We start from the raw sequence: 71,544 nt of genomic DNA on the forward strand, positions 1-71,544 counted from the left end.
TCAAGGGATAATCTATTTTATTGGTCACTATAGTATATCATGTTTAATTTTACAGCTAAGAAAAATGCAATAGAATTCCATTACATAATCCTGAACATTTATAGATCCAGGGAGTCAATTTACTTCAGTGATTTACTTCAGGAGGCAGCACGATGGCACAGTGGTTAGCATTGCTGTCTCACAGCATCAGGGACCCAGCTTCAATTCCGACCTGGGGTGACTGTCTGTGCGGAGTCTGCACGTTTTCCCAGTGCCTGCGTGGGTTTCCTCCGTGTGCTCCGATTTCCTCCCGCAGTCCAAAGATGTGCAGGTTAGGTGAATTGGCCATGCGATTTAAAAAAATATAAATTTAGAGTACCCAACTATTTTTTTCAATTAAGGGGAAATTTAGCATGCCCAATTCATCTACCCTGCACATCTTTGGATTGTGAGGGTGAAACCCACCCAAACGCGAGGAGAATGTGCAAACTCCATACGGACAGTGACCTGGGGCCAGGATAGAACCCGGGTCCTTGGCGCTGTGAGGCAGCAGTGCTAACCACTGCGCCACTGTGCTGCACCAGGATTGGCCATGCTAAATTGCCCCTTAGTGTCGAAAGGTTAGGTGGGGTTATGGTATTACATGATAAGATAGAGAATTGGGCCGAGCTAGGGTGTTCTTTCGGAGGGTCAGTGCAGACTCAAAGGCCAAATGGGTTCCTTGTGCACTGTATGGATTCTATGATTGGGTTGCCTGTTGAGTGTAGAATGTAGGCCTGATGTATAGTTTTAACTTTTCATCACTGACAAGGCAGAAACATGGAGCATTTTGCACACATGCTGAAACCAGTGTCCAGAGCTCCAATCGAACTCCAAAGTCAGCTATTACCTGCCAACTCTCTGCTAACATTAAAAATATGTTGTTGTACTGCAACGATGGATGCAAGATTACAGCCAGAACTTTCAACTTCTGCAAAATGGAAAGTATTAGATCGGCCTGCCTTGAATAAAGCTCATCTAATTAACTTTGATAGCATGAAAGATCTGACAGTTGTATGACTGACCCTCTTTATTGGCCATTTTGCACCCCCATCAAAGTTGAATTTCAGCTTCATGGTCTGCATAAAAATGCATGAATTATAATAAAAGTGAAAGTGTAGAAAGACCCTTGACATAGGAAAGAACTTTGACAACACAGTAGGCATCGGTTGCTACTCTGTGACTAGGAGCACACATGCCTCTGTCAGAACATTGTGGGTTTTAGTCATGCTCCAAAGGCTTGTGTACAGAAGCTAGACTGAGACCTCAGTTGAGTATGGATGAAGTAGTGCTTTGGAGGTGCGGTCCATCTGCCTCTCAGCTGATGATATCACTAAAACAGATTAACTTGTCATTTATCTCATTGCTGCTTGTAGGTCTTTGATGTGCAGGAATCAGCTGTTGTTTTCCAACATTTCCAACAACACCAAGAAGCTCGATCCAGGAGAAAGCAACCTGCTGGAGAAGCACCCAATCCACCAACGGCAGAGAGTCACAGCTATGTGTACCATCTACAAGATGCACTGAGGCAATTCGCCAAGACTCCATCGACAGCATCTTCCAAGCCTGTAACCTCTACCACCTAGAAACATAAGGGCAGCAGACACATGGAAACAACACCATCTTAAAGCACCCCCCTCCCCTCACCCCACATGCCACACACCATCCTGACTGGGAACCAAATTGCCGTTTCTTCAATGTCACAGGGTCAAAATCCTGGAACTCCCTCCTTCCCAGAAGGAAAAAGTAGTAAAATAGGGAATTAAGAATATTGCTCTGAACTGGCCTTGTATACCTTGAAATGAAACACCAGTAATGTGGGGGAAATGAGAATACTGGCCTGAACTGTTTGTACCAACACCACAGGGACTGCAGCAGTTTAATAAAGCAGCTCACCACCACCTTTTCAAGGGCAATTAGGGGTGTGCAATAAATGCTGGTCTGGCCAGCAACACCCACATCTTGTGAAATAATGAAAAAAAAAAGTTCTGCTATAAAGCCATCCCGAGAGAATGACATTCCAATTGCAATTCTCTTCCCATACCTAGTGGTGCACTAAGGCAGGTTTTTGTCTGTTTCCATAGCTAGAAATTCCCGAAACAGGTTGTTAGTCTGTCACCAGGGGATTCTCACTTGAGGGGCACTACTCCACGTCAATTGTGGCTGCCCAGGAGATTCTCCCACATTTACCGCCAGCCATTGGCATCAGAGGTGGATTTACACTTTGTGGGGCCCTGCGTTCACATTCATTTCTGGACCCCCCTCGCCCCATGACTTCATGCCCCTCCAGACCCAGCCCACCCTTGCCCCGCAGAATGCAAACTAAAATACACAAATTGATCACTGTTTTAGTGCTTTTTAACTTGTAAAAACTCACCTGTTTGAATAATTGCTGAATTGAAATCCAGGCTTACTGCTTGTCAGAATGAAGCTAAAGATGATCAATATGTGATGTATGTCTTGAGGCGAACAAACATGGATCTTGTTGATGAGCAATGAGATGGAAAAATCAGCTGATAACATCACTGCAGCACAGACTAGTGGGGACAGAATGAACCAGTCCTGTCCAGGAGCAAATACACCAATCAACAAGATGTGTCCGCTGCCATTCAGTATATTTCAGTTTCAAAAGTTAACTTCCTTACTTCCTCTCACAAAATCAAAGTTAGTGCTGTAAATCCAGATGAGTGGAGTGTCCAGTGAGTCCAAGTCCAATATCAGTGACTGTCAACAGGATTTTGTTCTTGTCTGAGAAGAGACTTTCTGAAGTCCAATCTCGACAGTGATGGGGGTTAGAACTATCAGCACGTGACCAGATGCAGCCATTATATCAGACCAGCAATGGTCCATTTTGAGAAACAGAATTTAAACAAGAGAATATTGAAGACGGACAGTTTTTAAGATTGTCTTGCTTCATCCCTTCTAGCATGGCAACTTAAAAAGGGTTTTTTCTACTCTTTTTCTTCACAAAATAATCAATTGCATTACCATAGGTAAAATCTTGTAAAGACACACTTTCACTCGTCAATATTGATGAACTTGTCAAATGTTCCTGACTCATAGTACTTCACAAATAATTTTTTACTCTTTTCAATACAGAAAAAGAAAATTCACCGGAAACAATTGTGTCCGGTATTGTTAAAAAGATTTTCAGAATGGTTTCTACATTTGGAAAGGTTGCTTCCAAACCATCATGTCCAAGTAGGTACAAATCATGTGGTGATCTCAAAGCACAGAGCTCATCATTATTGATGAAATTAATGAATTGTTTCACTTCATGTTCAAAAAGATTTGTATCTATGTCCTCCCGGTAGAATTGACTTAAGTTCTTACTGCAGTGGCTTGTAGCATTCTCATCCAAACTTTTGTCGAAAAAGACACAAAAGAAATCAACTTTTCTTCAGGGATTCACTTCTACCCTGCAATTGCACCAGCAAATTGCATTGTGTCACAAATAACATAGACAGTCTCAATGATGATCTTAACTTTCCCTTTCAAAGTGATTTCATTGTCTCCAGTTTCCTCAAACAATAACTTCCTGCATCTTATAAGCTTCTATCATCAGAAGGACTTGAATTTTTTGTGATTGATAGTGCCTCCGCTTTGTACTTTTCAAACTTCTCTGCTCAGGATTTTGCTTCGGTTTTCACACGTGATTTTTCAAAATTTGATGTGGCAATGTCTAATAATTTTTCCTTTTTATCAGCAAAGTTTGCTTTCAAAGCCAAAACAGTATCTACATGAGTGGATCAATTATTTTGATTGTTAAATGTTTTCCATTTGCCTGCTCCAAATGTGATTGCAACATATTCCACCAATGCATGGAAACCATAAAAAAAGGCATATAAATTTTGAACAAAGTCAAAACAATATAGAGCTCACTCACAGGATTCAGCTGCAGCATTGCAGATTAAATTCAAGGAGTGACTGGAACATGGAATGAATAATGCACAAGGCTTTCATTGTACAGTGTTGCATGTCAACCTGAATATTTATACCTGCCATATTTGCAGCATTATCAAAGATCTGCCCACGACAATTTTTGATGTCCAAACCAAAATTTGCAATGATTTCCAAAACACATGGGGCTGGATTCTCCGATTCTGAGACTAAGTGCTGATGCCGGCGTGGGAACGGTGGTGTTTTACGACCAAAGAAATGGCGCAAAACGGCCACCGACCCTCCGTCTGGTGGGGGGCTAGCAGGCACGCAGTGCAGAGCAACCGGCTCTAGCTGTGGATACGGACGGAGAATTGCCAGGTCCATGGCTGTGTCATGCAACATGTCGCTGGCCGCGCACGGACCCGGCCTGGCAAATAGTGACCTCTTTGGTCCAAGCCCGCCACCCCCGGACCACCCCCCTACCTGTGACCTCAACCACCACCAAAGCCTCCCCCTGCCCGCGGATTGGCTCACCCCCACCCCCCAACTGTGGCGCCACTGAACTTAGTCCCCAGCCACCACACCGAGTTCCCAAAAATAAATACCATGAGTGACCGACGCTGTTGGAAACTCGGCCCATCGGGGGCGGAGCATCGGGGCGAGGGCCTCAGGTAACATCCTGAACCCATCCATACGGCGTGCCGGGAGTACGCTGTTCTGGAGGGGGCGGAGCATTGCAAAAGCGGTGCCGCCCTCCGATTTCGTTGATTCTCCGGCCGATCACCGAACGTGATTTCAGCGTCGGAGACCAGAGAATCGTACCAATTGTCTCCAGACACCCAGAAGGGTGGGATTGTAGCTGGACAAAACAAATAAATTGCTCTTTAACTTCCCCATCGCTGGTCACATATTTTAAAATTAATGTTAATTGTCCACATGACACACATTTAGTGAATCACAGAACGATAGAATTCCTCCAGTGCAGAAGGAGGCCATTTGGCCCATCGAGCCTGCACCAACCCTCTGAAAGAGCACCCTACCTAGGCCTACTCGCCCACCCTATCCCCCATAATCCCACCTAACCTACAAAACTTTGGATATGAAGAGGCAATTTAGCATGGCCAATCCACTTAACCTGCATTTCTTTGGACTGTGGGAGGAAATCGGAGTATCCAAAGGAAACACACGTAGACATGGAGAGAAAGTGCAAATTCCACACAGTCACGAAGGAATTGAACCCGGGTCTCCGGTGCTGTAAGGTAGTAGTGCTAACCATTGTGTCACCGTGCCGCCCATCAACCATTATGGAATAGTATTTGGCATCTTTGACTCCATGAGTAATTTGATTTCTGAGCCACTCTGCCATTATAGTGATAGATAGCATGACTCTCCAGCCTCATTACACTCTCACTCAAGCTTAACGAGGCTGGTGAATAGTTGCAGTGGCCAAAGACGAGATCTACGCTGGGCGCCAAACAGTTTGCGATGCAACCGGCCTGCTCCCGCAGGCGAAATCGGGAACTCGACGTAGCGTGGCGAGAAACCAATTATCACCACTTAAGCCCAATTTCCATGCAATGAACGAGAGCGACGCCCTATCCCCTTCCGTCATTCATCAGCCTCCCCAGCAGTGCTCACGCTGGTGCCGATTAGTACTCCTTTTGAAAAACGTGAACCTGGCAGAAGGGCTTCCATGGGGAGCCGAGGAGGTGAGTAGCAATCCTTGCTCACAGGCAAAGAGCCCGGGGGTGCTGGGCTTACCACCCCAATGCTTGGTGGGGGATGGGGAACCCTCTACAGGGTTGGGGGAGTGCTGGGGGAAGGGGGGCAAGCAGGGGGTAATTGCTATAAGTATCAAATTGTTTATTTGATTCCACAGAGTTCAATTGTTAATCCGGATTAACCTTGCTTCAGAAAAACCAGAGTGCAAAAGATAAATTACGTGTTGAAACACAGCAGCCACAAGCTTCACTGATGTACCAAAACACATCACATAAATGCTCTGGCTTCCTCAGTAAATAAACTGATCCAGCCAGTTCTAACAGGACTACCAGGGAACAAGCTAACATACAAATAGCAGAGATTCAATAAAATGAAATACTTTTATATTGAATAATTACACAAGTTAATTTGACTTTCTTGCCCCAAAATTAAAACTATTCAGCAGCAGAAATTAAGCAATTTTAATTAAACAGTATGGACTTTAAACTAGAGATTGGGGGGGGGGGGGGGGGGGGGGGGGGGGGGGGGGGAAGGGAAAGTCAGGGAACCAAGAGGTGAAGTAATCAGTGGGAAGTGTAGCTGCTTAGGAATACAAAAAAGCACAAAAAGACAGAACTCAAGAGAGGTTACGATAGTCCCCACCCCACAAAATATGACACAGTGTATGGAAAGGCTCAGTAAACCAAGGTCCACCACACTAAGAAAAAAGGGACGGTCAATAGAGAATTAAAGGTGCTATATTTAAATGTGCGCAGTGTACGGAACAAGGTAGATGAGCTTGTGGCCAGATTGTGACTGGAAGGCATGATGTGGTAGGCATCACAGAGACATGGTTGCAGGGGGTTCAGGTCTGGCATTTAAACATCCAGGGATTCACAACCTATCGAAAAGACAGAGAGGTGGGCAGAGGGGGTGGGGTTGCCTTGTTAATTAGGAATGACATTAAATCAATAGCACTAAACGACATAGGGTCAGATGATGTGGAGTCTGTGTGGGTAGAGTTGAGGAACCACAAAGGCAAAAAAAACCATAATGGGAGTTATGTACAGGCCTCCTAACAGAGGTCAGGACCAGGGGCACAAAATGCACCACGAAATAGAAAGTGCATGTCAGAAAGGCAAGGTCACAGTGATCATGGGGGACTTCAATATGCAGGTGGACTGGGTAAATAATGCTGCCAGTGGACCCAAGGAAAGGGAATTCATTGAATGTTTACAGGAGGCCTTTTTGGAACAGCTTGTGATGGAGCCCACGAGGGAACAGGCCATTCTGGACTTAGGGTTATGTAATGAGCCAGACTTGATTAAAGATCTTAAAGTAAGGGAGCACTTAGGAGGCAGTGATCATAATATGGTAGAATTTAATCTGCAATTTGAAAGAAAAAAGGTAGAATCAGATGTAAAGGTGTTACAGTTAAATAAAGGTAACTACAGGGGCATGAGGGAGGAACTGACGAAAATCGACTGGGAGCAGAGCCTAGTGGGAAAGACAGTAGAACAGCAAAGGCAGGAGTTTCTGGGAGTAATTGAGGACACAGTACAGAGGTTCATCCCAAAGAAAAGAAAGGTTATCAGAGGGGGGATTAGGCAGCCATAGCTGATAAAGGAAGTTAGGGAATGCATCAAAGCAAAAGAGAAAGCCTATAATGTGGCAAAGAGTAGTGGGAAGTCAGAAGATTGGGAAGGCTACCAAAAAAATCAGAGGATAACAGAGAAATAAGGAAAGAGAGGATCAAATATGAAGTTAGGCGAGCTAGTAACATTAGGAATGATCGTAAAAGTTTCTTTAATTACATTAAAAACAAAAGGGAGGCAAAAGTAGACATTGGGCCGCTCCAAAATGACGCTGGTAATCTAGTGATGGGAGACAAGGAAATAGCTGAGGAACTAAATAAGTACTTTGCGTCAGTCTTCACAGTGGAAGACATGAGTAATATCCCAACAATTCCGGAGAGTCAGGGGGCAGAGTTGAATATGGTAGCCATCACAAAGGAGAAAATGCTAGAGAAACTAAGAGGTCAAGAAATTGATAAATCTCCAGGCCCAGATGGGCTACATCCTAGAGTTCTAAAGGAGATAGCTGAAGAAATAGTGTAGGCGTTAGTTATGATCTTTCCAAAGTCACTGGAGTCAGGGAAAGTCCCAGAGGATTGGAAAATCGCTGTTGTAACCCCCCTGTTCAAGGGAACAAGGAAAAAGATGGAAAATTATAGGCCAATTAGCCTAACCTCGGTTGTTGACAAGATTCTAGAATCCATTGTTAAGGATGAGATTTCTAAATTCTTGGAAGTGCAGGGTCGGATTAGGACAAGTCAGCATGGATTTATTAAGGGGAGGTCGTGCCTGACAAACCTGGTAGAGTTCTTTGAAGAGATAACAAATAGGTTAGACCAAGGAGAGCCAATGGATGTTATCTATTTTGACTTCCAAAAGGCCTTTGATAAGGTGCCTCACGGGAGACTGCTGAGTAAAATAAGGGCCCATGGTATTCGAGGCAAGGTACTAACATGGATTGACGATTGGCTGTAAGGCAGAAGGCAGAGAGTTGGGATAAAAGGTTCTTTTTCGGAATGGCAACCAGTGACGAGTGGTGTCCCGTAGGGTTCAGTGTTGGGGCCACAGCTGTTCTCTTTATATATTAACAATCTAGATGACGGGACTGGGGGCATTCTGGCGAAGTTTGCCGATGATACAAAGATAGGTGGAGGGGCAGGTAGTATGGAGGAGGTGGGGAGGCTGCAGAAAGATTTAGACAGTTTAGGAGAGTGGTCCAAGAAATGGCTGATGAAATTCAACGTGGGCAAGTGCGAGGTCTTGCACTTTGGAAAAAATAGAGGCATGGACTATTTTCTAAAATGACAAAATTCATAATGCTGAAGTGCAAAGGGACTTGGGAGTCCTAGTCCAGGATTCTCTAAAGGTAAACTTGCAGGTTGAGTCCGTAATTAAGAAAGCAAATGCAATGTTGTCATTTATCTCAAGAGGCTTGGAATATAAAAGCAGGGATGTACTTCTGAAGCTTAATAAAGCATTAGTTAGGCCCCATTTAGAATACTGTGAGCAATTTTGGGCCCCACACCTCAGGAAGGACATACTGGCACTGGAGCAGGTCCAGCGGAGATTCACACGGATGATCCCAGGAATGGCAGGCCTAACATACGATGAACGTCTGAGGATCCTGGGATTATATTCATTGGAGTTTAGGAGGTTGAGGGGAGATCTAATAGAAACTTACAAGATAATGAATGGCTTAGATAGGGTAGACGTAGGGAAGTTGTTTCCATTAGCAGGGGTGACTAGGACCCGGGGGCACAGCCTTAGAATAAAAGGGAGTCACTTTAGAACAGAGATGAGGAGACATTTCTTCAGCCAGAGAGTGGTGGGTCTGTGGAATTCATTGCCACAGAGGGCAGTGGAGGCCGGGACGTTGAGTGTCTTTAAGACAGAAGTTGATAAATTCTTGATTTCTCGAGGAATTAAGGGCTATGGAGAGCGGGTAAATGGAGTTGAAATCAGCCATGATTGAATGGTGGAGTGGACTCGATGGGCCGAATAGCCTTACTTCTGCATCTTATGGTCTTATGGTATTGGGGAGGGGGCGGGGGGGGGGGGGGGGGGGGGCGGGTAGTAACAATTTAATTGAAATGATCAGATAATCCAAATAACTTTAAATTAAGTAGCCTGTATAATAATAATGATCGCTTATTGGCACAAGAAGGCTTCAATTAAGTTACTGTGAAAAGCCCCTAGTTGCCACATTCCAGCACCTGTTCGGGGAGGCTGGTACGGGAATTGAACCCGCGCTGCTGGCCTTGTTCTGCATTACAAGCCAGCTGTTTAGTACACTGTGCTAAACCAGCCCCATATATCGATTACCTTTTGAGGTTTTGCACCATTGAGTGATCGTATATCGGTTTAAACTTGCAATTCCCCAGCTTAATTCCTGAGCTGAACTATACACCCCTGATGGCCCAGGTAGTTGGTGAGGGGAGGGGTTGGGGAGGAAGGGGTGGTATCACGCACAAAGACTGAACTCACCGGAATTACAAATTGCGAAAGTTCCAGGTTTAATTTGGAGTCCGTGCAGATGTCCCAAGTAGGGCTGTAAGATTGATATCAGTAGCCAAGATCTAGAGTATAACAGGGTTTTCTCCTGCCAATCACTCGTTACGTTCTGGTGCCATGCAAGAACAGAATCAGGCTTGGTTGTGATTCCCTCCAGGGTTGTACAATCTGACGGCGCTGTCCAAGCAGAGGGATGAGGAAGCCGAGCATCCACTCGGCATATCACAATATGAGTCAGCACCTTTAGAAGAATATTAATCTTCACACTGATGGCTCCCAATTATTTTTACTGAATTAACATAATCCTATTGTTTACTTATGGGGAGTTATTTATGCCAGTGAACTAAGTATGGCTCCTGCAAAGAATATTTTTACAAAATCAAATTATCTATTTCCCCCAGGGTGAAAAGTGAAAGAAATGTTTTTCAGTATCTCTACTGAATGGTGTGATCTGGAGACAGGAGATGTTTTATGCAAGTAAGTGGATTAGCCAATCCCCAATGAAGTGGCTGGGAGATCAGTCTCGCATCAGAATCCCTTAAAACAAACACTTGGAGCTTCCATTTTCTGAAGATCGGAAGACACGATCTGATTCCAAAATAGAGCTAACACTTCCTCATAGAGATGGTGGGCCAAGGGGCATTCTTCAGCACCCTGGGTGTGAAAATACTCCCATTTGATTCTCAATTGACTTCAATCGCAGTCTTGTTTTTTTTTAGTCGAAGTAATTGTGGCTGCCAAAACTGCAGATTATGATCATCATTTATTCAACCAGGAAGCCAACTAGTGATGAATTATGCAAATAGCCAGATGCAATTCGAACAGCTTACAAATAATTAAATTGTTCTTATATTTTCCCCATCCTGCTCCATACCAAGGCACGATATTCACATGGAAACTGATGAAGTGGGAGCAAGGATACATTGCTTCGTTACATCATGAAGCAGCTTGTGCGAATAACAAATTATTAATACATTGAAAACAGAAAGTGGTGGACAAACCCAGCAGGTCTGGCAGCAACTGTGAAGAAAGAAACTGAGTTTTTGGTTACAGTCCAATATGACTCTTCTTTGGTGCTAACTCAGATTGTGATTATTAGTTGATTAATACTAACACAAGATCTAGGCGGGATCTTCCGGGCCTGCGGAGGGCGTGGGGGGGGGGATTCCAGCGGTGTGGCTAGCGGGCAATGCAAATGGCCATTGACTTTGGCAGGACTGGAAGATCCCGCCACTGGCCAATGACGAGCCGCGTTTGCCACCGGAAAACCCGCTTTAGGGGGAGGGGGACTTTCTGCTGCAATAACCTCGGATGACATTCATCGAACTATAATTAAGCAATATATAGTGGACATATTTCTTCCCTCAGTCTGGGAACAATAAGTTGATCTCTTCTATGCATTTCTTGTGCCATATCCAAAGTCAACTATTTGGGTGAATAACACCTATCCTCCTCTTTTTAAGAATGGCCCAGTTTCAAACTTTAAACTTATAGAAAGGACATGGAAAGTACTTTAAAATTCTAGGCTTGCCACAGGAACTCAACATACAGAGTATCATGGTGTTAACTTGTGCTCACATTGGAGCTAGGGACAGGAGCATCTCATAGAATCATAGAGATCTACAGCATATGAAGACCCTCCGGCCCATCGCCTCTGCATCGGTCAAAAACAACCACCTACCTATTCTAATCTCAATTTCCAGCACTTAACCAATGGTCTTGTATGTCTTGGCATCACAAGTGTACATCTAAATACTTCTTACAGGGTCTCTGCCTCCACCACCCTTTCAGGCAGAGTTCCAAACTCCCACCATTCTCTGGGTGCAAAGGTTTCCCCTCACGTTCCCTCTGAACATCCTGCTCCTTACCTTAAATCTATGCCCCTTGGTCATTAATCCCTCCGCCAAGGGGAAAGGTCCCTTATTGTCTATTCTATCTATTTTATACATCACAATCATGTCCCCCCTCAGTCACCTCTGCTCCAAGGAAAACCGCCCCAGTCTATCCAATCTCTCTTCATAACTAACACTCTCCAGCCCAGGCAACATCCTGGTAAATCTCCTTTGCACCCTTTCCACTGCCATCACATCGCTCCGAAAATGTGGAATCCAGAACTGCACACAATACTCAAGCTAACCAATGTCCTAACCAATGTTTTATACAGCTCCAGCATAACCTCCCTGCTCTTAAACTCGATGGCTCGACTCATACCAAATGTCTTCTGAACCCTGTATCCACCTGCCATGCTACCGTAAGGAACATGTGTACATGCACACCAAGGTCCCTCTGATCCTCGGTGCTGCCCAGGATCCTTCTGTTTATCATGTATTCCCTTGCCTTGTTTGTCCTGCCAAAGTGCATCATCTCACACTCGTCCGGATTGAATTCCATTTGCCACTGATCAGCCCATCTGACCAGCCCATCCATATCCTCCAGTAACCTAGGGCTATCTTCCTCACTATTTACCACTCCAGCAATTTTCGTATCATCCATGAATTAACTGATCAACCCTCCTACATTAATGTATAAATCATATTTATAAAGCACAAACAGCATTGGCCCCAATATTGATCCCTGCGAGACCCCACTGGTCACAGGCCAGGAATTTCTAAAAATGCGGCTAAGTATTGATGTCGGCGTAAACACCGGAGTGTTTCACGGCAGCATGAACGGGCCACTTGGCCCAGCGATTCGGCAGCCCACCGGGTTCCAACATGGCGCCAGAGTGCTCCACGCTGCTCCAGCTGCCGTACGCGGCCCTGCACTGCTCGCCGCGGGTCCGCGCATGCGTGCAGCAGCCACACAGCGGGCCGGCGCGGAAGAAGGTAGGCCACACCCCAGATCGCGCGTGCCTGCCGATCAGTGGCCCCCGATCGCGGACCTGGCTGCCCCCCCGGAGTCCGATCCCCTACCCCCCACCAAGACAGCCACCGCAGCCCCGACGCCGAGCACCCGCCGGGTGGAACCATACCTGAACCACGCCGGTGGGAACTCAGGTCGCCGGAGAATTGCATCCCGGCGTCGGACCCGAATGGGTCCGAGGCCCTATTCTCAGCCCCCATGCCAAACGCCATTTTGGCGCAGAGAATCTCGGCCACAGGCTTCCAGTCAGAAAAACACTGCTCGACCATCACCCTCTGCGTCCTGCCTCTTAGCTAATTTGCCGAATTTACTTGGTGTTACAACCCTCATGGAGGTCATGGGGTATGGACTATCAGGTTCCCTGTGACCTCTGCAGAGCATGAACCTCCCTGTTAAAGGGCAGGACTTCCCCATAACAAGGGACGTCTGCTGGGTATAAAAACCCCAGCCTAAATGTAGGTCAGGACGGGAGTACTCTTCGGGGAGTGGAGACGAGTAGTGGTTTATTTCATTAAACCTTGTTCTGCCTCCAAACATAACATCCATTTCCTTGTGGTCACTCTGCTCGGATCCAATATTTGGGTTCCATGGAATCTTACTATCGATATCAGTCTCTCATGTGGGGCCTTATCAAAAGCCTTGCTGAAGTCTAAGTGGACAAGATCAAAAGCATTTTCCTCATCTACACACCTGGTCACCTCTTTGAAAAAAGCAATCAAGTTGGTTAAAAATGACCTTCCCTTAACAAACCCATGTTGACTGTTCTTGATTAATCCCTGGCTCTCCAAATGCACATTAATTCTGTCTCTCAGATTTGCTTCCAATAGTTTCCCCACCACTGAGGTTAGACTGACTGGCCTATAGTCCCTTATCCCTTCCTCCATTCTTGAATAATGGAACCACATTGGCACCTCTCCTGTGGCCAGATTGCCAGCACCAATGCTATTTCCTCCCTTGACCTCACTCAATAGCCTGGGATACATTTCATCTGGCCTTGGAGATTTGTCTACTTTTAAGCCTGCCAGACCACTCAAATCCTTGTCTATATTAATTTCTTTACTTGTGTTATTTCTCTCAGCAAAGCTCCGAAATTCTTACTGTGTCATCAGATATTAGCACATGAAAAAGCAGGAAAGAAATTCTCCCAATGAGCAACTGTTTGCTACAATATGACCCAGACCATCCCATGATCAAACCCTGTCTGTGCTGAGTCAGCTGATGTGAGCCTGACTGGCGATCCAATAGCGTTAATTGGCGTTACGTCATTCAGCCAGAGATTCCTTTCCTATCACCATCTAGCCCCTCCTATAGAAACAGCATCTGTGGCAGGATTGGTCTCATCTGTAAAACCATTAATCGTTGAATCATCTGTCAGCACATATTGTCTGGGCTGACAAATGCATAACTGTTATTTGCTTGAGAGATCAGGGAGTTTTCAACACCTTTGGAACTGTGACTACATATTTGCCAATGCCGTCAGTAAAACAGAAAGATTACATCTTGGACAGAAAATCAATGAATAAGCCAGCCCTGGGCCACTTTCATAATTTCTCATGAGATATGTCAACAGTGGCATTGTCAGAATTTTGGAAATCAGCTGCGTTTTTACCATCCCAGAGGAACCTGTTCCTATTTCAAATCATTTCGATGGTGTGCCCATTTACTGTTAATTTTACATAAGAATGAATTTCCACATATTGAAAACAGGTCAATTTTCTTGGAATATAATTATAAGACTCCAAATATTCATCATAGTGCATTCAGTTCTGTGAATTAGTTTAGTGAGAGACATGTTTAGTTTAAACAAGATTGCTTCAAGAGGCACCTATGTCTCTTTTACATAGTAATGGTCTTGTGCCTCTTCCAGAACTCTCCACACCCTTCCCGTATTGCCTGTTCTGCCAGGTTTTTACAGCGTTCAGGCGTGAACCCAACTAATGCAGTACCAACTGTTGGAACTTCATGGCTAGCAGCCAATTTTTTAATCTGCCTCTCTATGGATATTGGAGAAAAGTACAAGTACTCTTCCCCCTGTATATAATAAGAGATATATTGTGTGCTTTTTTCTGTCACAGACGATGGAGGCTTGTCTTTAAAGCTTTCCACATTACAGGCTATCTCCACTGTGCCCTCATGAGGAAAGGCCATTGCCTGAATGCCTCGAAGGCCGCCGGGATTGGCCCCTCGGACAGCACTGGCAATCTGCTGACCGATGTTCAGATCCTGCGTATCTATAGTCACATTGCAGTTCATAACATACGGACTAGCACCAATTCCTAAAAGGAAATAAAAGAAAATGACATTATAAATGGATGGCCCTTTTCAGAAACTGTTATCAATTTGATTTCAAAATCATTTCTGCTTCTAAAACCAGTATTTTTACCTTTCCCCAAATCACTTGTACGGCAAGCTTATGGGTTCTTTAAAGTCAAAGCAACAGAGGTATTGGGCAAGGTGGCATTATAGATACATGGGGCGATGCACAAGACAGGCCATGGGGCGATGCACAAGACAGGGCCCGATGGAAGAACTTTGTTGTGGCCTGAAGACTCACCTAGGACTCGGACGATAACTAACTAACTAATCACAGATAATCTAGATAAATGGAAGATAAGGGGCGGGATTCTCCGCAACGGCGCGATGTCCGCCGACTGGCGCCAAAAACGGCGCGAATCAGTCCGGCATCGTGCCGCCCCAAAGGTGCGGAATCCTCCGCATCTTGAGGGGCCGAGCCATCACCTTGAGGGGCTAGACCCGCGCCGGACTGATTTCCGCCCCGCCAGCTGGTGGGAAAGGCCTTTGGTGCCCCGCCAGCTGGCGCGAAACTGACTTTGCCGTGTGGCGCATGCGCGGGAGGGTCAGCGGCCGCTCACGGTATCCCCGCGCATGCGCAGTGGGGGGGGGGGGGCGGCGCGGCGCGATTCCCACCCCTTCCGAATATCCGGTGCCGGAGAATTCGGCAACCGGCGGGGGCGGGATTCACGCCAGCCCCCGGCGATTCTCTGACCCGGCGGGGGGTCGGAGAATCCCGCCCAAGTAGTCAAATTATCGCCAAAATCCTTTCGGGCGGGATTCTCCGACCCCCCACCGGCCCAGAGAATCGCCAGGGTGGGGAGGGCGAGAGTCCCGCCCCAACGCCGGCTGCCGGACTCTCCGGCGCCGGTTCTTCAGCAGGGGCGGGAATCGCATCGTGCCAGTCAGGGACCGTTGGCAGCGGCCGCCCCAGCGATTCTCCGCCCGACGATGGGCCGAGCGGCCGCCCGTTTTCGGCTGGTCCTGCCGGGCGGCCTGCAGAGTCCTCGGGAGGGCGTGGGGGGATCTGGCCCCGGGGGTCAGATTGGCTTCAGCAGTCACAGGATGTGGAATTTTAAGCTCATTGAAGAGACCGGAGTGGTCACTATCGATCTTGCTTTTTGAGTTGAACAGTTTTTAATTGAAGAGCCTCGTGAGCTTCTCTTCGATAACCAGGTTTCTCTGGCCTTGGTGCTGTTTTTGTCTACATTCATAGTTGATATTCAGCTTCCTCCTCTCGGGTGGCCTGGCCCGCAAACGGGGCCCACCGATCCGCGGACGGGCCTGTGCCGTGGGGGGCACTCTTTCCCTCCGCGCCGGCCGCTGTAATGGTCCACTATGGCCGGCGCGAAGAAGAACCACCACGCCGGCGCCGGCCTAGCCCCCGAAGGTGTGGAGGATTCCGAACCTTCTGGGCGGCCCGACGCCAGAGTGGTTCACACCACACCTCGGTGCTGGTACAGCCCGCCCCGCCGGATAGCGGAGAATCCCGGCCCCCTGCTTTTTCTAACAACAACTTGCATAAATTTGGCACTATTGGCGAAGTAAAACACCGCAAAAGTGTTTTGCAGGAACCATGGGCGGGATTCTCTGCAATCGGCGCGATGTCCGCCGACCGGCGCCAAAAACGGCGCAAATCAGTCCGGCATCGCGCAACCCCAAAGGTGCGGAATTCTCCCCACCTTGAGGGGTCGAGCCTTCACCTTGAGGGGCTAGGCCCCCGCCGGAGTGATTTCCGCCCCGCCAGCTGGCGGGAAAGGCCTTTGGCGCCCCGCCAGCTGGCGCGGAAATGACTTTGCCGTGCGACGCATGCGCAGGAGCGTCAGCGGCCGCTCACGGCATCCCCACGCATGTGCAGTGGAGGGGGTCTCTTCTGCCTCTGCCATAGTGAAGCCCATGGCGAAGGCAGAAGGAAAAGAGTGCCCCCATGGCTCAGGCCCACCCGCGGACCGGTGGGCCCCAATCGCGGGCCAGGCCACCGTGGGGGCACCCCCCGGGGCCAGATCGCCCCGCGCACCCCCCCCATCGGACCCCGGAGCCCGATCGGCGGGCGGGCCTGCGCCATGGGGCACTTTTTTTTCTTCCGCCTTCGCCATGGTCTTCACTATGGCGGAGGGGGAAGAGACCCCCTCCCATGCACGGGGATGACGTCAGCAGCCGCTGCCCACGCGGACTTCCATCGACCAGCGAAGACCTTTCGGCCCCGGCTGGTGTGGTGCCAGCCAGCAGAGCGCCAACCACTCCGGCGTGGGCCTAGCCCCTCAAGGTGAGGGCTTGGCCCCTAAAAGGTGTGGAGACCTCCGCACCTTTGGGGCGGACCGACGCCAGAGTGGTTCACGCCACTCCATCACGCCGGGACCCCCCGCCCCGCCGGGTAGGGGAGAATTTTGCACCAGTAGAGAGGGGTGATGAGGTTAGGAAGAGAATTTGTGGCCTTGACAGTTGAAGACATGGGGTGGGATTCTCCAACCCCCCCGCCGGGCCGGAGAATTGCCAGGGGTGAAGTGAACCCCGCCCCGACACCGGCTGCCGGATTCTCCGGCGCCGTTTTTTTGGCGGTGGCGGGAGTCGCGTTGCGCCAGTCGGGGTCTGTTGGCAGCGCCCCACTCCCCCGCCAATTCTCCGCCCCGCGATGGGCCGAGTGGCTGCCCGTTTTCGGCCAGACCCGCCAGCGTAAGTCAAACCAAGTCCATACCGGCGGGACCTGGCTCTGCGGGCGGCCTGCGGATTCCTCGGGGGGGGGGGGCAGGGGCACCGATCTGTGGACGGGTTTGTGCCGTGGGGGCACTCTTTCCACCGGAGGATTCCACACCTTCCGGGCTGCACAACGTCTCAGTGGTTGACGCCACTCCTCGGCGCCGGTACGGCCCGCCTCACAGGTTATGGGAGAATCCCGCCCATGGTTGCCAATGGCGGTGTGATTAAAACTGAGGATACTCAAGGCGAGAAATGATGGAGAGCAGAAATTTAGAGGGGTTTAGAGCCAGAAGAGGTTGCACCCGATAGGGAGGGAGAGACCTAGAGGATACAGGGTGGAGGACATGAAAGCAAAGAGAATGTGCCAGACTGTGAGCCAACATAGGTCAGCGAACACAGGAATGATGGGTGAATGGGACTTGGTACAAGTTAGGATGTGGACAGCAAGGTTTTGGATGATCTCAAGTTGATGTGGTACAGAAAATGACAGCATTGGTATAGTTGGATCTGGAGGTAACAAAGGCGTATGATAAAACTTTCAGTAGTAAATGCGTGGAGGCAGAATGTAAACAGGCAATGTTATTGAGATGCAAGTAAAGAGTCTTGGTGAGTTGATATGGAGTTGGAAGCTTATTTCAGAGTCAAACATGACACAGGCCGGGATTCTCCCGCAATTGGCGGGATGGCCCGACGCCGGTGCTAAGAGCGGCGCGAACCACTGCGGCGTCGGTCTGCCCGGAAGTTGCGGAATTCTCCGCACTTCCGGGGGCTAGGCCGGATCCAGCGGGGTCACGCCGCGCCAACCGGCGCCAAAGGGCTGCCATGGGCCGGCGCGAGTTGGCGCATGCGCAGAACCGCCAGTGTGTTCTGGCGCATGCACAGAACCGCCGGCGTATTTCCTGTGCGTGCGGAAAGGGTTTCTCCTCCGCGCCGGCCATGGCGGAGCCCTACAGAGGCCGGTGTGGAGGGAAAGAGTGCCCCCACGCCACAGGCCCGCCCGCAGATCGGTGGGCCCCAATCGCGGGCCAGGCCACCATGGGGCCACCCTGGGCCGGATCCCCCCGCGCCCCCCCTCCCCCCGAGGACTCCGCTAACCGCCCTCCAAGCCAGGTCCCGCCGGGATGGACCACGTCCATTTCACGCCGGCAGGACTGGCCGGAAACGGGCGGCTGCTCGGCCCATCAGGGCCCGGAGACTTGCTGTGGGGGCCACTGCCAATGGCCCCCGACCGGCGTGGTGTGATCCCCACCTGAAAACCGGCGCAGGAGAATTCGGCAGCCGGCGTCGGAGCGGGATTCTCGCCGCCCCCCGGCAATTCTCCGATCCGGCGGGGGGTTGGAGAATCTCGCCCATAGTTTTTGCAAAGTCTCATTCAATGGTCCAAATCTGTGTTTTTCTGTTTGTTTCAGAAAAGAAAGGCAAGTCTTGAGGGACAAAATGGGCAAGGTTACTGATGTTTCAAATTTTTCTTTCCAAAACCCCAGATGAGCCCAACAAATTCTTCTTTCCACCTTTTGAGTTTGGCTGCTCCAACATGACGACCAAATGTGTTGTTATACTGTAACTAAATAAGTCAAATTTCTTATTTATTTCACTGGATTCAGGGTACTTTTTAAAGCTTCTAGGTTAACTGACAACTGTTGACCTCAAGCAAGACATTCAAAGCCTCAACTTTTTCATGCTCAGATGCTGTCAGAAGCTGAATGTAAAACTGCAAACCCATCTAACAGGGTACTCAAGAGGGTTGCGAGGATTTTGAGAACACAGGACTAAGGCAAGTGGGTAAGATGGTAGTACAAAGTCACTGTCCGTGTGAAGTTTGCACATTCTCCCCATGTCTGCGTAGGCTTCATCCCCACAACCCAAAGATGTGCTGGTTAGGTGGATTGGCCATGCTAAATTGCCCCTTAATTGAAAAATAAAAATAATTGGCTACTCTAAATTTAGAAAAAAAAAAGATGGTAGTATATGGGAAAAAATTGTGTTGAAGTAATTGAGTCCAATTAAAATAAGCAAACAGACATGATGGACTTTAGTTGACATGAGGTGAGTAGCAGGTATCGAGATAATAATGATGGTGATGTACAGGTGAATTAATAGAGAAGAACAGAGTGATGGTACATTTTCTGACCGTAATCCTTATAGTCATTAATTTATTTTCATTATCTAATGGGCAGCACGGTAGCACAGTGGTTAATACTGTTGTTTCACCGCGCGGGACCTGGCTCCATGAACCCGAACAGGTGCCAGAATGTGGCGACTAGGGGATTTTCACAGTAACTTCATTGCAATGCAAGCCTACTTGTGACAATAAAGATAATTAATTAATTAATTTTAGGTTCTACTACCAACCTGTTAAACCATATCTAGGAGAAACTGTCATTCCGACATCTGGCTTTATTTCATTCACATTCAAATTGCTCCTCTTATACCAGTTCAACTCTTTTCTGCGTTGGACCAGATCTCGTTTGAGAGGTTGATCAGCGTATCCAAAATAAAACATACTGCAGTCCGGTACATCGTGGGATAATCTTTCTGCAATGTCTTTGAGGGGAAATAAAAGGGGATAAAAAATTCTCAGGTTGTAAGACCTAACGCTGCGCGTAGCTTGCATAGTTAAAAGGAAACAATTCCTATACTGATTCAAAAATAGAAGCAAATGGCCCATGGCGTGTTTGGTGACAGGCGGAAATGGAGAATCCAATCAAAGCCAAAACGTCGTAAACTGTCAGTGTATAGTTTGCAATTCACCAAATGGCAGGTTAATAGCAGGATGGGTCTCTCACTGCCTGGCCATTTTGCATTAATTTGAATGCTCATTCAAACAGCTGCTCACCGGAATGGGTCACGCCAGCGGGAAATCATGTTGGCCTCAAACCCATTTGCAACTAAGCTCTGTACACAAGTTGGACCTCAGTTCACTCCTGACTTTTAGGTGATTGCAACATACATAGCCGAACTGCCGTAACATTGCGCAGCTTTTGTTGCACTCAACGCCATACTGCTGTGTGGCCTCCAACTCCATGCCGAGCTTGTCTTATGGGCAGCTGTGTGCTGCTGGACTCGTGGACCCTCCCCTTTCACTGACTTCGTACTGCGCCCGGGGTTGTGGAGTGCAGGGGTCTTCTGCTGCCGGACACCATTGGTCTGTCTGGTCAGCACTGTGTTCACTCCAACAGACTGAAGTGTGAGGGGGCGCGAAGGAAGGTAGGGGGGGAAAAGAGGGGGAAAAGAGGTGGATGAGGATGACAAACAATTGGAAGACAGAGGGAAGATCAAGGTCTGGGAAGCTGGACCCCGACAAGGCTGCATTAAGCACTGACAAAGTAAAGGGTCAAAGGGATACCATATAATTTACTGGAAGGGGATGAATGCAGACTTCAGAATCGGGGCACATTATGAATGGTTCGCACCAGTACTCAGAATTCGGGGTTGTTTGGTCAGGGAGGGTCACTGCTGTCCTTAGTCCTCCTTGAAAATGGGAACAATGTCACCACTCACGTTTTAGTTCAAGGACTGGCAGACAGGAGTGAGAGAACGCAGATATTCCTGTTGCAAAATAGAAAGGAGTCAGAGATTTGTTAAAATAAATTTAAAGTACCCAATTCATTTTTTTGTCCAATTAAAAGGCAATTTAGCGTGGCCAATCCACCCACCCTGCACATCTTTGGGTTGTGGGGGCGAAACCCATGCAAACACGGGGAGAATGTGCAAACTCCACATGGACAGTGACCCAGAGCCGGGATTGAACCTGGGACCTCGGTGCCGTGAGGCAACAGTGCTAACCACTGTGCTGCCCTGAAAGGAGTCATAGATGATAGGCTGTCCAGGACCTATGTGGATACAGTCTGAAGTCAAAGATAGGAGACGGTGCAGAAGAGCACCAAGAATGCAGCAGGATCAAGCATTGGGAGCATGGTGCACCCCAGCTGCAGGGAGGGGAACGGACAGTGTGCTTCAAAGGAAAACTGCAGTTTGGTGTGCAGGGTTATGCCACTGTCAACATTCCTGGGCTTGGGAGTCTGTACTGGGCTGCAGACAAAATGGTGATGGTCACTGGGGGGAACTGCAGTTGTAGATAAGGAAGACATAATACAGGGGGCGGGGATGAGGGTGGTATATGTGAAGCTTATCATGGGGCGGGGGTGCTCACCTCTGTACCTAACGGTGTACAGTGCATACATCTTCCAGACGGGGTAGGTAGAGGTCCATGTTTGGCATGAGTGTTTTGCAGGTGATGGACTCTGGGGGGAGGGGATGTGGTCTGAATGTCTACCACTACAATGATGGGATTCAGCATTAGTGGGGGAATGCTGGAGAATGACAGGAAGCAGTTCTCCCTGCACATTCCGAGGCTCCATTAAATCAGAGGCATGCGGACAGTGAGGGGTGCAGGGTCAAACTCAGCCCTGGAGTAAAGATGTAGCAGCACCCTCTGAAGGTACCAGAGCAATGGTGTTGCGCACAAACGAAAGTAAGATCTAATCTGTCTAGGAGAGGTATGAAGTAGTGCGGGAGGAGTGGTGCACTGTGCTCTGGGGCTCCTTCGTGGAACGCACATTCTCTCATTGGTTCCGCTACAATGGACAGGATTCAGCTCACTTACTAGGAAGAGAGACTTTGTTGCTCAGGAAGCAACAGAAAGCCAATCATTTCATTCTGTGCTGTTAAAGTCATTGACAGAATTCAATATCCTCACATCAAAGTTTCAACATGGACAGAGTGTAAGGTAGGATTGCAGCCTTGGAGAGTGAAGGCAATAGTGAAGGGAGCACAGCTGCAACATATTTGCCATCCCATCCATGAAGGGGAGTCATGGGTTAACAATTAGAACAAAGAAAAGTACAGCACAGGAACAGGCCCTTCGGCCCTCCAAACCTGCGCCGACCATGCTGCCCGTCTAAACTAAAATCTTCTACACTTCAAAGAACAAAGAAAAGTACAGCACTTAACGTCATTCATCGACCATGAGCAACTGAAATGTCATTGTATGCCATTCAAAGAATGGAGTGCAGAGCTACTTTAGTTTAATAATTTCTTTCACACTTTCTCACACTCCCCCGACAGGGCTCCAGATGTCACATTTCTGGAATGGAATGTTGTTCACCTCTATGTGTGCCAGCGTCTCGGGGGTAAGATTGCATCAGGCACAACGCAATCAAGACACTCAAAGCTATGCAGCCCCACATCTTCCCTAGCCCTCCAAACCATTCCCTGTCATCTCATGGATAGCTGAACCCATCACCGAGAGGACGGATCAAACTGCATTCACGTTTGAGCGTTCTGACCCATGACTCGCTATGATTTAACCTTAGCTTTGGTCAGCAGTGACCAGCTATGCAAACATTCTGGAAATGTAAAGTCCACTGTGGAATGACAGTGATGTGAGCAAGGCCTGACCCTTCCGACACCATCTAATGATGGAAGTGCTGCTACGAATGAGATGAGGACCAGTCTCGTGATCTCATCCTAAAGTGCATGCTTTGGGTTCATACGCTAACTGTGAAGAGACCCAGGCACTGATGAGCTGTCCTCAATCATGGCTGTCCCTCGAACAATGGTTTTGGTCATATCTCCTTATCTATAGCTGAGTGTCAAATTTCTGTTTTCTGAAGCTACTGTGAAGTGCTTTGGACCACCTTAGGATGTTGAGGCACTATTTAAATACAAGTTGTTGTTCATGTGCAACTGAAATGAACTGAATATTGCGATTAACCTACCACGAGCCACTTCGCCACATTCTTCCAGGCTAACGGACTCAGAGAGAGGGTAAATAGGGACAAGATCCACACTCCCAAGGCAAGGGTGAATGCCATCATGCTGTTCAATGTCAATCAAATCATATGCTTCAGTGCATGCTGTCACAATGGAAATACCTGAAAAAGGAAAATTGACTTGACCTGCTGCTTTATAACACTACAAAATAAGTATAAGATTGAGCTCAGTGTATTCAACATTAATGCGTAACTTGTTCAGCACAGACATACCTAATGCATTGTATTGTATAAAATGTATTGTTGCTTTATTTTGTAAGTGGCTTTCCTTTAAGTATGGAATAACTATGATTTTCACAACTTCACTCATGCTTGTGTGGAACCTTCCCCTGCACTCCCTTGGCTGATTACAGGTCAGTTAAGGTTTCTAGATATTGCTGTATCAAATAGCATTGACAAAACAAACAATCAGGTGGGCCATATTCTCCTGATGCAAGTAAAGCCTATGAGCTCTCACACATTGGGAGGCCTAGTTTGCAGAAATTGTTGTCCAAAGAATCATAGTCTGGATTTTCTGCCCTCCGCTCCGCTGGATTTTCCAGTCTCGCCGAAGGCAATGGCATTTCCCGTGGCGCCCGGCCGAGATGCTGGGAAACCTGTCGGCCAATGGTGGGCTGCCTCTGCTGTCAGAAAACCCGGTGCATGTCGGTAACTAAGTTATTTAATATTCTCTATCGTGAGTGAATTTATTCTTATAATGAAAAATAGCAGACTGCCTTGTTTCTCCATCATCACCAATTAGTTAGCTACATCGCAGGAACATGTGGCCATTAATAATTTTGTCCTGCTGTTTTTTTAAATCTATCCTGTACCAATGTGACATTACAGAATCACTACAGAGCAGAAAGACGCTATTCGACCCATCATGTCTGCACCGACCCTCTGGAAGAGCATCCTACCTAGACCCATGCCCCCACCCTATCCCCAGAACCCAGTAACCACCACCTGTCCTTTTGGACACTAAGGGGCAATTTAGCATGACCAATACATCTTGCACATCTTTGGACTTAATCTTCTATTCTCATAGAATTGTATGCTTTTTCTTTTAATTTATTACGATATTTAACAAAGAAAAGTACAGCACAGGACCAGGCCCTTCGGCTCTCCAAGCCTGCGCCGACCATGCTGTCCATCTAAACTAAAATCTTCTGCACTTCCGGGGTCCGTATCCCTCTATTCCCATCCTAACGTCCTCAGTTAGCCATGGTTGGTGCATCCTTCTGCTAGAGTGTTTCTTTCTCAGTGGAATGCATCTTTGCTAAGATTATGAAATACCTCCTTAAATACCATTTGCATCTCTATCGTCCTATCCTATAACCTAATTTCCTTGTTCACTTTACACATGGGTGACAAGTGGATACTGAAAGGATGTTCTTCTTAGCTTACCTCTGATACCTTTCTCTCAGCAAGTTGATGACTCTGCGATCTGTTCCTAACAGTGCTCTATGAGTATTAAGTAATATTCGCGCACCAGGAATGTGAGTCAATGACTATTATCAAAAAGGAGAGAATGTAACCAACTCCCATTATCATTCAATGGCATCACCATCATCAAATCCTCCACCATCAACATCCTGCCAGTCCCCATTGAACAGAAACCTAACTTCACTAGCTATTGTTATGTCAATAAGACATGAAAAGAAATCCCAAACTGTACATAGCAACATTAATGATTTTTGCTATTTTTAAAATGGACTTTCTGCTGATGGCTGCTACAAGTCACATGACCGCAGGATTGACCCTTTGTTCTGGAAGCTACCAACAAGAGTTACAAAAGAATCCCCTCCCATCACCATGGAATTTCACACCCAATTGTCAGGACATTATAATCACAAAAGTAGAGGATATGCAGATCGAAACTCATTGAGCAGAATTCTTCCAACCCGCCCGTGGTGGGTTTGGTGGCAGGAAGGCACTGAGAATCTGGCAGTGTAAAGTTATGCTGCAATTCTCCCAATAGCGGGTCGGTCTTCCCGCTGCAGGTGACGTGAACACCATTTGCATTAATTTTCATCTTGCGAATGCTCATTAAAACAGTTGCTTGCCCGAATGCCATCAGGCCTTTCAATCGGTCATCATGCTAGTGGGAAATTACATCAGCGTCAAATCCGAATTCTAAAGAGTGGTGTGCACAAGATGGCCCTCAGTTTGCCAGAGACTTTGAGGTGAGTGCGCCAAAGCCTTTCTGCCATGTTGCTACACTGCTGCTGATGTGCTGTAGACCGCTCTGCCAGGCCAGCCCGGTTCCTGCCCTCCATCTCCATGCCAAGTTGGTCTTCATGGATAGCACCATGCTGCTGGACCCATGAACCCCCTGTGTCACCAAGTCTGATCAGTAATGACATAGACATAGAATTGACGGTGCAGAAGGAGGCAATTCGGCACATCGAGTCTGCACCGGCTCTTGGAAAGAGCACCCCACTTCAGCCTCACACCTCCTAGCCCTGTAACCCAGTAACCCCACCGAACATTTTGTTTAGACACAAAGGGCAATTTAGCAAGGCCAATCCACCTAGCCTGCACACCTTTGGACTGTGAGAGGAAACCAGAGCACCCGGGGGGAAATCTACACAGACACGGGGAGAACGTGCAAACTCCGCACAGACAGTGACTCAAGCAGGAATCGAACCTGGGACCCTAGCTCTGTGAAGCAACCATGCGAACCACTGTGCAACCTGGGGTTGAGGAGTACAGGTGTCTCCTTCCCCCTGGTGCCACACACCAGTGTCTAACTGAACAGGACTGTGCTGTGGGACTCATTCAGCCACTGCAACAAAGGTCCCATGTTCCACCAAACATGGAGTCCAAGGTGAGATGGGTGGGGAAGATGGAGGCCTGACAAAGACAAGGAGGACAATGTGGAAAGAAGGCTGTGGGTGGTGGTGGGGAGGGTGAGGGCTCACAATGGCAGCAAAAGGGGCAAGGAGGTGGATGAAGAAGATCAACAATGGAAGGCAGAGGAAAAAACCGAGGGGAAGGAAGGTGGACCTCAACAAGGTGGCATGGAAAGCTCAGAAAAAAGGTGGGTCAAAGGGATACCATATCATTTACTGGAAGGGGATGGATGAAGACTCCAGAGGAAGTGGGAGAGGTCCATGGACATCTTGCAAGTGATGGACTTAGAGGAAGGTAGTTGAATCGAGGAACAACTTTCTTCTTGCATCTGCTTGCCTTTTTCCTTTGGTTTGATGACATTCTACATGGTCTGGTGAAAACAGGTGGGCTGGAGAGAGTGATACTAGTATGTTGGACTGGTGTTTACATATGGCACAGGAATCTTCAAACCAGTCAGCTGAGGGCAGGTGGACGAATCAGTTGCCCGTCCACCGGCCCACCAGGAGAGTCAGAGGGGAACTTGCCTGTGCATCATAAATGAGGTTCCAATTGCAGAATCTGGCATGAGACCTCACAATGCTGGTCAGTGCCACAGGCGTCACTGGAGCCGACCACCTCCAAACTTTGGGCATGATCTTCCGTCTCGCGCTCAAGCGTAACGAGGCCGGTGAAAAGCGGGAGAGGACAAAAATGAGATCCGCACCGGACGCCAAACAGTTTGCGATATAAGCGGCCAGCTCCCATAGGCGAAATCGGGATCTCGCCATAGCGCGGCGAAAAACCAATGATCACCACCTTTGCCCCATTTCCACACAATTAACGAGCGTGACCCCATATCCCAATGGCCTCCAGTCAATCATCGGCCTCCCCAGGAAGTGCTCACAGTGGCGTCGATTAGTACTCTTTTTGAAAAATGTGAACCAGGCAGAAGGGCTTCCGTGGGGAGCCGAGGAGGTGAGTAGTCATCTTTGCTCTCAGACAAAGAGCCCGGGTGCGCTGGGCTTCCACCCCAGTGCTCGGCGGGAGGTGGGGCCCCTCCACAGTTGTGGGCTGCCATGGGAGGGTGGGGGATGGGGGGGGGGGGGGGGGATCTTGGGGGGGGGGGGGCAATCACTCGCGGCATCACCATGCCAACCTTTGGATCCCAACCCAATTCCGGGGGCAACTCTTCTCCCTGCCCGTCTGCCCCACCGATCACCCATAACCCCCACCGACTGCTGAGATCTCTGGCTGCGCGGCTCAGGGCTGTCGCTAATAGGGAATTGGTAATCATGGGCAAGTGAGCATTTCACACATGCCAAGTGGATTCCCATGGGTGGGCATGTGGCATGTGAGTTATTGCTGATCATCCCAATCGCACCTTTATTTCTGGACACTGTGCTTGAACACTGCGGGAGGTAAAACCACACACGCAGCAGCCAGCATCCAAACACCCACAGGATGGGACACAGCTCCGGGGACATGCCCACGGTGGAGGGTGGGTGGGTGCATAGGGGGGAGGGGGTTTGCCTGGAGAGATGGGCAAAGGTCTGGGAGTCACCCTGCGGAAGAAAATGAGAGGCATCATAATGGTTGTGCAAAAGGTTGTTTAATGTGCTGTACAATACCCCACTCCTAATTGTGCCGTCCTTCCAACCCGCCCGGTGCCGTCGGCTGGAGGACCTGCAGGAGAATGGACGTGTGGTCAGTGGGAGGGATGGGTCAGTCAGTAAGGCAATCACTACTCACGTTTGACAGGTCCCCCGGTTGGATCCGGTGATTCCTCACCTCTGCCGTGTCCGCTTGCCTCCGCTTTGGTGATCACTGGTCCTGGGTCACACCGGTCACCTCCAGAGCCCGCTTCTCGAAGGAGGTGAGGATTCTTATGTCTGGTATCCCTCCGCCAGTCTGGGCCCTCGTCTGCCGATTGTGGGAGCGCTTTTCCCGAGGACACACAGAGAGAGCATCATTAGCCGCACACGTGGTTCAGTGGTGGGAGGGGTGTGTGAGGGTGGGGTTGGGGAGAAGGGGGAAGGAGGGCTGTTGGTCACTTCGAGAGTGTGGGTGGATTCTCCCTTGGGGGAGTGGGGGAGCATTGGTGTCTACTCACTCATGCTGCCCGGTGTAGGTCGTTGACCTTCTTCCTGCACTGCTGGCCAGTCCTCTAGGTCACACTGTTGGAGCTGACTGCTGTCGCCACCTCATCCCAGGCAGCACTGGCTGTCTTGTGGCTCACCTTCCGGCCCCTCAGGGGACCAGGACATCCCTCCTGGTCTCCACCACGTCTCGGACCCTCCCCAGGTCAGCGTCCACGAATCTTGGGGCCGGTCTCCTCGGCACCGTTATTGCAAGCTGGCTGACGTTGGCTGAGCAAGGGCAGTTTCAGTGCTGCTCGTGTTTGTTAGTGGGGGGCTGGCAAGTGCGGTCCCGGCAATTCGGTTGGGGAGGCATTATTTACGGCAAGAAGCCCGTGATGCCTCCTTAAGTGGACCAATTAATGTTGAATTTCATTGCCAGTTTTGCTGGCCCGAGTGCCGGGAAATCCGCTTGTTTTTTGATTAAAAGCACCTAAGACTGCTGCTGAATAACACCTGAAAGACAGGCTCTTGTGCTCATCCCAGCCAAATACAAGAAATAGTTATAGGTCAGGTGCACTCCATGATATACTTTGGAGTTTTCTAAACCCTGGCCCATAACAAAGACCCATTTGCATTTATTTACATCCGCCTGCTGGCACGGATCGTGCACGCACCCAGCGTCGATCCCGATTTTTCTCCGACGTCCGATTCTCCAATTTTTCTCTGACGCCCGATTCTCCATCTCATCGGGGAACGCATTACGGGCATCCCGGGACAGAGAACCCAGTCCAGGAAGTTTACTAGGTGGGAATACCAATGAGATTTCGAGTCAGCTTGGTAGGGCCATGCTTCTGCAAGGCAGCTGGTACTGCCAGATTGTCTTCTTTTCATCCCACCAATATGACTAGGAATCTCATGAAGCAAATAACGTTCCACTTAGTGCGCCATCTTGTAAATGTCAAACCTCCCTGAGGAACAGAATCTGAGTGTCAATCAAGCCTGGCATTTGAACTTGGTATGGAGTTGAACTGCTCAGAAGTAATTAAGTTTATAAAAATAATGGTACTTTTAAGAGCAAAACTATGTTGTGAAATCTTACCTAATGTTTCAATAGGACCAGCAAGAGTTAAGACAGATCTGTTATAGTCATAATCTGAAAATATGTTCAGCACAGTTGTCTGTGTTTTCTTCTGGCCTGCAATCAGGGCACAAAAATGTCTTACAAACATTTCAGGTAGTTATATTTTGTACGTGGTTGTAGCAATAAAAAAAATCTAAATGTACCTGGCTTATCACGGAGTGCAGCTTCAGCAATCCTTTCCACAATGTCTTGCTTTCTAGCTTCAGAAATGTTCAGCAAACAGACAGCCAGGCGGAAACCCACTCTTGGGGAAGCCATGTTTTGGCCTGAACAGAAAGTCAAAAAAAACCATCAAAATATAAAAATTACTTGGTTTTGGTCTCTTTTTTCTAAAAATCCACTGTTACTTAATTTCCCCTTGTGGGCGCTTATAATTACCCAATCATGAGAAACCTAACACCAGCTCCCTTCAAATGATGCTGTATAACGGGGATGCCCACAGGAAATTTGAGGAATTGCTCAGTAACATCCTCTGGCTGGGGAAATTGCCTCGTCTTCCCTCTGCACTCTCCTCCACAGATCAACGGACATTGGACATTAAAGGAATAGAGAACAGCACAAATGCACCTATATAGCCTGTTGCCAGATTTATTTTAAGCAGTGCTCAGGACATACAATGCTATGAACACTCATAAAATAAGCAATGTAAGCATAAATAGGTGCAACCTCACTGCAAGAAATCTAGTAATGAGCATTGGGGATATAAAATGAAAGCAGAATTCTGGAAACACTCAGCAGATCGAGCCAGCATCTGTGGAAACGGGAAACAATCAGGTCAACGACCTTTCACCAGAATAGCAGATATAAAGTATTTTAGTGTTTGGTGGTAGCTGAACCTGCCAATGCTGCAACCACCTGCACTATCAAGCAACCAAACCTTCACTTTAAAGTTTTTGTGATTATGCAGTACTGTAAAAGGCATTTGTACTGTATTTTGCACAGAAATAATACTTAATGGCTCCACTACTCTGTTTACAAACATACAAAAAGTAACAATGACTCTTTAAGATGATAAATATCATGGCTATGAATGAATGATTAGCTTTCATCCTGAGCATATAGGGTTGTTATGTTTTATGAGCACACAATGGTTTCACCTTGATTAGCAGGGGCTTAAGTGCAACCTTTGGAAAAGGAAAACTGGTGCTTTAACAATTCAGAAAGTCATTAAACAGGCAGTTTATTATCAGTCTTCCTGCTTTCATGCGAGTTAATAAACAGTCAAATGTAATAATAATGCAATCAGAGAATGTTGCCATGTTCATTTGCAACTAAGAACTTCAAGGCAACTGAAACTCAAGCAAGTGTTACTAGTGTCTATCTCCCACGCTAGAGCTATCTCCCATTGCTCACAGATTGTGCAAACCCTGGAGTGTGGAGGCTGAACACCAACTGATGGAGCAGCAGCGCTTGTAAAGAGGAAGAGCTGCTGCTTTTTCATGTTTATCTCAGTGTTACGTGGAGGTCAGGGCTTGGCACTTGAGCACTGCTGCTGCGTTATAAATAATAATAATAATAATCGCTTATTGTCACAAGTAGGCTTCAATGAAGTTACTGTGAAAAAACCCTCGTTGTCATGTCAGGTGGAAAAACCCATTGAGTGCTAACGCCTGTTCAAGCTTCAAAGGCTGTGTCTCACCAATACCCCGCAGGGCTGGATTTTCATTCTGGGTCAAGGAACTCGACATTGACAGATCTGGATCCTGGCTCCGTACCAGGTTGGAAATAGATATGTGGCATGATTTTGGAAGAAAGGGGCACAAGTTGACCTCAGGTCAAGGTCAGTGCCCAATTAGCTTCTAGCACAGGGCTAGCACAGGGAGAAGGTGGGATTTTCAAAGAGAGAGCCTGCTTCAAAGGACAAAGAGCAGCCATCATGGTATCGGCCGTTTCATCACCCATGGAAGAGAGAGCAGAGCAGCAACACATCCATGGCAAGGCTGCCCCCATTTTACTGATGATTCCCGAAAAATGGTGTGGGATTTGTCCCCTTTATGGGACGGTCTGCTAAGACGGGCATGTGACCCGGCTAAGCAGGGTGGCGCATCACCCTAGCAAGTGTGGGTTTCTGTATCAGTTTGATTCTGGAAGCGGTCTTGCAGTCACGAGGCTGCAGTCTTCCGCACTGTATTTCTATGTAAATATAAATGTTACAGTTGTTGTTTACCTAACTGGTGAATGGTAAATATTATATTGGTGACAAGGATAAAAACATTTAAAAACACGGTCCCAAGATCATGAGTATTAAGTCACATTGCTGTTCAGTTCAAATTGAGCAACAGAGGAGTATTTGCAGATACGCCCTTTTACAGATGGAAAGATCCTTTTGATGCATCTATGGAGGATTGGACACAACACATTAAACGTTTGGGCTACTTTTTTCAAACCAATGAAAAGGGGAAGAGAAAGACAATTCTTCTGAGCACGCATGGGCCCCATTTAATACACAGCTTCATATCCCCAAGCGCCCGGCTCCAAGTCATTCATTGAGACAGTTGAATTGAGAGAAAGGTTGGGCACGGATTCACGAGTGGGCAGCACCCATAGTCCCCGTCAAAAAGCCTGACACATCAGTGGAGACTATAAATTAGCAGTTAATCAGGCTCAGTTAGATAAGTATCCAATCCGCAATATTGAAGACTTGTACACAAAGCTGGTTGGAGGTCCACAAGACCATAAATTAGACCATAAGACATAGGAAAAGAATTAGGCCACTCGGCCCATCGAGTCTGCTCCGCCATTCAATGATGGCTGATATTTATCTCATCCCCAGTCTCCTGCCTTCTCCCCATAATCCCTGATCCCCTTATTTATCAAGAACCTAGCTACATGTGTCTCAAAGACATTCAGTGATCTGGCCTCCACAGACTTCTGCGGCAAAGAATTGCACAGATTGACCACCATCTGGCTGAAGAATTTCCTCCTCATCGCTGTTTTAAAGGATCGTCCCTTCAGTCTGAGGCTTTGCCCTCAGGTTCTCGGTTTTCCTACTAGTAGAAACATCCTCTCCACGTTCACACTATCTCAATATCATGTAAGTTTCAATAAGATTCCCCCCTCATCCTTCTAAACTCCAACGAGTACAGACCCAGAGTCCTCAACCGCTCCTCATATGGCAAGCTCTTCATTCCAGGGATCATTCTTGTGAAACTCCTTTGGACCCTTTCCAAGGCCAGCACATCCTTCCTTAGATACAGGCCCAAAACTACTCACAATACTCCAATTGTGGTCTGACCGGAGCCTTATACAGCCTCAGAAGTACATCTGTGATCTTGTATTCCAGCCCTCTCAACATGAATGTTAACATTGCATTTGCTTTCCTAACTGCTGACCGAACCCGCACGTTAACCTTAAGAGAATCTTGATGACTTCCGGTGGCATCTGCGAGCGGAGCGGCTGCGTTTGGAAGAAGCTCCCGCCGGTCTGCGATATCGCGGTCTTTTTCGGGGGTTCTCCGCAACGTTTTTTTGGGGGGGGGGGGGGGAACCTCTCCGGGGTCGGCCCTGCCTCCCTCGCCCTGTGACAGCATCAAAGCTCCGTTTCATGGAGCTGGGGGGTTGAAAAGGCGGGAGGGGAGAGACTGGTCCCGGTGGATTCAACGGGGGGTCTGCACGTGGAAGAGGAGCGGGGATCGTGACCAGTTTCCCCAAGGAGCATCCTGAAAGCCGAAGGCCTCAAAGACCACGAGCAGAAAAGAGAAAGATTTGTTTCTGTTTTTACTCTCCTCTGAAAACTGGAAGGTAGCGACAGGGGTGGAGCCAAGCGGAGGCCGAGGCGGCAGGCCCGAAGCAAGGGCGCGATGTAGGTGAGATGTCCCACATCGGATGGCTCCCGCCTAGAATGTGGTAAGAAGACTGAGCCCGGTCCCAGGGAAATTCTGGAGGTATACAAAAAAAAGAGAAAGAAGTTTTAAAAAAATTTGAGATTGAAGAAGGAAGGGTGAGAAAAAGGAAAAATAATAAGCCATTAAAGGATACGAAAAGCAGCGTCGAGGGAGGAAATGCGGGCTCGCCGTTGAACGAGACGACGGGCAAAAGTGCTGACAAGATGGCGGAGGCCGGACCACATGGTGGGGCCGCACCACTTACAGTGGAGAAGATGACCGAGGTGATGGCGGTGGAGCTGGAAAAGCAGTTTGCGAGGCACATGGAGGTTTTGAGGAAGGAGACGGCAGTCACATTGAAGTAATTGGTGGAGGAGGCAATCGCCCCGGTGAGAGTAGCTGTGGCACGGACATCGGCCGAGGTGAGAGAGCTGGGCGAGAAGATGAAGGAAGTGGAGGAGGCCGCGTCGCAGCACAGCGGCCAGCTCACCTCAATGGGGGACGAGCTGCGAAGGGTAGTGGAGGCCAACAGAGGCTCCAAGCAAAGCTTGAGGACTTGGAGAACCGCTCGAGGCGGCACAATCTAAGAATTGTGGGCTTGCCCGAAGGGATAGAGGGTCCAAGGCCAACAGTGTACTTCGCTAAGAGGTTGGTGGAGCTGATGGGGGAGAACCCCTCTCGATACGAACTGGACCGAGCTCATCGGTCGTTAAGGCCGAAGCCCAAAGTGAATGAGCCGCCAAGTGCAGTAATCATCTGTTTCCATAAGTACTGCATGAAGGAGGTGGTGTTAAGCTGGGCGAAGCAGAAGCTTCAGTGGTGCAGTGGGATGGTGCCGGAGTTCGGATCTACCAGGACTTTACAGTGGGCGAGTGAAGGCGGCACTGTACAAGAAGGGGGTGCGATTTGGTACGGTATACCCGGCGAAGCTGAGGGTGACGTATGGTGCCAAAGACTTTTATTTCGAGACAGCGGAGGCGGCTGAAGTGTTCGTGAGGGCAGAAGGCTTGGGAGAGACGTGAGGAGCGGAGCTGGAAGAGAGACTGTGGACTGTGATTGGGGAGCTGGAAAATGCACAAATGTTATAACTTTCTTTTTGCTGACGTGTATTGTAATTTACTTCTCATCACATTGTTACAGAGTTCAAGTTATTAGTTGGGTTGATTGGCATTCTGTGTTGCGACGGTTATATCTCATTTTAGTGAATTGTATGGGTTGGAGTGTTGTTTTTTCTTTCTCTGGGACTGGGTGGGAGGGGACAGTATAGCATGGTGGAGGGAGCCACCCACGCTAGCTAACTAAAGTCGGCTAGTGAACGGAGGTGAGGCGAGAGGAGGGCTGGGTACATTGGAGCCTGGTTAGCAGGTTTCGATGGGCCTACGAGGCGAGTGAGGGGGGGGCGGGGAGGAAAGGATTGATGCTGGGAGATGTTTTTTCGAGAGGAAATGTAGGGGGCGTTTTTGGGAGGGGGGGGGGAAAGGGGTTCGAAGTTAATAATGGATAAGGGCAGGTCAGGCTCATGGGGCAGGGCCCGGTGGTATGATGATGGTGGATAAGAAGGGTGGGGGGGGGGGGGTGAGAGACCTCTAGTTAGGATAGTCACGTGGAATGTGAGGGGGTTAGGAGGTCCGGTCAAGAGGTCAAGGGTGCTTGCGCATCTTAAAAGTTTGAAAGCCGATGTAGCAATGCTGCAGGAGACTCACTTGAGGGTGAAGGACCAGATGAGACTTAAAGTGAGTCAGGTGTTTCACCCTGGACTTGACGGAAGGGCTCAAGGGGTAGCGGTAATGGTCAGCAAAAGAGTACGCTTCCAGATGGAGAAGGTGGTGACAGATCAGGGGGGTAGATATGTGATTGTGACAGGGGCGCTGGAGGGGAGGTTAGTGGCGCTGTTAAGTGTATATGGCCCTAATTGGGACGATGTGGGATTCACGAGGAAGGTGTTGGGGCCATCCCCGACTTGGACACACACGAACTGATAGTGGGGGGGACTGGAACTTGGTGCAGGAGCCAAGGTTGGGCAGGTCACGGCCGCGCTCGCCAGCCCCATCAGGGGGGGCGAAGGCTGGGGTAATGGTGGAAATGGGAGGGGTGGACCCTTGGAGGTTTCTGCACCCGAGGGAGCGGGAGTACTGGTTTTTCTTGGCAGTCCACAAGGTATATTCGCGGATCGACTTTTTCGTGGTGGGGAAGGCTTTGCTGGCTGGGGTTAAGGGGTCGGAATACTCGGCAATTGCAGTGTCAGATCATGCTCCGCATTTGGTGGATATGATGCTGGAGAAGGGGGTAGCGCAGAGGCCGGGGTGGAAATTAGATGTGGAACTTTTGGGGGACCAAGTGTGCTGTGACAAAATTGAAAAGGTAATTGAGGAATATGTAGGTTTCAACTGTACGGGTGAGGTGTCGAAGGTGGTCGTCTGGGAGGCTCTAAAGGTGGTGGTGAGGGGGGAGGTGATCTTGTTTAAGGCCAGGGTGGACAAGGAGGAGAGGTTGGAGCGGCAGAGGGTAATATATGAGATGTTGGAGATAGATAGGAGTTATGCAGAAGGTGGGGACCCAGCAAAGCTGGAAAAGAGGACGGAACTACAGGCGAGCTTTGACCTACTATCTACCAGGAAAGCGGTGCGCCAACTGAGACGAGCAAGGGGTGCAGTTTACGAACATGGAGATAAGGCAGGTCAGCTCCAGAGGGGAACAGCGGTAAGGGAAATTCTTCAGGTGAGGGATAGGGCAGGGAAGTTGGTGGTGGCGCTGGATCTGATTAACAAGGTTTTGAGGAATTTTATGAGAGATTGTACAGGTCAGAGCCACCTGGGGGAGATCGGGAGATGCAGGAATTTCTAGATGGGTTGGAGTACCCGAGGTTAGGGGAGGGGGACAGGGCTACATTAGAAGGAGCGATAGTGGAGCAGGAGATAAAGGATGCGATTGGGAGGATGCAGTCGGGGAAGGTGGCAGGGCCGGATGGGTTTCCGGTGGAATATTATAAAAAATTCAAGGATAAGCTGGCACCCCTGATGGTGGGGATGTTTGAACAGGGATCTATCGCCCTGTTGCTAAAAAAAGATAAGGATCCGACGGAGTGTGGGTCGTATAGGCCCATATCACTTCGGAATGTGGACGCAAAAATATTGGCAAAGGTACTGGCGGGTAGGCTGGAGGAGTGCCTCCCGAAGGTGATAGGTGAGGATCAGACGGGATTCGTGAAAGGGAGGCAGCTCTTTTCAAACATTAGAAGGGTATTGAACGTCATTATGGCACCGGCAGAGGGGAAGGAAACAGGTGGTTGTGGCATTGGATGCTGAGAAGGCGTTTGACCGGGTAGAATGGGGGTACTTGATGGCAGTTCTGGAGCAGTTTGGGATTGGACCAAGATTTGTGAATTGGGTAAAGCTATTATATAAGGAACCGAGGGCGAGTGTCCGCACAAACAACATCAGCTCGAGATACTTTACTCTCCACCGTGAGACTCGGCAGGGATGTCCTATGTTCCCCCTGCTGTTTGCACTCGCGATTGAGCCGTTGGCCATCGCATTAAGAAGTTCGGGGGTATGGAAAGGAATAGTGCGGGGGGGATAGAGCATAGGGTATCCTTATATGCCGATGACTTTCTGTTATACATGTCGGAACCGAGTGTGTCGATAGGGGGAATATTGGAGCTGCTTCGAGTGTTTGGGTCTTTCTCGAGGTACAAGCTGAATCTAGACAAGAGTAAGTATTTTGTGGTGTCTCGGCCGGGTTGGGGGCAGGGGTGGGGGGGCTGCCATTCCGTAGGGCAGGGACTCACTTCAGGTACCTGGGGGTGCAGATTGCCCGAGAGTGGGGGGGGCTCCGCAGGTATAACATTTCTAGTTTGGTGGGGAGAGTAAAAGCGGATCTGGCAAGGTGGGATGGTCTCCCTCTGTCACTGGGGGGTTGGGTACAGGCGGTTAAAATGAACGCGTTGCCACGATTTCTGTTTATTTCTCAATGCCTGCCGATTTTCCTGCAAAAGGCTTTTTTCAGAGAGATTGAGGGAAGGATTACGTCGTTCATATGGGGAGTGAAGGTGGCCAGAGTTAGAAAGGTGCTGCCACAGAGGGGAAGGCAGGCAGGGGGTTTGGGTCTTTCGAACCTGTTGTACTACTACTGGGTGGCGACTGTGGAGAACGTGCGGAGCTGGGTCAGGGGGGTTGATTCCCAGTGGGTCAGAATGGAGGAGAGTTTGTGCAGGGGGTCAGGATTGAAAGCACTAGCAACAGCGCAGCTCCCGACAGCCCCAGGGAAGTACTGAGAGAGTCCGGTAATAATAGCTTCATTGAAAATTTGGAGGCAGTTCCGCCAACACTTCGGGTTGGGGGCAGGGTCAAGGGAAATGCCGATTCGGGGGAACCACAGATTTGAGCCAGGGAGGTGGGATGGAAATTTTCGGAAATGGGAAGTGAAGGGGATTAAGACACTAAAAGATTTGTTTCTTAGGGGTTGGTTTGCAGGATTGAAGGAGCTGGAAGCAAAGTATGGGCTGGAGCAGGGGGAAATGTTTAGATATATGCAGGTACGATATTTTGCTAGAAAGGAGATACAGAACTTCCTGGAGGAGCCAGTCTCCACATTGCTGGAGGAGGTGCTGACGACAGGGGGACTGGAGAAGGGGGTTGTGTTAGCGGTCTACGGAGATATTTTGGAGGAGGAGAAGACACCGCTGGAAGGGATCAAAGCAAAGTGGGAGGAAGAGTTGGGAGAGGATATGGAGGAGGGGTTCTGATGTGAGGTGCTGCGGAGAGTGAATGCCTCCACCTCATGCGCGAGGTTGGGGCTGATACAGCTGAAGGTGGTAGACAGAGCACACCTCATGAGGGCGAGGATGAGCCTATTCTTCGAAGGAGTAGAAGATATGTGAACATTTTTTTTGAGGGGGGGTTGCAAATCACGTTCATATGTTTTGGTCCTGTCCCAAGCTAGAGGATTACTGGAAGAAGGTTTTTAGGATAATTTCTAAAGTGGTGCACGTGAAACTGGACCCGGGCCCCCGGGAGGCCATATTCGGGGTGTCGGACCAGCCAGGGTTGGAAACGGGTGCAGAGGCAGACTTCGCCTCATTGATCGCCCGAAGGTGGATCCTGATGGGTTGGAGAGCAGCCTCTCCACCCTGTACCTTGGCGTGGTGGCAGGGATCTGTTGGAATTCTTGACTCTGGAAAACAGATAGAACATTACAGCGCAGTACAGGCCCTTTAGCCCTCGATGTTGCGCCGACCTGTGAAACCACTCTAAAGCCCATCTACACTATTCCCTTATCGTCCATATGTCTATCCAATGACCATTTGAATGCCCTTAGTGTTGGCGAGTCCACTACTGTTGCAGGCAGGGCATTCCACGCCCTTACTACTCTCTGAGTAAAGAACCTACCTCTGACATCTGTCTTATATCTATCACCCCCTCAATTTAAATGTCCCCTCGTGCTAGACATCATCATCCGAGGAAAAAGGCTCTCACTGTCCACCCTATCTAATCCTCTGATCATCTTGTATGCCTCAATTAAGTCACCTCTTAACCTTCTCTCTAACGAAAACAGCCTCAAGTCCCTCAGCCTTCAATCATAAGATCTTCCCTCCATACCAGGCAACATTCTGGTAAATCTCCTCTGCACCCTTTCCAATGCTTCCACATCCTTCCTATAATGCGGCAACCAGAATTGCACGCAATACTCCAAATGCGGCCGCACCAGTTTTGTACAGCTGCAACATGACCTCATGGCTCCGAAACTCAATCACTCTACCAATAAAAGCTAACACGCCGTACGCCTTCTTAACAACCCTCTCAACCTGGGTAGCAACTTTCAGGGATCTATGTACATGGACACCAAGATCTCTCTGCTCATCCACACTACCAAGAATCTTACCATTAGCCCAGTACTCTATCTTCCTGTGATTCCTTCAAAATGAATCACCTCACACTTTTCTGCATTAAACTCCATTTGCCACCTCTCAGCCCAGCGCTGCAGCTTATCTATGTCTCTCTGTAACATGTAACATCCTTCCGCACTGTCCACAACTCCACCGACTTTAGTGTCATCTGCAAATTTACTCACCCATCCTTCGACACCCTCCTCCAGGTCATTTATAAAAATGACAAACAGCAGTGGCCACAAAACAGATCCTTGTGGCACACTACGAGTAACTGGACTCCAATCTGAACATTTCCCATCCACCACCACCCTTTGTCTTCTTCTAGCTAGCCATTTTCTGATCCAAACTGCTAAATCACCCTGAATCCCATGCCTCCGCATTTTCTGCAATAGCCTACCATGGGGAACCTCATCAAATACTTTACTGAAATCCATACACACCACATCAACTGCTTTACCCTCATCCACCTGTTTGGTCACCTTCTCAAAGAACTCAATAAGGTTTGTGAGGCACGACCTACCCTTCACAAAACCGTGTTGACTATCTCTCATCAAATTATTCCTTTCCAGATGATTATACATCCTATCTCTTATAAACATTTCCAAGATTTTGCCCACAACAGACGTAAGGCTCACTGGTCTATAGTTACCGGGGTTGTCTCTACTCCCCTTCTTGAACAAGGGGACAACATTTGCTATCCTCCAGTCTTCTGGCACTATTCCTGTAGACAAAGATGACTTAAAGATCAAAGCCAAAGGCTCAGCAATCTCCTCCCTAGCTTCCCAGAGATTCCTAGAATAAATCCCATCCGGCCCAGGGGACTTATCTATTTTCACACTTTCCAGAATTGCTAACACCTCCTCCTTATGAACCTCAAGCCCTTCCAGTCTAGTAGCCTGAATCTCAGTATTCTCCTCGACAACATTGTCTTTTTCCTGTGTGAACATTGACGAGAAATATTAATTTAGCATCTCTCCTATCTCCTCGGACTCCACGCACAACTTCCCACTACTGTCCTTGACTGGCCCTACTCTTACCCTAGTCATTCTTTTATTCCTGACATATCTATAGAAAGCTTTAGGATTATCCTTGATCCTACCTGCCAAAGACTTCTCATGTCCCCTCCTGGCTCCTCTTAGCTCTTTCTTTAGGTCCTTCCTAGCTAACTGAACCTTCATGTCTCATCTTTACATAAGCCTCCTTCTTCCTCTTGACAAGTGTTTCGAATGCTTTAGTAAACCACGGTTCCCTCGCTCGACCAAGAACAAAGAACAAAGAAATGTACAGCACAGGAACAGGCCCTTCGGCCCTCCAAGCCCATGCCGACCATGCTGCCCGACTAAACTACAATCTTCTACACTTCCTGGGTCCGTATCCTTCTATTCCCATCCTATTCATATATTTGTCAAGATGCCCCTTAAATGTCCCTATCGTCCCTGCTTCCACTACCTCCTCCGGTAGCGAGTTCCAGGCACCCACTACCCTCTGCGTAAAAAACTTGCCTCGTACATCTACTCTAAACCTTGCCCCTCTCACCTTAAACCTATGCCCCCTAGTAATTGACCCCTCTACCCTGGGGAAAAGCCTCTGACTATCCACTCTGTCTATGCCCCTCATAATTTTGTATACCTCTATCAGGTCTCCCCTCAACCTCCTTCGTTCCAGTGAGAACAAACCGAGTTTATTCAACCGCTCCTCATAGCTAATGCCCTCCATACCAGGCAACATTCTGGTAAATCTCTTCTGCACCCTCTCTAAAGCCTCCACATCCTTCTGGTAGTGTGGCAACCAGAATTGAACACTATACTCCAAGTGTGGCCTAACTAAGGTTCTATACAGCTGCAACATGACTTGCCAATTCTTATACTCAATGCCCCGACCAATGAAGGCAAGCATGCCGTATGCCTTCTTGACTACCTTCTCCACCTGTGTTGCCCCTTTCAATGACCTGTGGACCTGTACTCCTAGATCTCTTTGACTTTCAATACTCTTGAGGGTTCTACCATTCACTGTATAATCCCTACCTGCATTCGACCTTCCAAAATGCATTACCTCACATTTGTCCGGATTAAACTCCATCTGCCATCTCTCCGCCCAAGTCTCCAGACAATCTAAATCCTGCTGTATCCTCCGACGGTCCTCATCGCTATCCGCAATTCCACCAACCTTTGTGTCGTCTGCAAACTTACTAATCAGACCAGTTACATTTTCTTCCAAATCATTTATATATACTGCAAAGAGCAAAGGTCCCAGCACTGATCCCTGTGGAACACCACTGGTCACAGCCCTCCAATTAGAAAAGCATCCCTCCATTGCTACTCTCTGCCTTCTATGGCCTAGCCAGTTCTGTATCCACCTTGCCAGCTCACCCCTGATCCCGTGTGACTTCACCTTTTGTACTAGTCTACCATGAGGGACCTTGTCAAAGGCCTTACTGAAGTCCATATAGACAACATCTACTGCCCTACCTGCATCAATCATCTTAGTGACCTCCTCAAAAAACTCTATCAAGTTAGTGAGACACGACCTCCCCTTCACAAAACCGTGCTGCCTCTCACTAATACGTCCATTTGCTTCCAAATGGGAGTAGATCCTGTCTCGAAGAATTCTCTCCAGTAATTTCCCTACCACTGAAGTAAGGCTCACCGGCCTGTAGTTTCCGGGATTATCCTTGCTACCCTTCTTAAACAGAGGAACAACATTGGCTATTCTCCAGTCCTCCGGGACATCCCCTGAAGACAGCGAGGATCCAAAGATTTCTGTCAAGGCCTCAGCAATTTCCTCGCCAGCCTCCTTCAGTATTCTGGGGTAGATCCCATCAGGCCCTGGGGACTTATCTACCTTAATATTTTTTAAGACACCCAACACCTCATCTTTTTGGATCACAATGTGACCCAGGCTATCTACACCCCCTTCTCCAGACTCAACATCTACCAATTCCTTCTCTTTGGTGAATACTGATGCAAAGTATTCATTTCGTACCTCGCCCATTTCCTCTGGCTCCACACATAGATTCCCTTGCCTATCCTTCAGTGGGCCAACCCTTTCCCTGGCTACCCTCTTGCTTTTTATGTACGTGTAAAAAGCCTTGGGATTTTCCTTAACCCTATTTGCCAATGACTTTTTGTGACCCCTTCTAGCCCTCCTGACTCCTTGCTTAAGTTCCTTCCTACTTTCCTTATATTCCACGCAGGCTTTGTCTGTTCCCAGCCTTTTAGCCCTGACAAATGCCTCCTTTTTCTTTTTGACGAGGCCTACAATATCACTCGTCATCCAAGGTTCCCGAAAATTGCCGTATTTATCTTTCTTCCTCACAGGAACATGCCAGTCCTGTATTCCTTTCAACTGCCACTTGAAAGCCTCCCACATGTCAGATGTTGATTTGCCCTCAAACATCCGCCCCCAATCTATGTTCTTCAGTTCCCGCCTAATATTGTGAAAATTAGCCTTCCCCCAATTTAGCACATTCATCCTCGGACCACTCTTATCCTTGTCCACCAGTACTTTAAAACTTACTGAATTGTGGTCACTGTTACCGAAATGCTCCCCTACTGAAACATCTACCACCTGGCCGGGCTCATTCCCCAATACCAGGTCCAATACCGCCCCTTCCCTAGTTGGACTGTCTACATATTGTTTTAAGAAGCCCTCCTGGATGCTCCTTACAAACTCCGCCCCGTCTAAGCCCCTGGCACTAAGTGAGTCCCAGTCAATATTGGGGAAGTTGAAGTCTCCCATCACCACAACCCTGTTGTTTTTACTCTTTTCCAAAATCTGTCTACCTATCTGCTCCTCTATCTCCCGCTGGCTGTTGGGAGGCCTGTAGTATACCCCCAACATTGTGACTGCACCCTTCTTATTCCTGATCTCTACCCATATAGCCTCACTGCCCTCTGAGGTGCCCTCTCGCAGTACAGCTGTGATATTCTCCCGAACAAGTAGCGCAACTCCGCCTCCCCATTTACATCCCCCTCTATCCCGCCTGAAACATCTAAATCCTGGAACGTTTAGCTGCCAATCCTGCCCTTCTCTCAACCAGGTCTCTGTAATGGCAACAACATTATAGTTCCAAGTACTAATCCAAGCTCTAAGTTCATCTGCCTTACCCGTAATGCTCCTTGCATTAAAACATATGCACTTCAGGCCACCAGACCCGCTGTGTTCAGCAACTTCTCCCTGTCTGCTCTGCCCCAGAGCCACACTGTCCCTATTCCCTAGTTCTCCCTCAATGCTCTCACCTTCTGACCTATTGCTCCCGTGCCCATCCCCCTGCCATACTAGTTTAAACCCTCCCGTGTGACACTAGCAAACCTCGCGGCCAGGATATTTATGCCTCTCCGGTTTAGATGCAACCCGTCCTTCTTATACAGGTCACACCTGCCCCGGAAGAGCTCCCAGTGGTCCAGATAATGGAAACCCTCCCTCCTACACCAGCTGTTTAGCCACGTATTTAGCTGCTCTATCTTCCTATTTCTAGCCTCACTAGCACGTGGCACAGGGAGTAATCCCGAGATTCCAACCCTCGAGGTCCTGTCTTTTAACTTTCTGCCTAGCTCCCTGAACTCCTGCTGCAGGACCTCATTCCCCATCCTGCCTATGTCGTTAGTACCAATATGTACAATGACCTCTGCCTGTTTGCCCTCCCCCTTCAGGATGCCCTCTACCCGTTCGGAGACATCCTGGACCCTGGCACCAGGGAGGCAACATACCATCCTGGAGTCTCTTTCACGTCCACAGAAGCGCCTATCTGTGCCCCTGACTATAGAGTCCCCTATTACTATTACTCTTCTGCGCTTTGACCCTCCCTTCTGAACATCAGAGCCAGCCGTGGTGCCACTGCTCTGGCTGCTGCTGTTTTCCCGATAGGCTATCCCCCCCGACAGTATCCAAAGGGGTCTATCTGTTCGAGAGGGGGACAACCACAGGGGATTCCTGCACTGACTGCCTGCCCTTTCTGGTGGTCACCCATTTCTCTGCCTGCACCTTGGGTGTGACCACATTTACATAACTGCGATCTATGACACTTTCCGCCACCTGCATGCTCCTAAGTGCATCCAATTGCTGCTCCAACCGAACCATGCGGTCTGTGAGGAGCTCCAGTTGGGTGCACTTTCTGCAGATGAAGCCATCCGGGACGCTGGAAGCCTCCCGGACCTGCCACATCTCACAGTCAGAGCACAGCACCCCTCTAACTGACATTGCGTCAATTAATTAAAATTTGTCTTTTTTTTAAATAATATTTTTTTTTAAATTTCAAAGTTACTGTCAACTACTGACCACTTCCTCCCTGCCTGACAGGTACATACTTATCAAGGACACGCAGTAGCTGTTCCTTGAACAAGCTCCACATTTCCATTGTGCCCATCCCCTGCAGTTTTCCTCTCCATCCGATGCATCCTAAGTCTTGCCTCATCGCATCATAATTGCCTTTTCCCCAGATATAACTCTTGCCCTGCGGTATATACCTATCCCTTTCCATCACTTAAGAAAATGTAACCGAATTGTGGTCACTATCACCAAAGTGCTCACCTACCTCCAAATCTAACACCTGTCCTGGTTCATTACCCAGTACCAAATCCAATATGGCCTCGCCTCTCGTTGCCCTATCTACATACTGTGTCAGGAAACCCTCCTGCACTCATTGGACAAAAACGGACCTATCTAAAGTACTCGAAGTATAGCGTTTCCAGTCAATATTTGGATAGTTAAAGTCCCCCATAACAACTACCCTGTTGCTTTCGCTCCTATCCAGAAGCATCTTTGCAATCCTTTCCTCTACATCTCTGGAACTTTTCGGAGGCCTATAAAAAACCCCTAACAGGGTGATCGCTCCTTTCCAGTTTCTAACGTCAGCCCATACTACCTCAGTAGACGAGTCCTCATCAAACGTCCTTTCTGCCAACGTAATACTGTCCTTAACTAACAATGCCACCCTTCCCCCTCTTTTACCACCTTCCCTGAGCTTACTGAAATATCTACAGTAAAGTTTGAACTGAGGGGAAGGACAGAGGGGTTCTACAATTCATGGGCATTATTCATTGTGCACTTTCAAGAACTGGATAACATCGAACATTAGTTGGGGGGGGGGGGCGATGGGTGTTAATGGGGGATTCCTGATTCCTGTTTGTCAGTTGTTTATGTTGTCAGTTGTTTATGTGAACATATGGGTGAATGTTTTGGGTTTAGTGGGAGGATGGGATCGTTGTTATTGATTTGGGGATTGACATCTTTGTTACTGATTATTGTTTATTGTTGGTGGGTGTAAATTGGGGAGAAAATGCGAAAAAGGAGAATAAAGAAATATTTGTTTTTTAAATCTTCAGAGAATCTTGAACTAGTACTCCTAAGTCCCTTTGTGCTTCTGATTTCCTAAGCCTTTTCCCATTTAGAAAATAGTCTGTGCCTCTATTCTTCCTAAAGTGCATAACGTCACACTTTTCCACAATGTATTCCATCTGCCACTTCTTAACCCACTCTCTGAGCATGTCCAAGTTCTTCTGCAGCCCCCCTGCTTCCTCAATGCCACCTATCTCTCTGTATATCTGTGTATCATATGCAAACTTAGCAACAGTGCCTTCAGTTGCTTCTTCCAGATCATTAATGTATATTGTGAAAAGCGGAGGTCCCAACAACGACCCCTGAGGCACACCACTAGTCATTGGCTGCCATCATGAAAAAGTCTCCTTTATCCACATTCTCTGCCTTCTGCCAGTCAGCCAATCATCTATCCATGCCAGTATCTGACCCTTAACATAATAGGCTCTTTTAACTTATTTAACAGCCTCCTATACGGCACCTTGTCACACCTACTGGAAATCTAAATAGATCACGTCCACTGGTTCTCCTTTGTCTAACTTCCTTGTTATCTCCTCAAAGAATTCTAACAAATTTGTCAGACATAACCTCCCCTTGAAGAAGCCGTGCTGACTCAGTCCTATTTTATCATGCACTTCCAAGTACTCTGCAATCTCAATGTTCAATGATGGACTCGAAAATGTTACCAATGACCAAAGTCAGGCTAACTGGCCTATAATTTCCTGTCTTCTGCCTCCCTCCTTTCTTAAACAGTGGTGTTACATTAGCCATTTTCCAATCCTCTGGGACTCTCCCTGTCTCCCAGTGAATTCTAAAGATCACTACCAATGCCTCCACAGCCTCCTCAGCTATCTCCTTTGCAATACTGGGGTGTAATGATTCCGGTCCAAATGATTTATCCCCAGAACCTTCCCCTTAGTAATGGTCACTGCACTCACCTCTGCCACCCAATTCTCCTGGATTTCTGGTGTCCCACTGGTGTCTTCCCCGTGAAGACTGATGCAAAGTAACGATTCAGTTCCTCTGCCATTTCTTTGTTTCCTATTATTACTTCTCCAGCCTCATTTTCCAGTGGTCCAATGTCTATTCTTGCCTTTCTCCTACCTTTTATATATTGAAAAAAAACTCTTCCTATCTTCTTTTATATTACTAGCTCGCTTGCACTCATATTTCATCTTCTTCCCCCCCCCCCCCCCCCCCCCCCCCCGCCCCCCCGCCTTATTTATTTTTTAGTGGTCCTCTGCTCGCTTTTAAAAGCTTCCTAATCCACTAGCTTCCCATTAATCCTCGCCACCTTGACTGCTTTTTCTTTTATGCTGTCCTTGACTTCCCTCGCCAGCCATGGATGCTTCATCCTCCCCTTATCACATTACTCCTCCTTGGGATAAATTTCTGTTGTGCCTCCCGAGTAACCCCAAAAATCATGCCATTGCTGCTCCACTGTCTTCCCTGCTGGGCTCCCCTTCCAATCAATTCTGGCCAGCTTCTCCCTCATGGTCTTTGTAGTTACCTTTATTTAATTGTAATAACTTACATATGATTCCAGCTTTTTCCTCTCAAACTGCAGAGTAAATTCTATCAGATTGTGGGCACTTCCCCCTCAGGGTTCATTCAACTTTAGTTCCCTGATCAAGTCTGCCTCATTGCACATCACCAAATCCAGAATTGCCTGTTCCCCAGTGGGCTCTGTCACAAGCTGCTCCAAAAAAGCATCTTAGACATTCCATAAATTATTTTTCTTGGGATCCACTACCAACCTGATTTTTCCAGTCCACTGCATATTGAAGTCCCCAATATTACTGTAATATTGCCTTTCTTATATGCCTTTTCTATCTCCTGATTTATTTTCTGCCCCACATCCTGACTACTGCTAGGGGGCCTGTACATAACTCCCATCAGGGTCTTTTTACCTTTGTGATTTTTCTACCCACACAAATTCTATGCCTTCTGATCCTATATCCCTTCATGCTATTGATTTAATTTCATTCCTCATAACAAAAGCATCCCGCCCCCTTTCCCCATCTGCCTATCCTTTCGATAGGACACATATCCTTGTATATTTAGATCCCAGCCCTGATCCCCTTGCAGTCATGTCTCTGATGCCCACAACATCATACCAGCCAGTTTCAATGTGCGCAACAAGCTCATTTACCTTGTTCCATATACTGCGTGCATTTAGATACAACACCCGTGGTCCTGCATTGACCACCTCCCTTCCCATATCTGTCACATTTTTGCTCTTTCAGGGGAGGCAGTGGTGGAGTGGTATTGTCGCTGGACCCGTAATCCAGAAACTCAGGGTTCGAATCCCGTCAGGGCAGATGGTGGAATTTGAATTCAATAAAAAAAAAAGTCTGGAATTAACAGTCTAATGATGACCATGAAACCATTGTCGATTGTCAGAAAAACCCATCTGGTTCACTAATGTCCTTTAGGGAAGGAAATCGGTCATCCTTACCTGGTCTGGCCTACATGTGACTCCAGATCCAGCAATGTGGTTGACCCTTAAATGCCCTCAGGGGTGGCCAATAAATGCTGACTCAGCCAGTTACATCCCATAAACAAATTTTTAAAAAGTTAGATTCCTGCCACTTTCTCTACTCTCTGTTCTGTTACGTTTTCTGGAAACTTAACTAACCTCTCCTGAGCCTCCGGATCCTTTAACTAGTTTAAAGTCCTCGTCATTAACCTGCACTTTTACCTTCTCCTTTAACTTTGATTTTCAAATTCACCATACAACTGAAACGTCCCCTCCACTATTTAGTTCAAGATCAGTCTTATACTAGATATGAGTCACGCATATCAGCAACTTGAGTTAGATGCGGCTTCCTGAGATTATGTTACAATAAATACGCACACAGGTTTGTTTTAGTATATTCAAGGTGGCACGGTGGTTAACACTGCTGTCTCACAGCTCCAGGGACCCAGGTTCAATTCTGGCCTCAGGTGACTGTCTGTGTGGAATTTGCACTTTCTCCCCATGTCTGAGTGGGTTTCCTCCGGGTGCTCCGGTTTCCTCCCACAGTCCAAAGATGTGCAGGTTAGGAGGATTGACTATGCTAATTTGCCCCTTAGTGTCCAAAAGGTTAGGTGGGGTTACTGGGTTCCAGGGATAGGGTGAAGGTGTGGGCTTAAGTAGAGTGTACTTTCCAAGGGCTGGTGCAAGCTCGATGGGCCAAATTGCCTCCTTCTGCACTGTAAATTCTATGATTCTATACACCTACCCTTTGGTGTATTGTCGGCATGTGCTATTTTCCAGAGAACAATGGAAAATCTATTGCAAGGTCTGTCGTGAGTTGTCGAATTCCTGGATGATGCTTTGATAACTGGATCATCAGAAGCGGAGCACCTAGCTAATTTAGGGGAAGTCCTAAAGAAATTTCAAGAGGCTGGAGTATGTCTCAAGAAGGAAAACGTACTTTTTAAAGCCACTGAGGTCACCAATCTGGGGTATTGCTTCGGTGCACAAGGTTTACATCTCATGGAAGCCGGGATCAGAGAAATAAATGAGGCATTGGTTCCCAGAAGCACATCTGAGCTCAAGTCTTTCTTAGGAATTGTGAATTACTATGGGTGTTTTCTACCAAATTTGTTAACATTATTGGCCCCTTTTCATATCTTACTAAAGAAGCACCAACGTTGGGTTTGGAAGACGCCCCGGAGAAAAGGTTTTAACAGAGTAAAGCACTTGTTACATTCTTCGAATTTATTGGTGCATTTCGCCCATCTAAAGAATTGATTTTTATTTGTGATGCTTCTCCATGTGGTGTCGGTGGGGTATTGTTCCGTAAAGTGGATGACGGATCTGAAAGATCTACAGGGTATGTCTCAAGAACCCTCTGAGGCCCAAAAATGCTCCTCTCAGATTGAAAAAGGCTTGACAATGTAAATGGAGTAAAGAAGTTCCATCAGTATGTATATGGGACGCACTTTACCATTATTACGGACCACAAACACTCTTGGGACTTTTTAAAGATAAGGTTATTCCACCAATCGCACTGGCAAGAATTCAGCGTTGCCCGTTAATTCTGACCGCTAACGAATATTACATTCAAGCACTGGTCTGAAGCACTGGCAAATGCAGTGGCCAGTCTTTACCAGAGAGAGTTGCACCTCCCCCAGTACTGCAGGAAATTAAGGTGTTGAATTTCTTGGACACGTTGCCAGTTCCGATGCAAATAAAATACTGGACCAGCAGGGAGCCGCTGTTGTCCAAAGTGAGGTACAGGACAGTAAGGGGTTGGGCCAGTGAGCCAGTTTCTGAAGCGGTGAAACCATACTATAGACTGTACCAGGAACAGAGTTGCTCCTTGCTGAATTGCACGGTGCCCATCTGGGTATATCCAAGATGAAGATACTCGCCAGGAGATATGCCTGGTGGCCTGGCATTGATGTTGACATTCAGAGTCTGGTGAAGCACTGTGAACAGTGCCAAATGCAACAAAAGTGGCGGCTTCAGCCCCACTGCACCCTTAAGAATGACCAGGCCGGCCATGGGTACGGATTAATGTTGATTATGTGGGGCCCTTCTTGGCCACAATGGTTTTACTCTTAGTTGATGCCCATTCAAAGTGGATGGAAGTCTTTGAACTGAAGTTGACAATGCCACAATTGAGAAATTGCATCAGTGTTTTTCGACCCACAGGATACCTGAAGTCATAGTGTCAGACAATGGGACAACCTTCACGAACGCTGAATTTCAAACTTTCACCTCCTTAAATGGCATCAAGCACATCAAGACTGCGCCTTACCACCCAGCATCCAACAGACTGGCTGAACAAGCAGTCCAAACCTGGAGACCAGAATCTCACAATTCTGCCTGTGCTATAGAACCACTCCACACATTACAACAGGAATGCTGACCAGACAAAGCATGGTGTTACCAAATTTTCCAGGAAGGGTAGAGGCCAGTCAGCACAGTTAGAAGAAAAATCATGATTCAGGCAAATTAACAAGGTTGTTTTCAGTGGAGGAAGTTGCATACGTCAGAAATCTTGGAAGTGGCTCGAGTTGGGTTCCAGGCGTTGTTGTAGCAAAAACAGAACCTTTGTCTTATGAAGTGGATGGACAAAGAAGAATCATCCGGAAGCATGTAGACTATTTAAGAGGACGAGAGATGTCCCAGCAGCCAGTACTGCTACCTAAAACCATGTTGCCAGCAGGAAACCTTGTTGACTGTCAAAACAGTGAAGTACTGAATCAGCTTGTGACAGGCGTGTCTGTTATCCCCATGGAAACGGATGAAGCCGAGTTACCAGTACCGGAGGAGATGCTGGGTATAGTGATTTCTGCAGAAAGCACCCCAGTAGAAGTACTCCCACCAGAGGAGTTACACCACTCCACTCGAAATCAGAACCTACCTGATAGATGGACTGATTACATGAGTTTAATGTTCTAATAATTGGGGATTAAGTAAATGAATTATTATCAATGTATTAAAAAACCTAGAGAAGGATCCAGTGTTTGTCATCTTTATGGGGCGATCTACCGGGAGGGTCACATGACCCAGGTAACCAATAAAGAACATGGTTGGGATCACCTGAACAAGCGTTCAATCCTGGAAGCTGATTCGTAGCCACAAAGCTTGAAGTCTCTGCATTGTAGTTATATATAAATAAACTTGCAGCTGTTATTTACCTAACTGGTGAGCTGGAAATATTACAGATGGTTTAGGAGGCAATGGCAGCACAGTAAATATTCTTTACCCCGGAATGGCTGGAGGAATCATCCAGTCAAATGATGGAAGCATGGCTGGAGGTGGCCCATACTATAGTAGCCTCAGCAATATGAAGATCTGGGTTCAGTACCACAAGCGTTTCAATGACCTTCTTACGTATGGTAATGTGAGTGAAATGTGACACTCCCCTCTAGTTCTGTAGTCACCAACAAACACACGAGCCTGAGGGCCCAAAGTGCCCCTGAAATGGGAGAAGTTTGTGCCCATGAGCCCAAGGCAAGGTTCACAAATCAATTGTGAAGATTGTCAAATCTCTTGTGGTTTTTCCACTGGAAGTGGCGAGGGAGAGCAGCTTTGTCTTCACTCGCTCTCATGGCAACTGCCAGAATAGTGTGTACACACCGGCATAAAGTGCTTGGTCTTTTCCTATATAGCTGAAAGTTTAGAGGGCAGAACCCCATCCTACTGGCTCCTCATTCAGTACCTTAATGACCACATGAGCTCAATCGATGACTCTCTGTACCTGAAACAATCCAGTGCTGGAGACAAATCCCACTTTCTTCTTTGCCTATGTTGCCCCCTCTGTTTTGGAACCTCTCGAGCAGGGCAACCATAAACAGCTTCAAACAACAATGTGCTGCCAGCTGGGAAAGAATATAAAGACAAAGAAGTTCAATGTAACTGTGACTTTGATGGCCGCTAGCAAGACCATGTCCACAAAACCTGGTAGGGTTGAGGTGATCCTCTACCAAATCATATAGGTCAGAAATCATCTTCCTGGGTTGGCAAATCCTCCAACAGTACTGATGCAGTGATATACCGAAGGAGCTTATTCTTCAGCAGTACACCTTAAATCACAATCCTGCCCATTATTCTATCCTCTGCGCTCCTCATGCTTAGCGTTTGGCATCTGCTACTGCAGATACTGTTTCTCATCTCAAAGTAGCTCATTCCCATTGCCAGGTCTGGCTTTCTTTGAAGTCAAATCAAGGCTTCCTGGACAGCCCATTCCCACCATATTTCCCCCCCCCCCATTATCCATGCTAGCTCACTCACCCCAACTGCCCAAGAGTTGCAGTCCAGATGCTCAGGAAACTCTACTCATTTGATGGCAAAGTTGCCAATACATGAGGACCTCACTGAGACTAATGCCTTTTATGCTGGTTTCTAGTTATCTTCTGGGGCTGTGACTGGCTCCCCGATGTATTTCTGCTTCCTCCTGGTAAATATATTGGAGGCGCTTTGTGGTTCTTGTCCATCCCTTCTTAGCAAACTGGCCCTCAATGAACCGCTAACTCACTTGGTTGTCTTTTTGGGAGGGTGGCCGGGTTCTGCTTCCCGACGCTGGTATTAATGTTGATGTGGATCAAGCTGGAAATTGAGATTCTGACAGTATCCATTCCCAGCCTCATTGCTCACTGAAAATACAGCTCCCTGTAATAATTACCCAGATATTTCCTGCTTTCACTTTTCTCATTGGGTTGGCCAGTTTGGACCAATTTAAAAAAAGCAAATAGGAACCCTGCATTCAAACATTTGAAATATGCTAAATTTATAACTTTCTTTCCCACAACATCTTCTCTTTGATTTTGTTTAACTTCCTCAGCTCTGATTTAGGAAACATATAGAATGTAAATACTTGGGTCAGAATTACAAGTTGACCAAGTCTTAGCTTCAACATGTTAAATATGGATGCCGGAAATCTGAAATAAACCAGGAATTGCTGCAAATATTCCATAGGTAAGGCAACATCTGTGGAGAGAGGAACAGAGGTAGCATTTCAGATAATGCCTTTTCAGCAGAATTGTGAAAAGTTAGGGATGTAATGAGTTTTAATCAAGTGAAAGAGGCAAGACTGAAGAAAGCACAAAAGGGAAGGTCTGTGACTGGGCGGAGAAAGGAGTGATTAGGTGACCAAAACTTTGGTGGTGCAAGGCTAAAGGGACTGACTGGGTCTGGAAAAGAAACAAAACATATGCCGAGCGGAGGTGTAAATAGCAGTGACTGCTGTCCATATGCAAAACAATGAGAAAAAGGAGAGTAAGACTGCAAAGTAAACAGAAACAAAATGGTGGCAAAGATTGGAGTCTGAAATGGTTGAACACAATGTTGAGCCTGACAGGCTGTAAAGTGCCTGATACAAAGATGAGCTGCTGTTCTTCAAGCATGCAGTGTGTTTCATTAGAAAACTGCAAGCAGCCGAGGGCAAGCGAGCTACATGTGAGAGCAATGGGGAATTAAAATGGCAAACCGCTTGAAGCTAGAATCATGCTTGTGGCATGAACAGAAGGGTTCCAAAAAGTCTGTGTTTGGTCTCCCCAGTATAGAACAGACAACAATGCAAGCAGCAAATACAGAATACTAAATTGAAAGAAGTAAATTGCTGTATCACCTGGAAGGAGTGTTTGGGGCAGTGGACATTGAGGAGAAAAGATATAAAAGGGCAGTGCTCCATCTCTTGTGCTCGCACAGGAAGGTATTGTAGGAAGGCGGGATGTTGGTGAGTGGATCTGTATGTCGTGGAGGGAACAATCCCTTCTGAATGCTAAAAGAGAGGGGAAAGGTATGCTTGGCGGTGGCATCACACTGGAATTAGTGGAAATGGTAGAGGATGTTGAATCCGGAGGCTGATGGGATGGAAAAAGATACATCAGAAGCATTCATGTAGATGATCATATCAAAAGAACAGTTGCAACAGAGACAGAGAAACTGGAATAATGGAATGCGTCCTTACAGGAAGAGGGGTGTAAGGAAATTTAACCAATTGTGGAAATCTGGCTTATTATGAATATTCATTGATAGTTTAACCCCAGAGAAGTCAAGCAAGGGAATGGATAGAACATGTGAAGGCAAGAGAAGGGATGGGGAACAACAGCTGGCCTTGTTAACAACAGTCACCTCCCTTGAAAGAATAAAAAAAGGTCTATCAGGGCAGTCCAGTTTGAGAGTTGGGGACTGTTGGAGTTGGGAAGACCTCCAGAAGGACGAGGCAGTGACAGTCTTGAAAATAATAGCTTGATGTTCTCTGGTGGGGTCATGGTCCAGTGGGAGATAGGAAGATGTGTCAGAGTTGGCATTCAACTCGCAGAGAGAGGTCGGTACACTAAGTAACAACAGTACCACCATTGGAGGAAGTTTGGTAATAATTCTAGTTTTGGACCTGAGAGAATGGAATGCGACAAGTTCGGAGAGAGACACGTTAGAGAGAATGAAGGGAGGAGAGAAATTGAGACAGCCAATGTCACACCAGCATTTCTCAATAAAAACATCAAGCGGTTAAGAAGCCAGGAGGGGGAAGAATACATGGGGTGGGATCCACTGTGTGGTGTGAGGTCACCCGGCCAAAGAAGTGGTCAACGTTGTGGCTAGCTGAAAACTCATTGAGGTGAGGGTGTTGGGGATAATGCAGAGTCCTTTGCTAAGGACAGTCCTCTCTGCCCTCAGCCTAATGCAGCGTTCCAATGAAGCTCAACAGAAGCTTGAGGAATGGGACTCACCTTTTGGTTCAGCACCTTACATCCTTCTGGAATCAACACTGAGTTCAAGAATTTAAAATCAAAACCTCGGCTCCCATTTGGTTTCCTTTCCTTCCCGCATTTTGGTTCCAGTCTCGTTTTTCTCATTTCTGCTTTCTTAAATTCACTATTCTGTCATTCACACCTGCTCTGGACACCTTGTTTCTCAGGGTCTCTCTCGCACCATCGGTCTTCCAGCCAATCACAGACCTGCCCTTTTGTTCTTGACCCGCCCCCCTTGCTTAAAAATCTATTGAATCACAAACTTTTCCCACTCTGATGAAGGGTTATCCACCTTAAACATGAACTCAGCCCGAAAGACCTCGTTCCACTTTTCAGTTGACAGTTGTGAGCAAGGTATGGGGGAGGGGCGGCGGCCCGCGCTCCCCGGCCCAGCACATCTGTCAATCAAACTCTGCTGTCAGTCACACGCTTTTCACATTGCTCTTCGCTCATTCGAGTATTTCGCCCTAACTTTTTTGGTGTACTGTATTCCTGCTGATTTCAAAAGTGCGTGATATTTTGTTTAAACGCAGCACAGAAATGGTTCAAATGCGCTCCTGCTGCTAACCATGTCCCGGTGCACTTCATGCCCATACCTGTCAGCGCAGAAGGGCCTGTTCAGTTATTGCTTGGGGAGCTGATCGCCTGGACTTTTGAACACACTGGACTCTGGCTACGGTAAGCAACACAGTCCAAACTTTATCCAATAGTGCCCTCACCTGGCATTGATAAAGCACTGCCTCTCGAAATTCCACACCCCAAGCATGATGGGTAAGAAAATATAACAGTGAGACTGATTTTTATGGCTCAATATCACATTAAACAGTATAGTTAAATAGCCACAATTCACTTGGTGCATTCATATTTTCATTTTGTACTTTTAAAATCATTTGCAGTGCAACATAAAAAGTTGTTAAACTCTGCCTGCTCAATGCTTTAAGTATTTCCTTAGCATTGCCCATGTCAGAATGAAGACTTAAACTAGCATTTAACTTATTTCATTACTGTAGTCTACTTCATTACAGACTCAAGATCATATTATGCATAAAGCCGAATGGAGAAGAAAGAATCTTCTCAAGGTAGCACAGATCTGTATTTCTTGTCTTCTCTTCACACCTGACCTCAGTGGCGGACCTACATTTTTGGAGCCCTGAAGCTTGAACTGTTATGGAGACCCCATCGCAACCAGCAACGAGGTCTGGGTAACCACTGTTATCTTCTTCAATGGGTTTGTTCCACGACAGATCACCACAACTTTTTTTTAAATTTAACCACTACATCTCAGATTTTGATTAAAATTGCTGTACTGGATTATCTCACATGTCAAAGCCACTGGTGTGAATAAAAAGTTCCTATGCCTTATAGTTTTCGAGTTATGGTGGGGTGAAAATTAGGGAAATGTTATATACATGCATGACGCATCATAGAATGATGAAATAAAACATAGACAAGACCACAGTCAATATAATCTTTTATTTTAGACACATATGAAAATACATACTACATGAAGCACATTTTACAAAATACTCTTTTTTTCTGTTTTTTCTAGCAACATATTCACGTACAATTTTGTCATTTTCTAGAGACAATATGCATAAAGAATTTAAGCGTTCTTCAGTCATGGTAGACCGAAATTTGTTCTTTATAAAGGATAGCTCTGAAAAATTCCTTTCTGCTTCACAGCTCATGATAGGCATTGTCAAGTACAGCTTAAGCGCAGTAGTAATATTGGGGAACACTTCAATTAGGTGTTGCTCACAAATAAGCAAGAACTTCTGCGCATTGCATTTTAGATGGCGTGTTTTCTTCTGTGTTCTGGGATTTCCAAAGGTGCAAATATTCTTTGAACTGATAACACTCGTTTACTAATTTGTGGTCAATATCATCTTTTTAATGCGATATTATAAGTTTAATACTGCCCTCATCAATTTCAGAATTGTTCACTAATTCTGAGAGGAACTTGAACCTTTTCGCAATCTGCTCATCTGGGTCAATCCTCTTGCGTAACTGGATTATCAAGCAGTCATAGAGTTTATATAGAACTTATTTCCTAAATTTGTCAGCTCTTCTCAAAGAAGCAATACCACTTGTTCCATCTGAAAATTTCCTTGTAACAATGCGTTTGGAAGCATCAGAATAACTTGAGGTGATATCTTCACACAAACCTTTTGCTTCTGATTCGTAGTGTGCAATCCTATCGGCTGAATTTTCTCTGAGTTCTTTAACAAACGAAAGTAAAGATGATAGCAGAAGATAACCTTCAAATACATGTCTATAATGAACATTGGTGCTGTGAGACCTGTATCACTGACTCTATAATGAACATTGGTACAGTGAGACCTGTATGTCTGAATTATAAACACTGATACAGTAAGACCTGTATCTCTCTCTGCATAATGAACACTGGTACTGTATCTCTGACTCTATAATGAACATTGGTACAATGAGACCTGTATCTCTGTATAATGAACTCTGGTACAGTGAGACCTGTCTGTATAATGTTTCACCGGACACATTGAAATGAAATGAAATGAAAATCGCTTATTGTCACAAGTAGGCTTCAATGAAGCCCCTAGTCACCACATTCCGGCGCCTGTTCGGGGAGGCTGTTACGGGAATTGAACCGTGCTGCTGGCCTGCCTTGGTCTGCTTTCAAAGCCAGCGATTTAGCCCTGTGCTAAACAGCCCCTTGTGGTTTGGTCTCACGCACAGGACTGCAAAGGGGGTTTTTCTTTTGTCTGTTTATCATTGATTGTCAAGTGCAGCAATCACAACATGTTACGGCAAACCTGAGAACTCATGAAACAAAAGCAGAGGCTGCATGGGCCACCGTACACACTCACAACATCCCAAGTGTCGGAGAACAAAATGAAATATGTGCATTGAAAAACATATCTAGGCATATTGGAGCTGACAGCACAGGACCAGGGTGTTAACACAGCACATCGCACTTGTGTACGAATTACACAGCAACAGATAGAGTTCTGCTGGTAAAAACTGAGATGAAGGCTGGGATAGTGAAATAGCAAACCGGCAAAGGGGGACATCTGAATTCACACCGCGAGTTCCCAGGCTGAGTGAGCTTTGCGTTTCAAAGAAGGCAGAGAAAGGGCCCTGGGACAGAATGTATCAACACTATGGCTAAAGACAAAACTAGCAAAGCAGGGCGCCAGTGCTTGTGCTGAGGTTCGGAGCCAGCTCTTTCTCATTCCTCCGATACACAGCTGCAAAATATGTGACCCTAGTGAAACTGACCAAGTGAACAGTGCGTGAGGGGAGAGCAGTCCCCTGAGCCAGGCCACATCAGCATTCTTTGAATACCCAATCACACACACACTGGCATTAACACAAACACTTATGCGGGGTGACACTCTTCATCGAGACACATCTACATTAGGAAGAGGAGGCGAATTTTGATCCTCAGCATTTCCTGATCGTATTTTTGCAGCAGAATAATCGCTTTCCTTTTAACCTGGGACCCAGCACTGACTTATCTGCTGTCAGTGAAGTCCTGCCAATTAATTTATGACTGCGTTGTCAAGTCACTTCTGGGGCCCCTCCGGGCTTAGCGCCCCTGAAGCTTAAGCGTCATTAGTTTCACAGTAGATCCGCCCCTGCCTGATCTACACTTGTAAGAATTCAGAAGCATCAGTACACATGCAATGCTGCGTTGAAAGAAGCCTGAGATGACCAGGAAAGGAAGTTTGGCATATCAGAGGTCCAACTATTAGACATGTGTATCATATGTACCATTCTAGCTACCTAGAAAATTATGTCTTTTTGCAGTCTATCATCAGTTTGTTGTGGACAGATACTAAGTTAGCCATCTCCTTTGTGAACAAGGAGTATCGCTCTTTGTTGCTTACAATCCATAAAAATGAAAAAGACTTCAACACAGAAGCACTGCTGCAGTATTGCAATAGTGTACGTTGAATTGTTCAGTGTGGTTTACGTCGTCTATTCATTAAGATGTGCTGTTGTCCTGTCCTATTTCTCTGTGAACATGAATGTAATTTTACAAGTTGTGAAAAAGTAAACCACTAACAGGAGTAGGTTACTCTTGAGATGGCATTGCTAGCTTCTTCAGAATGTGCTAACTACCTCCCTGTTTCACTGGTTCGGAGATTTCTACATCTTTCTAGAACATCCAGTGACATACCTGTAGTTAAGGGGCTGCATGTTTTCAAGTTTGTTTACTGTCGTTGTGAATCCATGTGATGGCATGCATCAAATGCCAACATGAAGAGCCCCACATTGTTTCACATGTGCCCCTCCTGTATGCAACCAGTCTGATAGAGCACAGACTATGTGAAGTTTGCTCTTTCTCTCCGTGTCTGCGTGGGTTTCCTCCCAGTGTTCCGGTTTCCTCCCACAGTCCAAAGATGGGCAGGTTAGGTGGATTGGCCATGCTAAATTGCCCCTCAGTGTCCAAAAGGTTAGGTGGGGGTTACTGGGTTACAGGAGTAGGGTGGAGGCGTGAGCTTAAGAAGGGTGCTCTTTCCAAGGGCCAGTGCAGGCTTAATGGGCCGAATGGCCTCCTTCTGCATTGTAAATTCTATGACTCAGAAACTAGAGTTTGTGCTTAAAAACAGAAAATTCTGGGTTTACTCAGCAGCTACTGTCCAAGACCCAATCATCTTCAGCTGCTCCTTCCATGACCTTTCCGTCGTAAGATCAGAAATGGGGATATTTGCAGATGATTACACAGCATGCAGTGCCATTCACAGCTGCAAGATCTGGACAACATTCAGGCTTGGGTTGATAAATGACACAAGTATCAGGCAATGGCCATCTTGAATAAGAAAGAACAGAACCATCTCCCCTTGACATTCAATGGCATTTTCATCACTGAATTCACCACCATCAACTTCCTGGGGGGGGGTTACAGGAACTTAACTGGATCATCCATATAAATACTCTGACTCATGAGCAAGTCAGAGGCTGGGAATACTACAGCAAGTAACTCATCTCTTGACTCTCCAAAGGCTGTCACTTAACTACAAGATACAAGACAGAAAAATTATGGAATAATCCCCACTTGCCTGGATGAGTGCAGCACCAACAGCACCCAAGATGCTTCACACCATTCTCGACAAAGCAGCCAAATTGATTGGCACCCCATCCACCACCTTGAACACTCACTCCATTCCCACTGATGCACAGTGGCAGCATATATACCAGCTACAAGATGCACAGCACCAATTCACCAAGTTTCCTTTCATAATGCTATGCAAAGCATGAGAACACCACCACCTGCAAGTTCTTCTCCAAGTCACCAACACCCTGACTCAGAGCTGCATCACCATTCCTTCATGGTATTGGGTCAAAAGCCGCAACTTAACAGCACTGTGGGCTGCAGCGATTCAAGAAGGCAGCTCAACACCACCTTCTCAAGTGCAATTAGGGATGGGCAATAAATGCTGACATTGAAACCTGAACTGTTTCTCTCTCTCGACAGATATTGCTGACCTGCTGAACGTTTCCAGCATTTACTGTTTTTATCACAAGGTTTCCAGCAACCACAGTATTTTGCTTTTGGCCTTGCCTACCAGTTCAGTTTACTGCATCATTCAGTGACTCTGCCCACTCAAAAAGTGCTGAGTTGTGAAAGCAATCAGGAACTGCAGATTTCATACCCAATTTGCAGATCCAAATGTAAATGTGTGACTTTTGGTGAAAGATCATTGACCTGAAACATTCACTCGATTTCTCACTCCGCATCTACTGCCTGACCTGCTAATGCTTCCAACATTTGCTATTTTTATTTCAGATTTCTGCAGTATTTTTGTTTTTGTTTGAATAATTAAATGTTCAATTGCATTATTAATGCTGATCCTTCACAGTCTTGTGTTTCATTCATTCATGTGTCTGCTGTTGCTTCATCCTGAGTTGTTTCCTTGGCAATTTATTTCCCAGTTATGTATACCTATTATTGTGCAATGAGGCAATGTTAATTAGTAATGTCATAGCAAATGATCCATTGGGAAATAGTGATCATAATACAACTGAATTCCACATTATGTTTGAAAATGGCATACTCCAATTACAAACTTAAACTTAAACAAAGCCAATTACATAAATATGAATAAGGAGCTGGCTAATGTTGGGTATATAGACTAAAAGGCAGGGCTGCAAATAGACAGTGGAAAAAATGTAAAGGAACAGTTCAAAATGATCAACAAAACTACATGTCACTGGAAAACAAGAACTCAGCGAGAAAGATCCATCCATGGATTGTTTTTAATTCATTCATGGGATGTGGGCATTACCGGCTGGTCCAGCATTTATTGTCCATCCCTGAGGGCATTTAAGAGTCAACAACATTGCTGTGGATCTGGAGTCACACGTAGGTAAAGACAAGTAGGCCAGGCCAGGTAAAGACGACAGATTTCCTTCCTTAATGGACATTAGTAAAGTAGATAGGGGTTACAAAGGGGGTTAAAGATAGTGATAGATTAAAGGAAGAGGCTTACAATGTCACATAGAACAGTAGTAAGGCTGAGGATTGGTAGTGTTTTAGAAACCAGCAAATGAACACCAAAACATTTGCAAAAAAAAGGAAAACAAAATAGGAGAGTAAACTAACCAGGAATATAAAAACAAATTGTAAGAGATTGTACAAGTATATAAAAAGGAAGAGAGTAGCTAAAGTAAATGTTGGTCCCTTAGAAGCAGAGACAGGAAAAATTATCATGAGAAATAGGGAAATGGCAGTGAGATTGAACAAATATTTTGTGTCTGCCTTCACAGTAGAAGACATAAGTTACACACTAGAAAATAGAGGATAACCAAGACGTTAACAAGAGTGAGGAAATCAAAGTAATAATATTAGCAGAGAAAAAATACTAGAGAAACTCAAGGGACTTAAATCCAAAAAAATCCCCTTGGACCTGATAGCCTACCTCCTTCGGTTCTAAAAGAGATAGTTGTGGTGATAGTGGATGGCTGGCTATGATTTTCCAAAATTCCTTCTATTCTGGAACAATCCCAACAGATTGGAAGTTAGCAAATGTAATAGCACTATTAAAGACAGGGGAGTGAGAGAAAACAGGGAACTATAGGCCAGTTTGCCTGGCATCAGGCAACAGGAAAGTGATTATTGACAAAATCTTAACGATGCATTTAAAAAAGTATAGTATGATTAGAATAAGTCAATATGGTTTTATGAAAAGAAAATCCTGTTTGACAAATGTATTTGAGATTTTTTTTGGGAATGTTACTGGTGGGGTAGATAAAGCAGAACCAGTAGATGGATTTCAAAAAGGCATTCAATGAGGTTCCACACAAAAGATTAATACACAAAACAAAGGCTCTAGAGTTGAGTGTGACATATTATAATGGACAGAGGATTAGTTAACGGACATGAAGCAAAGAGTAAGGATTAATGAGGTAGGCTGTATGACTTAGACAAAGAGACAGAGAGTATTATATCTAAATTTGCTGATGATGCAAAAGTAGGTGGAAATACAAGCTGTGAGGAAGGCATAAAGAGGCTGTGAAGGCAAAAAAAAATAGATGAAATGAGTGGCCAACAAGATGGCAGTGGAGTCTAATGTGGGGAAGTGTGAGGTTATTCACTTTTACTGTAAGAATAGAAAAGCAGAATTTTGTTAAAAGGGTGAAACTTGTAAATATTGATGTTCAGAGACACTTTGGTATCCTCGTGGCATGCAGATACAGCAGCAATTAGGAAAGCAAATGGCATGTTGGCCTTTATTGTAAGGGGATTGGAGTACAAAAATTAACAATTGTACAGGGTTTTGGTGAGACCACACCTGAAATACTGTGTGCAAATTTGGTCTCCATATTTAAGGAAGGATATACTTGCATTGGAGGTAGTAGTGAGGGTTCACTAGAAACTGCTAAATGCCAGCCTCACCAGAAACACCATGACCCGTGAAAGAATTTTTTGAAAATACGGACTAGTTAGTTAAATACAATTTGCCTTTAACAATCCATGGTGGCTTTCCGTATTGTCTCTAAAAGCTTTTCCATCACTGGTTAAGCTGACTGGCCTGGGGTTGCTCTATTTAAAAAATTCACCAAATCTCCAGTCCTCCAGCAGTACCACTGTATCTAAGGAGGATTGGAAGGGTTGACACTTTGGCCGGGATCCAATACCTCCACAATTCCCACCCTTCTCTCATATGCTCGGATGCATCTCATCAGATCATGGCGCCTTATTTACTTTTCGGTGACATCAGCCTTCCTAATACCTCCTTTTTATCAATTTTAGCCCATCCAATATCACAATTAATGGTTCTGATTCTGATTTTATTTTAGATTTCCAGTCTCTGCAGCATTTTGCTTTTGTTGCTATTATCTGCTGAGCATGCGCAGTCGGTGCCTCGATGCCTGCAATGCTGTCAGGGGCCGCCAGGTGGCGCGGATCTCTGGGCCGAGGCGCTCGGAGCGCAGAAGCCGTTGGGCCTCGGGGATTTGCGGCTTTTTTCTGCGGCCTGCTGCTGCTCCAGCCGGGCACCGCGACAATGACCAAGCCCGGTTGGGCACCGGCGGCCACTCGGCTTTGGAAAGTGCCGGGATTTGAAGTGCTGAGATTGAGCGGGGTGTCAGGATGGGGCCCGGCCAAGAAGAATGACCTGGTGCTGGGAGTCGGCGACAGCAACCGGAGCGGGAGCCGGCAGCACGTCATCTACTTCCCGGGGGATGTGCAGGTCGGTGCGGGGGGCGGGCGCCTCCTCCCTCCCGGCCTCAGATAATAGACACGGGTGGCCCATCGCAGCCGAGTTAACCACTCCCGCCGCCTCTCTGCGAGCCGGGGGCTGTCCCGGGGGAGAGAGGAGGAGGAGGAGGGGGGAGAAGAGAGGAGGGGGGGAAAGAGAGGGGTGGGGGGGGGGAAGGGAGGGGGAAAGAGAGGGGTGGGGGGGGAAGGGAGGGGGAAAGAGAGGGGGGGGGAAAGAGAGGGGGGGGGAAAGAGAGGGGGGGGGAAAGAGAGGGGGGGGGAAAGAGAGGGGTGGGGGGGGGGGAAGGGAGGGGGAAAGAGAGGGGTGGGGGGGGAAGGGGGGGGGAAAGAGAGGGGGGGGGGAAAGAGAGGGGTGGGGGGGGGGGGGAAAGAGAGGGGTGGGGGGGGGGGGAAAGAGAGGGGTGGGGGGGGGGAAAGAGAGGGGTGGGGGGGGGAAAGAGAGGGGTGGGGGGGGGGAAAGAGAGGGGTGGGGGGGGGGAGGGGGGGGGAAAGAGAGGGGTGGGGGGGGGGAGGGGGGGGGAAAGAGAGGGGTGGGGGGGGGGAGGGGGGGGGAAAGAGAGGGGTGGGGGGGGGAAAGAGGGGGGGGAAAGAGAGGGGTGGGGGGGGGAAAGAGAGGGGTGGGGGGGGAGGGGAGGGGGGGAAAGAGAGGGGTGGGGGGGGAAAGAGAGGGGTGGGGGGGGGGAGGGGGGGGAAAGAGAGGGGTGGGGGGGGGGAAAGAGAGGGGTGGGGGGGGGGAGGGGGGGGAAAGAGAGGGGTGGGGGGGGGAGGGGGGGGAAAGGGGGGGGAGGGGGGGGGAAAGAGAGGGGTGGGGGGGGGGGAGGGGGGGGGAAAGAGAGGGGTGGGGGGGGGGAAAGAGGGGGGGGAAAGAGAGGGGTGGGGGGGGGAAAGAGAGGGGTGGGGGGGGAGGGGAGGGGGGGAAAGAGAGGGGTGGGGGGGGAAAGAGGGGTGGGGGGGGAGGGGAGGGGTGGGGGGGGAAAGAGGGGTGGGGGGGAGGGGAGGGGGGGGAAAGAGAGGGGTGGGGGGGGAAAGAGGGGTGGGGGGGGAAAGAGAGGGGTGGGAGGGGAGGGGGGGGGAAAGAGAGGGGTGGGGGGGGAAAGAGAGGGGTGGGGGGGGAAAGAGGGGTGGGGGGTGGGGGAAAGAGAGGGGTGGGGGGGAAGGGGAGGGGAAAGAGAGGGGTGGGGGAGGGGAAAGAGAGGGGTGAGGGGGGAAAGGGGTGGGGGGGGGAAAGAGAGGGGTGGGGGGGTGGGGGAGGGGAAAGAGGGGTGGGGGGAAAGAGAGGGGTGAGGGGGGAAAGGGGTGGGGGGGGAAAGAGAGGGGTGGGGGAGGGGAAAGAGGGGTGGGGGGAAAGAGAGGGGTGAGGGGGGAAAGGGGTGGGGGGGGGAGGGGTGGGGGGGGAAAGAGGGGTGGGGGAAAGAGAGGGGTGGGGGAAAGAGAGGGGTGGGAGGGGAAAGAGGGGGGGTGGGGAAAGAGGAGGGGTGGGGGGAAGAGAGGGGTGGGGTCCGGGAGGGGGGGGAAGAGAGGGGCAGGGGCCGGGGGGGGGGGAGAGCGGGTCGGGGGGGGATGGTTAGAGCGGGTCGGGGTGGGGTAGGAGTGGGGTCGGCGGGGGTAAGAGCGGGTCGAGGGTGGGAGGGGGGTCGGGGGGGGGAAGAGTGGGTCGGGAGGGGGAAGAGCGGGTCGGGGTGGGAGGGGGGCCGGGGGGGGGAAGAGAGAGGCGAGGGGGTGGCGGGGGGCCGGGGGGGGGGGGAAGAGAGGGGTGGGGGGGCCGGGGGGGGGGAAGAGAGGGGTGAGGGGCCGGGGGGGGGGGTGAAGAGGGGCCGGGGGGGGTGAAGAGGGGGGGAAGAGAGGGGCGGGGCCGGTGGGGGGGAAGAGAGGGGCCGGGGTGGGTGTGAAGAGAGGAGCCGGTAGGGAAGAGAGGGGCGGGGGGGGGCGGTGGTAGAGAGGGGCGGGGGGGAAGAGAGGGGCCGGGTCCGGGGGGGGGGAGAGGAAGAGAGGAGCGTTGGGGCAAGAGAGGGGCGGGGGGGAATAGAGGGGCGGTTGGGGTAAGAGAGGAGCGGGGGCTGGGGGTGGATAAGAGTGGGGTGGGGGGGTCGGGGGGGGGGGTAAGAGAGGGGCGGGTTCCGGGGGGGAGGGAGAGTGGCGGGGCAGGGCGGGGGTTAAGAGAGGGGCGGGGCCGGTGGGGGGGAAGAGAGGGGCCGGGGTGGGTGTGAAGAGAGGAGCCGGTAGGGAAGAGAGGGGCGGGGGGGGGGGGGCGGTGGGAGAGAGGGGCGGGGGGGAAGAGAGGGGCGGGGTCCGGGGGGGGGGGAGAGGAAGAGAGGGGCGTTGGGGCAAGAGAGGGGCGGGGGGGGAATAGAGGGGCGGTTGGGGTAAGAGAGGAGCGGGGGCTGGGGGGGGATAAGAGTGGGGTGGGGGGGTCGGGGGGGGGGTAAGAGAGGGGCGGGTTCCGGGGGGGAGGGAGAGGGACGGGGCAGGGCGGGGGTTAAGAGAGGGGCAGGTGCCGGGGGGGTTAAGAGAGGGGTGGGGGCGGGGGGGGAAGAGGGGGCGGAAGGAGGGGGAAAGGGAGGGGCGGGGGGAAGAGAGAGGCGGGGGGGGAAGAGAGGAGCGGGAGGAGGGGGAAAGAGTGGGGCAGGGGGGAAGAGGGTAGGGAGGAAGAGAGGGGCGGGGGGGAAGAGGGGGCGGGGTCCAGGGGGGGGAGAGGGGGCTGGGGGGGAGGAAGAGAGGGGCGTTGGGGCAAGAGAGGGGCGGAGGGAATAGAGGAGCGGGGGAAGAGAGGGGAGGTTGGGGTAAGAGAGGGGCGGGGGCCGTGGGGGGATAAGAGTGGGGTGGGGGGCCGGGGGGGTAAGAGAGGGGCGGGTTCCAGGGGGGGGTAAGAGAGGGGCGGAGTCCAGGCGGGGGGTAAGAGAGGGCCGGGGGGGGGGTTAAGAGGGGGGGGTTAAGAGGGGCGGGGGGGGGTTTAAGAGGGGGGGGGTTAAGAGGGGTGGGGGCCGGGGGGGGGGTTAAGAGGGGCGGGGGGGGTTTAAGAGGGGGGGGGGTTAAGAGGGGTGGGGGCCGGGGGGGGTTAAGAGAGGGGTGGGGGGGGGAAAGAGAGGGGCGGGAGGAGGGGGAAAGAGAGGGGCCGGGGGGAAGAGAGGGGCGGGAGGAGGGGGAAAGAGGGGCAGGGAGGAAGAGAGGGGCAGGAGCGGGAGGAGGGGGAAAGAGGGTAGGGGGGAAGAGAGGGGCAGGAGGGGGGGAGAGAGGGGCGGGGGGTGGAAGAGGGGTGCGGGAGGAAGATGGGGTGGGGGGGAGAAGAGTGGGCTGGGGAAGAGGGGTGAGGGGGCAGAGGGGGTGGGGCGGGCGGGCGGAGGGGGGAAAGGGGGCGGGCTGGTGAGAGGGGTGAGAGGGGCGGGGGGAAGAGGGGCGGGGGGAAGAGGGGCAGGGGCCGGGGGGGGAAGAGGGGCAGGGGCCGGGGGGGAAGAGAGGGTTTATTAATAATAATAAACCTTATTGTCACAAGTAGGCTTCAATGAAGTTACTGTGAAAAGCCCCTAGTCGCCACATTCCAGTGCTTGTTCGGCGGGACCGGTACGGGAATTGAACCCGCGCTGCTGGCCTTGTTCTGCATTCCAAGCCAGCTGTTTAGCCCTCTGTGCCAAACCAGCCCCTTTTAAAAGCTGAACAGTTGAATCGAAAGGCCGATCTATGGGCCTGGAGTTGCCAAGACGGCAGAAGGATAACCGATTTCCTTCCCTAAAATACATTAGTGGTCTAGTTGTGTTTTTATGACAATCCAATAGCTTCATAGATACCAAACAGCCTTTTTATTTTGTACTTATTTAATTAACTGTATCCAAAATTTAAACTTGTCTCCAGGCCTCTGGGTGATTAGTCCCATAACATAACCATGGTGTTACTGAACCTACTCCAGTCTGTTCTTTGAATACTGGAATAGGAGCAAGAACACAGATGAGGGATAGTGAATAGAAGAAATGCTGAAGGAATACTCTTAAAGTTGTTTTTGACAACCATACCCCAGATTTTAAGTTAGGTAAGTGACACCTTGAATTTTGGGATTTTTTTGAATTGAAAAGCTGAAATTTGGTCCAGCATCAAGGCCTGCCATGCAATGCATATAAACGTTCAAAATAATAAATGAGGCCGTGGAATGCCCTACCTGCTACAGTAGTGAACTCGCCAACATTGAGGGCATTTAAAAGTTTATTAGATAAACATATGGATGATAATGGCATAGTGTAGGTTAGATGGCTTTTGTTTCGGTGCAACATCGTGGGCCGAAGGGCCTGTACTGCGCTGTATTGTTCTATGTTCTATGAGATAACAAGGTGAACCAATGGATAATGATTAAGTGACAACAAGTTAGGGTGTTTCTAAAGATCTGAACATTGTTGGAGGAAGGGCAAAGTAGACTAGGTTAAAGTGACCATCGGGGGTGAAAGTATTAAGTCACAGACTGTAATAAATCTTAATTTCAGCAAATTGAGAGTAATCTGCATTTTTCCTTTATATTGCTTTGAAGTGATGAAAGACAATGTGGAATTATTGAATCTCGAGCTTGGTGCTAACTGAAATATGTCTTTCATATTCATGATAATGCTGTCCCAGGTGAAATAAGGAATGCAGAAGACCAGTGAGAAGAAATGAACTCCATTTTCTTATATGCATGGAGTTAGAAAACTGAACTGTATCTAAATTGTCAGCAATTAGTGCTCTCAGTCAAAGGAAAGAAAATAATTAGTCATATGAGATGCTTATGAGGTTGAGGCTGTTGGGCAGAGTTGGAGAAGTTCAACTCTGCAATTGCCCCAGGAAAGCTCGTTTCTGTCATTGGATAGGTGAATTGATGAGTACCAATTCGGCAGGGGTGAATTGTAAATCAAATGTGAAACACAAACAAGTTTAATTTTTGTTAACCGATTGAACAGAGAGATGATGGAGTAGAGACCTGCAAGCTTCCTTTTTAATGAACTTTTGCTGGAATCAACTTGAAAGCCTCCTTTCACAGCTGAAAATATTTTGTTTATTAAACGGTCAACAGTAACAAAGATTTGAAAATCAGTTATGTAACATTCCAAATTCTTTGGGAAGTACATGCTTGTCAAATCTACTAATCAATTGAAAGGGAGGTTGGTACTATTTTAAGGAGGAAAAGAGCTCAGAAAAATCATGGTGATTGAGTGACAGGCAGAAAAATCATGGTGATGATTTACAAGCAATGTGGTACTTTTCTCCATTTACAAAACAAATGGAAATACATTTAAGACCCTATTTTTAAAAAGATACAGATGCAGTAATTGGCAAATGACATTGTAATACATAAGTTTCCATGGGTCTTTGAACGACTTGCTCAGTAAAATGTTGAGCTGACTTTCCACAAACTCAACATCTGCTTGGTGTTTTGCATGTAGATAACCAATTCCAGTTGATACAATATACTCACAATTTAGCTGCAGTTCTGTAGGAGAACAAAGTGCAGGTAAGTTGCAGATGTGCACACAATCTTTGCTGCATATATGTATGCTGCAGACGACTGTGTTGAGGTTCCACTACTAACAGTCTATTCCAGCTGTTGTTTAAATTCAAATTGCTATGGTGGCGCAGTGGTTAGCACTGCTGCATCACGGCATCGAGGACACTGGTTCAATCCTGGCCCTGGGTCATTGTCCACATGGAGTTTGCACGTTCTCCATGTGTCTGCGTGGGTCTCACCCCCACTACCTATGACCCCCACTACCTATGCAGCAGAGGTAGACTGGCCACGCTAAATTGCCCCTCAATTGGAAAAAATAAATCAATAAATTCAAATTGCTACCATCAAAAACAGTGTTGCGTTTATACACAGGACGCTGCAACAGTAGTGAACTCGCCAACATTGAGGGCATTTAAAAGTTTATTGGATAAGCATATAGATGATAATGGCATAGTGTAGGTTAGATAGCTTTTGTTTCGGTGCAACATCGTGGGCCGAAGGGCCTGTACTGCGCTGTATCGTTCTATGTTCTATGACTGTTAACAAAATATCTCTCGCATCTTGCATTTTTATGGTGACTTAACATATTAAAACTTCACATGTTATGAAACAAATTTTGACTCTGGGCCATCTCAGGTAACCAAAAACTTGGTCAAAGAGGTAGAATTAAGGAACAATTTAGAGGTGTGGAGAGGTTTTAAGAGAATTCCAAAGCTTGGGGCTGAAACAGCTGAAGGCATGGCTGGTGCAGTTAAAATTGGGGGTGAACAAGATGCTAGATTTGGAGAAGAGCTGAGATCTTGGATGTTAACATGGTGCACACTCTTTAAAATCTCATTACGAAGAATTGAAGCCACTCTAATCAACTGTAATCCAACCTCCAGATTTAGTTCCAATAACAATGGCAAATCAATCCTAGTATTGCGTTTGTGATCCTTGTACAAAATAGACAAACTATAATTTCTGTGAAGCATTTTCTGTGAGTAAGTGACCATGGATGATAGCTTGTAGATCCAAAGAGCTGTTATTGGATTGTTGTGCCTTTTTGTCAAGAAAGCAAAATTATTAAACGTGCCCTGTGTATTGGTAAGAATATCTGAACTTTCTGATATGAATGGTAAATTGGTTTGGTAAAACTTTACTGTGCATTTTGTAGTTAAATGGCAGATAAATGTGATTTGCAGACAGACTATTTTATAGCACTGCATTTTGAGAGGTGGGCTATTCAATTTTAATTTTCAACACCCAAAACTGAAGCTCTGCCTTTAGTTGTCGTAGCCCACATCTTCCAATAGAGAAAGCTCTGCTAGCAGAGGATATGGCTGTATGGAATTCAAAATTTCCACAGATGCAGGGACCATGAAATTGTATTTCTAAAAAAACATTTTCTGCCAAACAATATATGGTTAAGTAGACCTTTGAAACATTTGCTTTAGCTTTTAGGAGGGCAAGGGGAGTCTGACATGGCGGTAAAGAAAAGCAAGTGCTGGAAATTTGCAAAAGTTCAGCCAGTATCAGAAACGTGCAGAAGTCATTAATATTTTTGGGTGGGACTTCCGGGTGCGGCGATGACCAGCTAAGCTGCACGTTTCGGCAGCTCCCGGTGGAACGGACTTTTGGGCTCTTAATAAGAGCCCAAGAGCAAAGAGCAGGAGTGACACAATTGAGAGATCTGTTTGTAGATGGGACCAGTAGAAGGCAACGTCCAAGGTTGTGGGGTGAGGTTGAAGCCATGCCCGATAGAGGCAATCTTCGGGGTATCGGAGCAGCCAGAGCAACACGTGGGGAAGGGGCCAAAGCCCTTGCTTTCGCTTCCCTAATCACACGCCGGAGAATCCTACTCAGCTGGCGATCAGCAGCACCACGCACAGCTACAGACTGGCTCGCTGACCTTTCGAAATTTCTCCACCTGGAGAAAATTAAGTTCGCCACCCGAGGGTCAGAGGAAGGCTTCCTGGATACTTGGGGCCTGTTCCAAAACCTGTTCGAGACCAGCAATGAGGAGTAAGCTAAGAATAAAAATCCAAGATTGATGAGGAACCAAAGGACTCCGCGACCCAGGGATTGGGAGGGGGGGGGGCAGGGAGACGGAAGGAAGGTGGGGAAACCACAAGAGAAGAGGAGGGAGGGCCCCCCACCTTTTTCCCGGAAAACAAAAGAAAAACACAGCTGAAGCCGGGGGGGGGGGGGGGGGGGGAGGAAGGGAATGGGGGCGGGGCAATGGGGAGGAAGGGAATGGGGGCGGGGGAAAGGGGAGGAACTATAGACCGATCCAGAGGGCAGCGAAATGTACATGGGGTCAGTTAAGTGTCGCCAGTCTGTGCCCTACGTATGCCGTTGAGATCGAGGATCAGCCGCAATCATACTGAGTGGCAGAGCAGGCTCGAGGGGCTGAATGGCCTACTTCTATTTTCTATGTTTCTGTTAAATGCATCAGAAATCAAAACCAACTAACCAAAGCCAGGTGAGTTTTCAGGTCGTGGAGGAGAAAGAAGAGAGTTCATAGAATCACACAAAGGATGAGGGATTTCAGTTAGATGGAGATACAAAAGAAACTGAGATTGATCCCCTTGGGGCAGAAAGGTTAAAGGAAATTTAATAGAGCTTTTCAAAACCTTGAAGGATTTTGAAAGCGTCGATAAGGGAAAACTGTTTCCAGTGGCAGAAAGTTCAGTCAGCAAAGGATCTAGACCCAGAGATGAGAGGAAAGGAAACCTTTCTCTGCAGCGAGTAGTGATGATCTGGAATGCACTGCCTGGTGAGTGGCGGAAACAGATTCAGTAATCATAACTGCAATTTTCAAGCCCTGGCAACA

At 48.0% G+C, this 71,544-nt stretch overlaps 2 protein-coding genes across 5 annotated transcripts in view; one reads left to right on the forward strand and one right to left on the reverse strand.

Moving 5' to 3' along the window:
* Window positions 1-10,430: 10,430 nt before the first annotated feature.
* Window positions 10,431-55,238, reverse strand: ftcdnl1 (formiminotransferase cyclodeaminase N-terminal like 1). Of its 4 annotated transcripts, XM_072479047.1 has the most exons (7): window positions 54,544-54,955; window positions 51,570-51,690; window positions 29,488-29,610; window positions 29,303-29,398; window positions 23,258-23,413; window positions 19,890-20,081; window positions 10,431-14,824 (listed from the first exon to the last, which is right to left on the reverse strand). In XM_072479047.1, exons 1-7 carry the CDS (start codon window positions 54,667-54,669, stop codon window positions 14,385-14,387), a joined length of 1,254 nt encoding a protein of 417 aa, XP_072335148.1. In that variant the 5' UTR covers window positions 54,670-54,955; the 3' UTR covers window positions 10,431-14,384. The 4 variants fall into 4 exon arrangements, with proteins under 4 accessions (XP_072335148.1, XP_072335166.1, XP_072335157.1 ...); XM_072479065.1 differs by lacking the exons at window positions 51,570-51,690; window positions 54,544-54,955 and adding an exon at window positions 55,161-55,238; XM_072479056.1 differs by lacking the exon at window positions 29,303-29,398.
* A 7,693-nt stretch (window positions 55,239-62,931) lies between these two features.
* c2h2orf69 (chromosome 2 C2orf69 homolog) overlaps window positions 62,932-71,544 on the forward strand; it is a 12,637-nt gene continuing 4,024 nt past the window's right edge. Inside the window, exon 1 of the mRNA XM_072479087.1 lies at window positions 62,932-63,239. Within this exon, the coding sequence (XP_072335188.1) occupies window positions 63,054-63,239 (186 nt within the window). The 5' untranslated portion in view covers window positions 62,932-63,053. The remainder of the gene's footprint in view (window positions 63,240-71,544) is intronic.

The sequence above is a fragment of the Scyliorhinus torazame genome, chromosome 2 (genome assembly GCF_047496885.1).
Source record: "Scyliorhinus torazame isolate Kashiwa2021f chromosome 2, sScyTor2.1, whole genome shotgun sequence".
Lineage (NCBI taxonomy): Eukaryota > Metazoa > Chordata > Chondrichthyes > Carcharhiniformes > Scyliorhinidae > Scyliorhinus > Scyliorhinus torazame.

What these genes read in the sequence shown, in the direction of transcription:
- ftcdnl1 (XM_072479047.1), bottom strand. Translation starts at nt 54,669, where the DNA reads ATGAGAAAAACGAGACTGGAACCAAAATGCGGGAAGGAAAGGAAACCA. An exon ending in TGGTCCTATTGAAACATTAG is followed by an intron (nt 23,414 to 29,302) that starts GTAAGATTTCAC and finishes TTCCTTTTTCAG; the next exon opens with GTATTTCCATTGTGACAGCA. An exon ending in TCCTAGATATGGTTTAACAG is followed by an intron (nt 14,825 to 19,889) that starts GTTGGTAGTAGA and finishes ATTTCCTTTTAG; the next exon opens with GAATTGGTGCTAGTCCGTAT.